Source organism: Rhododendron vialii, chromosome 10a (assembly GCF_030253575.1).
Source record: "Rhododendron vialii isolate Sample 1 chromosome 10a, ASM3025357v1".
Lineage (NCBI taxonomy): Eukaryota > Viridiplantae > Streptophyta > Magnoliopsida > Ericales > Ericaceae > Rhododendron > Rhododendron vialii.
Genome location: NC_080566.1, coordinates 26126280 through 26198368, shown reverse-complemented (window position 1 = coordinate 26198368; position 72089 = coordinate 26126280). Strand labels below are relative to the sequence as shown.

Here is a 72089-nt window from a genome sequence, read left to right as displayed (position 1 = left end):
CGCCGAGGAAAAGAATGACCGACTCAAGAAGGAGAAGCAACAGATGGAAGAGGATCTCCCGAAAAAGTTGGAGGATGCTGGTGACGCCGGCTACAATGAGGCCGGTGAATACTATCAGCAACAGGTGCAAAACCTGGTTACCAAGGCCTTCAAGGAGGGAGAGCTAAAGGGAATAAACAACACCCACACTTCCTCCTTCCTCCGCGGATACCAGGTCGACCTTGACTATGCCGAAGTTCCCAAAGTTGATCACTGAAGGGAACCTCTAGTGGTGCCACATGTAGAGCTGCCGGAGAGCCTGCTTCCAGATGAGCAGCTGAACCCCATAGCCGACTCGCACCTGAACCCCACTGATTTGGATGAAGCATAGATCTTACTTTTGTACTTGGTGCCAGCAGAATAGTTATAACGAGCCGAGCCCCAACTCTGTAATGACCTTTATGAAAGTACTTCAATGGATGCCCTCTTTATTCGATAGTTGTATGGTATATTGTTTTCAAATGATTGCACTTCATGCATGTCAACTCATGTATTGCACTTCATGCACATGTTTTTACCGCTCAAGCCTCAGCTTGCCGTACCTATCCCCTGCTTCGGCAGCATCTTACAATCAAGTAAGGGCTGCCGAAGCGAAGTACGGTCGAAGCTGGGTATGCCTCCTTCAGGTTATGGCATCAGTTTCAGAACAGCAAATAGAACTTAATTAAGCAAAACAAAACATGGAAAAGACAAACTGCCGAGCTTTACTCTTTATTAAAACAGAAATGAATTATACAGCAAAGCTAATCAAGCATAAAACTTTCTAAGCAACTGCGCATTCCAATGGTTCGGTATGACAGTGCCATCCATCTCTGAAAGTTCATAAGAACCATAGCCGACCTTCTTAACCACACGGAAGGGACCTTCCCACTTGGGCATAAACTTCTTCAGTTCCTTCTTCTGGACCACTTGCTGAAGAACAAGGTCGTCAACATTGAATAGCCGAGACCGGACGTTCTTATCATAGCTTCGAGCCAGCTGCTGCTAATAGGCTGCATATTTGACGTGAGCGTCGTCTCGGAGCTCGTCCAAGTGATCTGACTCGGCGGCTAACAAGGCATCATTGGTCGGGACATCAAAGGTTTTGGTTCGAGCTGTCGGTCGAGTAACCACCACGGGAAGCACAGCTTCAACGCCGAACGCCATGGAGTACGGGGTCCGGCCAGTACCACGCCGTGGAGTGGTGCAATAGCCCCATAGCACATCGGGCAGTTCGGCTGCCCACTTACCGCGTTTATTGTTGAGTCGGCATTTCAACCTAGTGGAAATTGCCTTATTAGCTGCTTCAGCCTGGCCATTCCCCTACGGATAGGAGACGGAAGCTGTCTTTATTTGAATACTGCATTTCTTGTACAGGGACTTGATGGCATCAACTACGAATTGGGTACCATTGTCAGATACAATGGCGTATGGAACCCTGAACTTGGTGAAGATTTGCTTCCAAAGAAAATTTTCCACATCGGTGGCCGTGATCGTTATGAGTGCCTTGGCCTCCACCCACTTGGTATAGTAATCCGTGGCAGTGATGATGTGCATGAAGCCACCGGGGGCTTTAGGTAACTTATCGATAATGTCCACCCCCCATTGGGCGAAGGGACAAGGGCTAGAGATTGGTTACAAAGGCAAGGTCGGCTGGTGTAGGAGCGGAGAATGTTTCTGGCATGATTCGCATTGCCTGGCATACTCGGTGGCTGAATGCACCATTTTCTTCCACTAGTAACCCTGAGAGAAGGCTCGATCTGCTAAGGACCGGCTGCCGATGTGGCAACCTGCACTCCCCCCGTGGAGTTCTTGAAGGATGTTCGGAACTTCTTCCGTGGGTTTGGCACGCCATATTGGGTTTGGCACGCCATCACCGTACCCAATTCGTGACCCATAATCCGATTCTTCCGTGGGTAAGCCCTGTTCCACACGCTGGGTCCGGCAATAATCCGCCGAACATAGCACATGTCGTCTCGTTCGTTTAATGAGCTAAGTTCGGCTGATGGATATCTCAAGGCATGTGCCGAACCCCATTCACCGAGCCATATCTGCCACAGATATAGTACTCAATTTGCCTTCATATGATTTTCTCATCTCATACGCGTTTGAAACGGAGGTTTCCAACCTTACGACTCTAAGAAGTTCTCAAACGGGAGCAATAAGAATGGGTTGCAGTGTCCTAACATTCAATCATTAGCAAAAAAAATTACCTTACCCCAGCATTCCTTTCAAGGCATTTGTATATATATCAAACATTCTAAATGTCTAAGACAAAGTTGTCAAGTCCAAGGCATTTGTATATATATCAAACGTTCTAAATGTCTAAGACAAAGTTGTCAAGTCCTGGATTTTTTCTTGTAAGGGAGGAAGGTCTTTCCACCCATGAAATCTGGCAGCACTTTTGGAATCTCAACACCATCTTCCCTCTGGTAATTCTCAAGGATGCAGCACATGGTCCTCTCTGTCGCTGTGAGGGTAGAGTTCAATAGATGAACATACTACTTAGCCTGCTCATTACTCTGCAAACCACATTTTCAGCTAACGATGAAAACTCAGGTATAAGCTAAGTTCAAACTACTAAAATACAGTCCATCAACTGGGACATCTGAAATGGGATTGTAAGTCCTTGATATGCACTAAACCCAGTTTAATATTTAGAAAATTAGAGGCCGATCCTCCTTTTTAGATTCGTTTTGATCCCAATCTTGAATATTATTTTCAAGCCTATCCAGGCTCGAATATATTGAGTAATGACTTTTTTACCCCGTTCCAACCACAATTCTCATAGACACAATTGTTATGGAGACAGTTTTCATAGTCAGTACTCACAGAGACAATTCTCATAGACAAGATAGTTCTCATAGCCAATGATATTATCTACGTCAAACTTTTTTTTATCTTTACATAATTTCATATTCATTATGGATCTTGTTAGGTAGATCTCGCCAAGTAGATTCTGAAAATGTAATTTTTTTTGAAATTGAATTTCTACAATAAAAGATATTATAATTTGAAATTTGAAGAATGTATTATAACATAGATAGATATGTATACATGCATATGTATACACAGGTCTCTTTATTTGTAACAAAGTCAGGAGGGAAAAAAAATTACTCCTAATGAATACAAGAAATTATTCAATGGTCTTGAGATATCTCAAAGTATTGTTCCAACCATTCATCACATGCCACATATTAACTTGTTGCTCAAATAAAATAAAAAAAGTAGAAGGTCTCTAACATTAACCAATCCTACATTAATGGTGCACCATATGACAATGTTTCATGAGCATTGGATAACTTTCTAATGTTAGATGCGCATGAGGAAGGTCATCGGGGCATATTTGGAATAATGATCATTTCAGGACTATTTCGGCCACGCAAACAATTGTGCAAGGTTGATTTGAGTCCGAGCCTAGTTTTCGGGGCTGGCCTCTAAATCCCCCTTGAATTACTTCGTATCTCAATTTCAAGTTCTTGGTATGTTGCTGTACATATTTATTTGAGCCGCATCCCCTTACTGGAAAATGGGAAAAATTAAGGGAACATCTAACTTGCCTGGCTTTTATTTATTTATTATTTCTTCAGTTAAAAAGCAAGTTGTGGGATCTACATATTTAACTTTTAACTTCCCCGTTAGGATTAGCTTTACCTCAAAATTTGACCTACAAAAAGTGGTACAAGAAAAGAAGGGACCTAATTCTACACAACTAAACCAAAATACCTCAAGTTCCCTTTATCAAATAAAAGCATATTGGGAATTTTATTTCCTTTTCCTTCACTAAAGTTTCGGTGAGTAATTTCCTTAAAATAAATTCTTGACAACAGACCAGAGCCTTACTCATCAAGTTTTGCAAAAGAACGTCATCAATTTTTCAATAGCGAATTACTGACTACCCGAACTAACGTTGCACAAATATTCCATTAATAAAATAAATAGAAGCTGACAGCATCTACCCTTTTCTTTCCATATCTGATCTCTAATTTCCTGGACTGATAGTACAGTTTAAACAAGACACTAGTTCTCTGTAAGTATTTGATGCAGGGATACCATCCTTCCAAATCATACTTCTTTGCAGCTGCATCATTCAAAGAACCCGAAACAATAGCCATGACTTGATAGGTTATGTTTAGCTGCAGAAAAGACAATCGCCATATTCTTACGAAAAGATAACATCGATAAGAATTAAATCCTAATGTCACCCAGCAGGCCGGCCCTACATTTCTTTCGGTACTGTGGCAGAGATGTTCACATTATCCAATCACTTCCGCAATTGTTTCCTTAACATAACAATGCAACAATTGGCATATTAACCTCGCAACTACTCAGAAATATCCAAATATAAAAAAGGCAAATTTTCTTATAACTAGGGCACAATTCATTTTACCCCTTCTAGTTTTGCTTTGCAGCACTTCGCATATTTTCAATTTCCAAGAGCCCCGTGAGGTTTTGGACTAAAGTGCAACCCTAAATCCGTTAAAAGAAAAAATATAATAACACTAATGTACCTTTAGCCATTTGCGACCTTCTATATTTTCTACCTTTTCTATTACGACCCACACCAGTTGACCTGCTTAACTCTTAGCCTAATCACGTGGCTCAAAAGGTTAATCTCAAGTCATACAGTAGCTCATCGCGTTTCCTTATAAATTACGTTAACTTTGTAAGTTTTCCCGATGTGGGATCATTTTTTGCCCCTTCTGGGCTCTCACAATCACCCCCATTTGGACCGCAACGTTTCCGTTGCGCCCCAAAGTCCATCACAACCCACCAAGTGTTGTAAGACAAGTCCCACTTAAGCAGCACATCAAGCTCGTCTCATGCATGCCAAGCACCTCGGGCTCATCCTATGTGGGACCCACCCAAGCACGATAAGCGCCTCAAGCTCCTCACTTGTCGGGCCCACCCAAGCATGCCTCCTCACGGGACCCGCCTCACACTTCCGGTTGGTGCAAGCTCTGATACCACTTGTCACAACCCACGCCAACTAACATGCTTAACTCTTAATCTAACCACGTGGCTCAAAAGGTTAACCTCAAGTTATACAGTAGCTCATCGCGTTTCCTTATAAATTACGTTAACTTTATAAATTTCCCCGATGTGGGATTATTTCCTGCCCCTTCTGGACTCTCACATTTTCTATCCTCGTTCTTTACATAACTTCTAACTTGATCGAGAATGCTTAAAACCTATGGTCACATTAACCTAAAGTCGCCTAAGTTATTAACCCAGTTTCTAACTCAATATAAATGTCCATGTAGCATGTATCGTTAAGTAGGTGTCTAAAGTCGCCTAAGTTATTAACCCAGTTTCTAACTCAATATAAATGTCCATGTAGCATGTATCGTTAAGTAGGTGTCTAACTGTTAACAAATACATACTCGCACTCGTGGGGGTATGTGTATGTGTATCCCAATTCCTTCTTTTTTTCTTTTAACCCTTCAGGCGGGCCTTTGATTTATTGAAGAAAATTTATGAAACACAACTAGTTTATTTTTCTTTTGAATTAGGTATTGCGGTGCTGTGTGTGAGAGAGCTAAACAAACTATAGAATGGGAAAATATGGTGTTATAACGAATATCGTCTTAAAAGAAGGAACATATTTAGGGAAAGATATTGGAGATAGTCATAGAGATGTAGGAGAAGTGTAGGATTTTAGGGAGCAATGACGCACCAAAAAGTACGGTTGAGCAAAAAAAATCTGGATTTTGGGGCTGTTGGGAGGTCGTGAACATTAACAAATTAAAAATTTTGTTGGAAAGTAGATTTTTGCAAGAATTACAAAAGAAAGATGACAAAAGCTCTAAGATTCACTGCGCTAGGCATCATTATCACGGGTAAATTCCCAACGCATGACAAAAGAATTAGAATCGCATCATACAACTCACAAGAAATGTTAAAAGTTGCGAGATTCCTCCAAAATGTAAACTTTATTCTTCAGAAGCATTACATAGCTTTATATAGACTTCCTAAACCAACATACTGTACAAGAGTACGAATTGTTGAAAACAAGGAAGCTACTAATTCTTTAGGCTTCTAAAACCTACATACAAGGCTACAAAGACTCGGACTTATATATAAACTATTATAAACAAATAAGTTGAGCCATTAAACAACCCGTGAGTGACACAATAGCTCATCTATAGAATACCTAGAAACTCTAAATACGCATGATCTCAAAAGTTTAGAATGCATAAACAAACTTCCAAAGTTTGTCACCCCTTCATATTTACTATCACTTGACCTCTTTATGGACTACATCACCTCAACCAAAGTTTTTTTCTTTTTCCAACTAGAAGTATTGTTGTCTACCAAGCATGGGTACTTATTAAACCATGTTGGGTACTAGTGTTAGTAATTTATTTTAATCAACGGGTTTCTGTAATCTTAACGTGGAGAGATTATTAAGTATTTAATATCATGGAGCTCGTAATATAATTGAGATAAGGACGGGAGTGCAATTATAATTCCGTAGTGAGGTGAATTATAATTAGTGAATTAAGAAATAGAATCCTTGTGGGATTAAGTTTTCTTATTTATACTGGGAGCCCAGACTTATTACTCCTTAGGTCCCCATCGTAGCCTTATATATACACGTTATGCTCTCTAGGTCAGATTGATATTTTTCTATTATTCAGTAAATAGAGGCAGGTTTAGAGAGAGCAAGCAGTTCACGAAAGAGTTCACACTTGGTTTGTGTTCTAGACGTGTAGGGAATACGATAGAAGATCGTAAGGTACAGTCGAGCAGTATTCGTGGTTTATAGCAAGGCATGCTATAACAAGTTCAACCAGCGTTCGTGTCGCAGGGAGTTGAGGTAGAACCCTAATTCCGCCTTGTAGGGTTTTACAATTTTGTTGTCTAATCTGTACGCGTCATTACTGGGCCTTGGGGATTCAGTTTCCCAACAACTAGTAGGGGTGTCAAACGAGTGGGTTTGGGGGCCAAACTAGGTAAGTTGGAAGTGAGTTGGGTCACATTTATTATGAGGCCAAGTATCCATACCCAATCCAACCCATTTATTAAAATCAAATTCAACTCGCCCATTAACCCAATTACATACTACAGTATATACTAAAATTTAAAATAACTAAAATACCAATGTACACTAAAATGACAATATTACCTTTGTAAATCTAAATGACTATAACACCCCTGTACACTAAAATTACTGTACTATCCCTATACTACTAGAATGACCAAATTACCCCTATACACTTAATTACCAAATTCGACGAACATTTTAAACACCCAAACAAACCTTTGGCTAAGACCACCCACTCCCCCAACTCACTGTTCCAACACTCTCTCTCCAGAAACAAAGGAAACACAGAACACACACACAGAGAGAGAGAGAGAGAGAGAGAGAGAGAGAGAGATGGGTTGACCCAAATCTTTCTACCCAATCCTCGTTGTCCTACTCCTCACAATGAAGAGGGGGTTAATTGCAAAGTTATTTTTTCACATGATCAGATGGTGTGCATGTGTGAGGCTAACTTCCGCTAAGAAGTTTTTTTGCTCTTTTAATTTTCTCCTTATTCCATTTTTTTTAGCATTTGTTTGTTTTGCGATAAATTTTTTATCCCTATTGATTTGTCTTAATGAGAGGAATCGAAAAAAAAAATATATTTGGGTTTTATCTTGGATATTACAAAAATATATATTTTTCCGATTTCTCTTGTCGAGACGAATTAATAGGGGTACAAAGTTTGTCGTAAAACAAATAAACATGAAACAAATTTATGTAAGGACAAAATGAAAAAAACGTAAAAATTCAAAAATCTCTTAACAATGTGTTTTCCACAGTTTTTGTGTTTTATGGGTGGGGGCACTTTTGGTAACCAATGTAATGATTAGCGGGAAGGATTGGTGTCACTGGTGTCAATTCGAAAAGCATCTTTTGTACATGGTACCGACAGACATGGAAGAAACTTCAAACGAAGGAGCAGGAGATCGAATGAGGAGGATTTATTTAGTTAGGTATGTTCATGATTTATTAGGTCATTTCAATTGATTCAATTAAGACCCATTTAATAATTGGGTTAGACGTGTTGGATTCATTCTAACTCAATTAATAAATAGATTTGGTTGGGTCTATTTTTTAGTGGGTGGGTCTGAATTAATTTATGGATTTGGATTCAATTTGCCACCCCTAGATACTAGCACTTTGCTTGGTAACCATGAGCACCATGTACACGAATTTGTTCGAAAAAAAATTTTCTTTAGTACTTGTCAATTGTCATAACCAATCTATATCCAAGCGGTACCCTCGCCTAAAGAGCAATTCGTTCTACATAGTGATGGAGCTAGCTTGATATGACCTTTTCCATTATTAGCATGCTTGTGAAATCAAGATTTTGGTCTACAATTCTTTAGTTTAATGACTTTAGATAGTTTGTACCTTAATTTTAAAGTTCAAGTGCCCTTGTTGAATTCTTAATCACCTAAGCCATTTAACCCCTTCTTTGCTATCTGTGCAATTGTTGCATGTTATGGAATTCTCTAAATCATAACCATACCATACTTTTTTAAGATTATGCCATATTGGCATACCCATGTCATACAAGGGACCAAATGGGCTTGTTGTGAGTTGGATCAGGACCATTGACTTGATTGGAGCTCCTGTCCATGGAAAAAGTAAGACTAATATGACACGAGTAGATGCATGATTCGTAACATATTTGACTTTAAACATTGAATGAATAGTCCGATGGTGCGAATAAACTGTGAAATTAATGTGCTTAAATAATACAGCTTGATCAACTCAAACACCTCAACAAGCCGAACAGAAATTTTCCCATCATGAAATTAGATCTCAGGTGGGCCCCATTAAGGAAGCATAATGCTTCCATTTTACAGGTACCTTTACACTTGCTTCATAGATAGCTGTTTACTTGCTCTCTTGGATCCATGTGGTCTTGGTTGGTGCATGACAATATCCTAGAAATATATGAATTTTATTTTGTAATTTTTAAATTAGTATTTTATTAGAAATCTTTTCGTATTAGCATAAATTACCTAGAATATTGGGTTTTCTTATTTAGATTGATTTTATTTCTTTTTTATTGTTTTCTTGGTCAACAAGAATTACAATTGCTTCCTAGTATTTTTGTTTCCTTTTTAGTTTTATTACTGCTACTATTATAAATAATTGATGTAAGCCATAGGGCAAGGTAGTTGTTTATGATTGAATTAATGAAAAATTGAGAGTTTTCTCATTATTGTGTGTTCGTAGAGAGAGTACCTCTAGTTCATACTTGTTGTGTGTTTTTCTATTTCAACACGCTTCCCTACATCAATTGGTATCAGAGCTTGCGCTCAATTCCAGATCATGGCCCGACAAGGAGTTCGTTATGTTGTTGCCAAAGATGTGTGTGAATGAAGTAAAGCTGCACGAGAAACTCGAATTGAGGAGAGGTTTCAACAACTTGAGCATCGGATGGACGAGGCATTTGGAGCGCTAAACGATTACATTGCTGCCTTGTTTGTTGGTGGAAACCCGTCTCATTGTCGTTCAGTTCAACTTCGATTTTCGAAAGAGGAGGAGTTGTCGAATAATATTTCTATCACCAAACCTTCAGCTGGTAACTATCAGTCGAAGGGGAGGACAATGTGGATGAAGCTACCATTGAGTGGCCATTCACATCAAATATTATTCCAGATCCAATTGTGAACTGGAGTAAATTGCCAATTTTTGACGAAGAACCAGTTGAGAAAATTACAAATGGAGAAAATAAAAAAAAATATTGCAAAAAAAAAAATTTGTTAGGATGTTGGCATTGTTGGAAATTGAATTTGTCGATCCATTTTGGAAATTTATTGATGACACTACATGCAAGAGTCGGTATGCTTCAAATTTTTTAAGGCAATTTTCTCCCTCTCAAATTTACAAGTATGCCATTAATGAAGCTTTTACGTAATTTTATGCTTAGATATGAATTTGGCCATTGGAGTGATTCATATCAAACAAACATGTCAATACATATTCATTTCCATTAATCAAGTTCCTTTCAATTAAGTTTCAAACTCAATAATAACCCAATATCATAATTAACCATTAAACCGTTAGTAGTACTTACCAATCTCAGTTTTTTCACTTCTTTTGTAATCTTGTTGATCTCTTTCCTACATTCATCCAACTCGAACTTGCCTGAACACAAAAGTCACATCAGCCATGCATACGAATATCAAATCATTGAGTAATCAAAGAGAAGAAAAGAAAAAGGCCCAACATTGAGAGTAAGAGAAAGGTAGGTAATTAGTTACACTCTATCAATTCTTTGCCAAGGTGAATGACCTTGTCGACAAGATTCACATTTGCGAATCTCGTCGCTATGATTCGCGTATGATTTCAGGATTCTGGTGTTATGAATTTTCAGAATTAGGAATTTTACTATTTCTTATTTCGAGCAGGAAAGTTAGTTAGGGATCTAGCTGACCTGGCACTATTCTGTTAGTTGGTTATTCTTGTTGGTAGGAGGTATAAGAGGAATAATGAAGAGGGAGAAAGGCATGTAACTTCTGAGTTGTAACTTCCTGGTGGAATAAGGGCCTTCTTCCTGGTGGAATTAGAGTCTTCTCCAGGTGGAATAAGAAACTATTTTTCTTTTCCACTTCAATTCCACTTCTTCTTCTTCTTAGTCATTACATTGGTACCAGAGCCGGCGTTCTTTTGCCTGTGAAGATTCTTTGAAATGGCCGGTGGGACTAGAGGTTAAGAGTTCAAGAAGATGGAGGAATCGGTTCGTCTGCTCAAAGAAGGGCAAGAGAGTCACGTGAAGGAGATGGGAGAAATCAAGAACTCATTGAAGGATTTGGGGGATATTAAGGAGATGCTCACTACTATTACTCTGAAGTATGATCAAATGGCATCACATGTTTATGGGAGGAAACTGTTTCAAGAATCATTGAAGGGTCGTGAGAATCAATTGGAGATCATTGGGTCTTCTTACTACGATTCTGACCCATTTTAACTCCATCATTCTCCAGCTTTTGGTACCATGTATTCCAATATTGACTTCTCTAAGTTTTTTGGCGATGATCCTACTGGTTGGGTTCATAAATGCAAGAGATTCTTTGAGTATAATTCCGTTGACAATAATAATAAGGTGAAATTGGCAATCCTACACCTAGATGATAAGGCTATTCAATGGTATCAATGGTTTGAGAAAACCCACTGTGTGGTGAATTGGGATACCTTTAAGTAAGGGGTTCTTGCAAGATTTGGGCCGGATGGGTATGGGGATGCCGTATGAAATTTAACCAAAGTTCTACAGCACTCCATTGTGAAGGAATATCAAGAACAGTTCGAGATTTTGGCCAATAAAACCCTAAATTTGCCTGAAGCCTTTTTTACAACCTGCTTTATTAGTGGGCTTAAGGAAGAAATTAGGGCTAATGTGTTGATGTTTAGGCCTGTTGAAAAATGTATGCATTATAATTTGTGAAAATTTATATGCATCTCTATTAATTATTTTGATGATTAATTCAATGATATTTTTATTCGGCAAATACAAAATTATCGAAAAGTCGATTCCCGAATTAAATATTTTCGTGACCTTGAAATATAGCATAAAGTCTCTTGGATTCATGATTTATATTTACAAAGACTTTATTGAGCTCAATACATGCTTTAACGGATTTATTTAGATGAAATTGTGAGCCACAGGTTGACGAACCGGCTGACAAGCCGGCTGTCTGAACAGAAAGCTGTGACAACCGGAAACCATCGGACGACCACCCGGATGACCACTCTGTCAACGGCTAGTTCTAACGGCTAGTTCTAACGGCTAGTTCCAACGGCTAGTACCAACGGCTAGTTTCAAACGGCTAGTTTCCAACGGCTAGTTTCAAACGGCTAGTTTCCAACGGCTAGTTTCCAACGGCTAGTTCCAACGGCTAGTTTCCAACGGCTAGGAAGCATATGGATGGCTATATAAGGCATCAAGAACTCATTAATGAGTACATACACAAGCTACAACATTCCATATTATTGCAAGAGCAAATTCTCAAAAGATCAAAGCCAAAAATTCTCATTGTTCTTCCACTTTCATATTATTCTTGAGAGAAAATTTGTACAAGTCGTGAGCGATAATTTTTATACCTTCTTCACATACTTGTATTTCCTAAGTGAGTGTTTGAGTCAAACACTTGAAAGCTTAGAAGACCAAATTCGGGTTGGAATTTGGGTGTTATTGTTTTTGAGAAGTTTTCGGAGAAAATTCTTGCGGTTGTGCTAGCTCCTCGGGAAAGCTAGAGGCATTCGGTTCTTGTAAGCACCCGCAAGACTTACAAGTTGTAATCTTTTAAAGATTAGTCTAACCTTCAAGTAATTGCTTGAGGAGAAGTGGAGTAGGGCCGGACCGTGGACAAATCCGGACCGAACCACTATAAACGGGTTCTATCTCTCTATCTCTCTATTTTGATTGCATACTTATTGTTTGCATATATTGTTAGAGATAAATTTTTATTGGTAATTATTACTAGCAATCCTATTCACCCCCCCTCTAGGTTGCATAATTTGGGTAACAATTGGTATCAGAGACTCGGCTCTTGTTTGTAGATTTAACCATCTAAGAGTTAAGATCCATGGCAACCACTAGTAATGTTTCTTGTATCGAAGGTCAATCGTCCAATAGACCTCCCTTGTTCACCGGAGAAAATTACTCTCATTGGAAAAATAGAATGATGATCTTTATTCAATCCACGGATTATGATCTATGGAAAATTATCAAAAATGGTCCCATTATTCCTACTAAGAAAGTTGGAGAAGAGACTATGCCTAAACCAGATTATGAGTGGAGTCATTTGGAAAAGGCTTCAATAGAAAAGAACTATAGAGCTATGAACCTTCTTTTTTGTGCTATTACTCCCAATGAATATGATTGTGTTTCCGCATGTGAATCGGCTAAAGAAATATGGGATAAGTTAGAAATGTCACATGAAGGAGATAGTCAAGTTAAGGAGTCCAAAATTGATATTCTTGTGCATAGCTATGAGCTCTTCAAAATGAAACCGGATGAATCTATATCTCAAATGTTTGCTAGATTTGCTAGTATTACTAACGGTTTAAAAGCTCTTGGAAAGATTTACAGTCAATCCGAAATGACAAGGAAGGTGCTCCGTTCCATGCCAACCAATTGGGACACTACCACCTCCATCATCCTACAATCCAAAGATTTCTCAACATACACGATGGACAATCTCATGGGATCTCTCATGACGGAGGAAATGCATCACAACCTCAAGGGTGAAAAAGAGAAGAAAGTTAAGGATCTTGCCTTCAAAAGTACAACAAGCAAATCAAAAAGCAAGGAGGATTCAAGCAACGAAAGTGAGGATGATGAAATGGCGCTCATCACAAAAACGTTCAAGAAACTCCTCAAAAATAGAGCATCTCACAAAGGCAGAGGATTTTCAAGAAAAGATAGAGGCAAAGAAGAAAATAGTAAAAAGGATCCAATCATTTGCTACGAGTGCAAGAAGCCCGGCCACATCAAAAGTGAATGTCCATATGCAAAAAAATATTCAAAGAAGGACAAAAAGAGAGCTATGATGGCCGCATGGGACAATAGTGACGATAGTAGCTCCGATGAGGACGATGAGCAACAAGAGGTCGCTAACTTGTGTTTCATGGCCATCGAAGAAAACGAGGTAGATCTCGACTCATCCTATTCCTTTGATGAATTATTTATTGCCTATAAAGAGTTGAAAGTAGAATTTGAAAAGGTTGTTTCTAAAAACAAATTTCTTAAAAAGGTTGCTAAAGATCTTTCACTAGAAATAGATGATTTAATTGAAGAGAAAGATATTTTGGAGGAAGAAAATGAAAGTTTAAGAACCTCTTTGGAAAAAGAAAAAGAGTATTTGAAGGATACTTCCAAAAACGAATCTTTAGAAAAACAAATTGATGATTTAACTAATTCTCTTTCAAAACTCACTAATGGAAAAGAAAGTTTAGACATTTTTCTTGGAAAACAAATGGTTTCTTTTCGCAAGGCCGGAATTGGTTATAATCCCACTCAACACAAAAAATTTTTTGAAAAAGATGTTCCTCCTTCTAGCCATTCTAAATTGACATGTCATTATTGTGGTAAAATTGGTCATATTTCTTCTACATGTCCTATGAAAGGATACTCATCTTCTAATGCAAAAAAGGTTTGGGTTCCTAAGAACCGTATCAATGCTAACCTTCAAGGACCCAAGATGATTTGGGTACCAAAAGTCAAGAATTGATGTGCTATTGTAGGTATGCTTCAAAAGTTCTCTCAAGGAAGGAAGTTGGTACCTTGATAGTGGATGTTCAAGACACATGACCGGTGACAAGAGGGCTTTCAATTCTCTTTCGTCTAAAGATGGTGGACATGTCACATTTGGAGACAACAACAAAGGAAAAATCATAGGAATCGGCAATATAGGTAATTCTTCTATTATTGAAGATGTTTTACTTGTTAATGGTTTAAAACACAATCTTCTTAGCATAAGTCAATTATGTGATAGAGGAAATCGTGTTATCTTTGAAAAATCCAAATATATCATTGAAAATGACAAAAGCAACAAGACACTCTTCGTTGGACAAAGATTTGAAAATGTATATGTTTTTAATCTCAATGATTTAAGTAATTGTGATATAAAATGTTTTTCCGCTTTGAGTGAAAATAGTTGGCTTTGGCATAGGCGCCTAGGACATGCAAGTATGGATGCTATTTCAAAACTCTCTAGAAAAAATTTGGTAAAAGGTCTTCCTAAAATCAAATTTGAAAAAGATAGACTTTGTGGTCCTTGCCAACAAGGAAAACAAACCAAGGTTTCTTTTAAGTCCAAAAATGTTGTTTCAACTACTAGACCTTTGCAATTACTTCATATGGATTTGTTTGGACCAACTCGCTCTCCAAGTCTTTGTGGAAACTATTATTGTCTTGTTGTTGTTGATGATTTCTCTAGATATACATGGGTGATGTTCCTAGCTCATAAGAATGAGGCTTATCCTAATTTCACTAAACTTTGTAGAAGAGTTCAAAATGAAAAAGGCTTTGTTATTTCTAACATTCGTACGGATCATGGAAAAGAACTTGACAATTCTTTATATGAAAAGTTTTGTGATGAACATGGTATTGGTCATAACTTTTCCGTACCTCGTACTCCTCAACAAAATGGAGTAGTAGAGAGAAAAAATCGTACTCTGGAAGAAATGGCCCGCACTATGCTTTGTGAAAACTCTTTGCCAAAATATTTTTGGGCGGAAGCCGTTAATACCTCATGCTATATTTTGAATCGAGTTTTAATTAGGCCTATCCTCAAGAAAACTCCTTATGAGCTTTGGAATGGTAGAATACCCAACATTAATTACTTTCATGCCTTCGGTTGTAAATGTTATGTATTAAACAATGGAAAAGATAACTTGGGTAAATTTGATTCAAAATCGGATGAAGGCATCTTTATCGGTTACTCTCTTACTAGCAAAGCATATAGAATTTATAATAAGCGCACTAATCTTGTTGAAGAATCTATTCACGTTTCCTTTGATGAATCTAATCCTTGTGCTACTAAGGATGTTGTTGATAATGATGACTTAGAAATTACACATGAGATTCATGACTTGAAAATTCAAGAAAAAGTTGATGGTGATACTCAAGTAGAAAGCTCTCAAATCAAAGAAGATGAAGTTATTAATCAACCTCAAGATGCCATGGGAGACAACCAAGATCTTTCCAAGGATTGGAGATTCGTGCAAAACCATCCAAAGGACTTGATTCTTGGAGAAGTTTCGAAAGGGGTAACCACTCGCTCGTCTCATAGAAATTTTTGTGAAAATCAAGCTTTTGTTTCTCAAATTGAGCCTAAAAACTTTCCGGAAGCTCAAGATGATGAAAATTGGATTTTGGCCATGCAAGATGAGTTAAATCAATTTGAAAGGAATAAAGTTTGGGCATTAGTACCTAAGCCTCTTGATCACACTATTATAGGTACTAAATGGGTTTTTCGTAACAAGCTAGATGAATCCGGAAATATTGTTAGGAATAAAGCTAGACTTGTTGCTCAAGGTTATAATCAAGAAGAAGGTATTGATTTTGAAGAAACTTTTGCACCGGTAGCTAGATTAGAGACTATTCGCATATTGCTTGCCTTTGCATCTTTCAAAAATTTCAAGCTTTATCAAATGGATGTGAAAAGTGCATTTTTGAATGGGTTCATAAATGAGGAAGTTTATGTCAAACAACCTCCCGGCTTTGAAGATCATGTATACCCCGATCATGTTTTTAAACTCTCAAAAGCTCTATATGGTTTGAAGCAAGCACCACGTGCATGGTATGATAGACTTAGTTCATTCTTGCTTGACAATGGCTTTACTCGTGGAAAAATTGATACTACTCTTTTCATTAAAGCCAAAGGTAAAGATATGCTCATTATTCAAATATATGTTGATGATATTGTCTTTGGTGCCACTAATGATAATATGTGCAAAGAGTTTGCTAAGTGTATGCAAGGTGAATTTGAAATGAGTATGATGGGGGAGCTTAACTTCTTCCTCGGACTTCAAATCAAGCAAACTAATGAGGGGATCCTAATCAACCAAGCCAAGTATGCGAAAGAACTTATTAAGAAGTTTGGCATGGAAGGATCAAAGCCAACGAGCACACCAATGAGCACATCAACTAAGCTAGACAAAGATGAGAATGGTAAGGCCGTCAATGAAAAGATGTATCGAGGTATGATCGGCTCATTACTTTATCTCACGGCAAGTAGACCTGATATAATGTTTAGTGTCTGCATGTGTGCTAGATTTCAATCATGTCCTAAAGAATCGCATTTAAAAGCTATTAGACGTATTTTTAAATATGTTGCCGGTTCTCATGACTTAGGATTGTTTTATCCACGTGGAGTTGCATTTGATTTAATTGGTTATTCAGATGCGGATTTTGGAGGTTTCAAAGTTGATCGTAAAAGTACAAGTGGGACTTGCCAATTTCTAGGGCACTCTCTAGTGTCTTGGCATAGCAAGAAACAAAATTCCGTAGCTCTATCTACCGCCGAGGCGGAATATGTAGCGGCCGGAAGTTGTTGTGCCCAAATATTGTGGATCAAACAACAAATGGAGGATTTCAATTTGCAATATGATCATATTCCTATTAAATGTGATAATACTAGTGCAATTAGCTTAACCAAGAATCCGATTCAACATTCTCGAACAAAACATATTGAGATTAGACATCATTTTATAAGAGATCATGTTCAAAAAGGGGATATTGAACTTAACTTTATTAGTACCGACAAGCAATTGGCGGACATTTTCACAAAACCCCTTGGTGAAGAACAATTTTGTTTCATTCGACGAGAACTCAGCATGTCTAATCATTTATGAAAAAGTTGTGTTCTTGATGTCAAAAGTTTTTTTTTTTTGGATTCAATGTTGAGTTGATTGAATTCGTAAATATCATACTTGATGGAGAGTACAAATGATCTTGATAAAGAAATCACCCTCCAAACATTTTATCATATGTTTCATTTTCCTGTGTTTGGTATGAAGAAAATCAGTTTTATGGTCTTTAATGTTACTCCTCTTAAACGTTTTCTGGACTTAACCTGCATTTGTCAGTCGGATGTCCAAGCGGATGTCCAATCGGACGACCGTGAGGTTGAGACTTATTCAAGCTTTTGCGTTGCTAACTCTGATTTATTAAGTCTGTTACACTTAGTTTGTATGAACTTCATGGCTTAGTGCTTAAATTGTCTCTTATATACTTCGCCGATATGAATTTCTTGTCTCTAAGCTTGCAGGGATAATCATTCTCGGTAATACCCCTCGCATTCTTTAAAAAGCTCTCTTTTAGGGGGAGCATGTATTAAGGGGACACAACAATAAACACCCGAACACAATTTTCTTCCCCTATTCTTGTTCTTTTCGGCGCCACCCCTATCCTATCTCTATTCGGCGCCACCCCTATCTCTATCTCTTTCGGCGCCGCATCTCTACCGCATCCCCTATCCTATCTCTATCTCTTCATCTATCTCTCTTTCGGCGCAGCATTTCAAACAATTCGGCGCAGCATTTCAAACAATTCGGCGCAGCATTCCAAACACTTCTCTCATACTCTATAAATTCCACAACACTCTCTCTATCTCCTCATCTATCTATCTCTCCTTCTTTCTCGGCCTAAAACTCTCCAAATCTCTATCCTTCAAAATCGAGCAATGGCAAACATACCGCAAGGATTACCGATTGAGTTTTACGAAAGAGATGCCGAACGAGCAGAGTTCAGGTTGTTTATCCAAACCATTTGGATGCAACTCTTTATCTTCATTCTGCTGTGTGCGTTACTTACCATGAGAATACCACCATGGTTCGGATGGAATGTAAATGTGGATACTCTGTGGTATTGGATTGGCATTATAGCTGCCGTTGTAGCAGCCATTATTCGAGAATACGAAAATCAAGGACGCCAAGCTCTCAATGAACGAAGATAGAGTGCTACAGGGCAAGAGCGGCATGGTGCTGGAACCATGGCCCTATTGTTTTTCTCTTTTTAGTTTTTTTTTATGATGTCACAGGGGGAGAAAAAGCCAAATTTTAATTGATCTATCTTGCCATTTTGGGCAAATTTAAAAAATTGCTTGCTATGATCTAATGATTATTGCTATTACTCGTTGATCATAGATAACTGCTTTGGTGCATGTATTAAGGGGGAGATTGGCATAGCTCATACTTGAATAAAAACTATCATTTTGTGTCATCATCAAAAAGGGGGAGATTGTTGAAAAATGTATGCATTATAATTTGTGAAAATTTATATGCATCTCTATTAATTATTTTGATGATTAATTCAATGATATTTTTATTCGGCAAATACAAAATTATCGAAAAGTCGATTCCCGAATTAAATATTTTCGTGACCTTGAAATATAGCATAAAGTCTCTTGGATTCATGATTTATATTTACAAAGACTTTATTGAGCTCAATACATGCTTTAACGGATTTATTTAGATGAAATTGTGAGCCACAGGTTGACGAACCGGCTGACAAGCCGGCTGTCTGAACAGAAAGCTGTGACAACCGGAAACCATCGGACGACCACCCGGATGACCACTCTGTCAACGGCTAGTTCTAACGGCTAGTTCGAACGGCTAGTTCTAACGGCTAGTTCCAACGGCTAGTACCAACGGCTAGTTTCAAACGGCTAGTTTCCAACGGCTAGTTTCAAACGGCTAGTTTCCAACGGCTAGTTTCCAACGGCTAGTTCCAACGGCTAGGAAGCATATGGATGGCTATATAAGGCATCAAGAACTCATTAATGAGTACATACACAAGCTACAACATTCCATATTATTGCAAGAGCAAATTCTCAAAAGATCAAAGCCAAAAATTCTCATTGTTCTTCCACTTTCATATTATTCTTGAGAGAAAATTTGTACAAGTCGTGAGCGATAATTTTTATACCTTCTTCACATACTTGTATTTCCTAAGTGAGTGTTTGAGTCAAACACTTGAAAGCTTAGAAGACCAAATTCGGGTTGGAATTTGGGTGTTATTGTTTTTGAGAAGTTTTCGGAGAAAATTCTTGCGGTTGTGCTAGCTCCTCGGGAAAGCTAGAGGCATTCGGTTCTTGTAAGCACCCGCAAGACTTACAAGTTGTAATCTTTTAAAGATTAGTCTAACCTTCAAGTAATTGCTTGAGGAGAAGTGGAGTAGGGCCGGACCGTGGACAAATCCGGACCGAACCACTATAAACGGGTTCTATCTCTCTATCTCTCTATTTTGATTGCATACTTATTGTTTGCATATATTGTTAGAGATAAATTTTTATTGGTAATTATTACTAGCAATCCTATTCACCCCCCCTCTAGGTTGCATAATTTGGGTAACAAGGCCCATGACTATAACACATGCCATTAGTTTGGCCAAACTTCAGGAATTCAGCATTGAAGCCATGACCAGAAAAGCAAAACAAGGGATTAAGATGGGAGATCATAATTTTCCAATTCAATCAAGGCCTAGCTCTTTTCAAAATCCTGTGAGGAGGGAACTTCCTAAGGAATTGGAGGAGAAAAAGGCAAAAGGAATTTGCTTCAAATATAATGAGAAATCTACTAGGGGACATGTGTGCAAAAAGAGGCAGCTATATGCCTTGGACGGGGACCCAGAAGACCAAGAGCAAGATCAAGAAGTGGAGGAAGAGGAGGAGGAGGTTCAGGAACAAGAACGAGAGTTGCAAATCTCAATAAATGCCTTGTATGGATCAATTTCCTATAGAACTATGTGAGTTCAGGGTAATGTTAAGAAGAAATTGATTGTAATCTTGATTGATTCTGGAAGTACTCACAATTTCCTTAGTTTGGAAGTGGTTAAAAGGGTAGGGGTATAGGTTACAGAAACAGAACTTTTACCTGTGTCAGCTGCTGATGGAACCAGGATGCTTAGTACTATAGCTTGCAAAGGGTTTCAATGGGAAATGCAGGGAGCTAAGTTCCAGGCTGATATAAGAGTGTTGCAGCTCAAAGGTTGTGACATGGTTCTGGTAATATACTGGTTGGTAACTTTAGGGCTAGTTAAATGGGACTTCAAGTACTTGAGCATGGATTTCACTTTGAATGGTAAGAGATATGTTCTGAAATGCGGGAGCAAAGGAGGATTGAAAGTGGTTGGATCTAAAGGGATACAGAAACTGCTCCAAAAACAGCCACAAGGGGTGGTGGCATAGGTCTTTGCATTGCAAGGAGAGGAGCAAGCAACAACACCAAATGAAGAAGTGGAAGCTTTGCTAACCAAGTTTGAAGCTGTTTTTCAAGAACCAAAAGGGTTGCCTCCTTCAAGATCCCATGACCACCATATTCCATTAAAGCCAGGTGTGGAGCCAACAAACTCAAGACCTTACAGGAATCCCTATTTTCAAAAATCTGAAATAAAGAAGCAAGTTAGGGAAATGCTACAGTTTGGGGTCATACAGTCTAGTGTTAGCCCTTACTCATCACCAGTTTTATTGGTTAAAAAGAAAGATGGCAGTTGGAGGATGTGTGTAGACTATAGAGCTTTGAATCTTGTGACTGTCAAGGATAAATTCCCTATACCTGCTATAGATGAATTATTGGATGAACTATGCGGTGCCAAATATTTTTCTAAGCTAGACCTCAGGGTAGGATATCATCAAATCAGGGTCCATCCCTTTGACATTTCAAAGACAACATTTAGAACTCACGAAGGGCACTATGAATTCTTAGTCATGCCTTTTGGTTTAACCAATGCCCCTTCAACTTTTCTGAGTTTAATGAATGAGGTGTTTAAAGTTCATCTCAAGGACTTTATTCTAGTCTTTTTTGATGACATCTTGTCTATAGCAATTCTTGGGAGAGTCATTTATTGCACTTGGAGCAGATTTTACAGTTGCTTCAGAGCCATCAAAATGTGTTTTTGCAAGACAAGAAGTGGAATACTTGGGCCATTTCGTTTCGGACAGGGGAGTTTTAGCTGAAGCACTAAAATTTTAGCTATGGTTAGCTGGCCAATCCCAAAAACAATCAAGGAGTTAAGGGGTTTCCTTGGGTTGACTGGTTACTATATGATGTTTGTCAAAGATTATGGTAAACTCTCAGCCCCTTTGAACCAACTTCTGAGAAAAGATTCTTTTCAGTGAAATAATGAGGCCATTACAGCTTTTCATGAATTGAGACTTGCTATGACACAGCTACCAGTCCTAGCCTTACCTAATTATGTCAAGCTATTCATCATTAAGTCTAATGCCTCTGGGAAAGGATTGGGAGCAGTGCTTATGCAGGAGGGACACCCAATTGCTTTTTGGAGCAAGGGTCTATCAGCAAAAAACCAAGCTCTATCCACCAATGAAAAGGAACTAATGGCAGTGGTCTTGGTTGTACTTAAATGGTGACACTACCTTTTGGGAAGACATTTCCTTATTAGGACTGACCACCAAAGCTTGAAGTATTTGTTAGAGCAAAGGGTTGCCACCCCATTTCAGCAAAAGTGGATTGCAAAACTTCTTGGTTACGATTATGAAATTATATACAGGAGTGGCAAGGAGAACAAAGCTGCAGATGCCTTGTTCCGAAGAGAGGACTGCCTTTTGGAAATAGTTACTCTACATGCCCTTTTCTCAGTTGCTACACATTGGTTGGCCATGGTTGTAGAGACCCGTAAATTTTTTTCTATTTTCTTTAATCGTTTAATATGTAAAAGATCGTATTTACTTTAAATTATATGTTTATTAATGAGGTTATTAGGATATGCCTACCGTTGTGTACCGAACATTCGGAGAATAGTTGAACTACGAGTTTTGATGTTGTAATGATGTGTGGAAGTGTTGGTAACAATCGGGGTTTGATTCGTTGAACGTTGGCAAAAAATTTCAAATCTGTCTATGATGTATAGGTACAGCTTTTTCCAGTACAAGTACACCTCGACCAGAAACTGTGCAATGTTGAATCTTCTGGGTACCTGTACCGGCACTGTCATTTTCCAGCATCGATACATCCTGTAAAAAATTCTGAAATTTCAGCACGAGATTCAGACCACTATAAATACACCCCTTTACCATTTTTCACATCCAAACCCACGAAATAATCCTAAAAACACCCCCCTCTCACCTACCCCACTCCAATCTCACTCAAATCCTTTGATTTCTACCTCAAATCTTCAAGATTCAAAGGATTCCTACCACAAATTCACTTGATTCTTGCATTTGGTGAACAAATGATAAGTTTTGTGTTCTTGCTCTCACTCCTTGGCTCTTATCCACGTTTTTCTCTCTCTCCTCACAATCACTTGTTGATTCTTGCTTGTTTATCTTATTTTTGGGTTATATTCCCCCTAGATCTAGTAGCAAAGCTTGGGTGGAGCTTGTTCTTGGTGAATTCGAGCTTATAGCTCTTGGTAGACTTAGGATTTTTCTCAAAACCCACTTTGGTAGGGATTTCTTACTCTTGTTATGCGTTTATGCAGTGATTGTGTAGCTAGATCGTGCCTTGCTTCGTTGTTTGAGGTTGTTCTTTTCATTTTTAAAATTCTGCAGAATCAGTCACTGTTTATGGGGGTTTTTAGTCATCTTAAGCTCGGAAATAAATTTTTGTTCCTTCATGTGAAATAGAGTAGACTTAGATCCCGTTCTAATGCCAATGGAATCACCCGAAACCGTTGAGAATTGAATTAATGGTGGATTTTAGAAATCTGGTCATGAATCTGTCTCGTTTTCTGGGTTTGCGCCCAACTTCGAATGGCCATAACTTTCTCGTCCGATGTCCGTTTTATGCAAACTTTATTTCGATTCGAAGGTCTTGAAATCAGCTTTCATTTGCCATCAAAATCACCTTAAAAACCTTAATATAAAAAAAGTTATGATCATTTGAGTGGAGGTGTTTCGGTCTGCCAAGGTCTGCTGGCTATTCCTAAGTTGTTTTTGTTCCGTGTTATGACTCCCTAAATAATTAGAACATATTTAAGTCACTTTCGAGTATGATTGCTTGTGTCCTAATGACTCGTATCCTCGTGCCTCATCTTGTTGAGCTTCATAGGTTCCCTTGGTAATCGTTCTATAAGATTCTCGTTTAGAACCTAGCCGATTATGTGTCGTGGAGTCGTTGTGAGTTCGATATGTGACGTAGGGCGTCATGATAGACTTGGAGGAATAACGTGGTACTTAAAGTATTTATCAATGTACAATGGGGTATGCTTATGAGTTTGTATACATTGTTAATGATGTAAGAACGAATGCGAATTTGAAAAATGATGTTAGCTTATATACTGATTGATAATGCTTTTATATTTACGTGAGTTGTGAATTTTGAATTGAGGGTCTTGCAACGCAAGGTGTGGTAATGCGGAGACTCTAGAGGGCCCACAACGCAATGTGTGGTAATGCGGAAACCCAGGTGGAGAGAATTCAATATGACGCAAGGGGTGGTAACACAGTTGAATGTCTCGCATGATGAAGAGAATTTTGATTGACTTCAGAAGTCTATGTTGATGTTTAGATTGTTTGTAGCTTGGGATTGTGGTTGTCGAAAAAGAGAATAAAAGGTTGGTTTTATTAAAAAAAGAAATTTGGATTTTGAAAAGAGGATTTTTATCAAAAATCCTTCTGTATTCTTGAGCGAATCAACGGACTCTAGTATTCAAGCTTGAATCAACGGAGTTGACCTATAATGGTCTTGAGTTTTCTCTAAATTGTTTTGGAAATCAAAAAGTAAAGTTTTATGAAATGAGGTTCTATGGTAAATGGTATGAGTTTAGATGTTGCTTTTAGTTGACAAATGAATGGTTAGGGACATCTGTAGGACGTCCAGGATTCTCCTGTCTTAGTCCGTTTGTTCTTAGTGGTAGTTCTTGTATCTCACGTTCATTTGTTGGAATTCATTCACTCTAGTTGCATGTTTCATCATATTTTCATATAACTTGAGTATAGATTTCTCTACTGGGCTAGTGTAGCTCAACCTATCATTTTCAGGTAAAAAGCAAGGAAGTCGGCATGGTGTGCATCTCGTGCTTGTTGTTCATGTGTCTCGGAGGTATAAAGGAGAAGTTGAATTTGCATTTTTTTTTGAAAGTAGTATTTGGAAGAGTGAATAATGAAAACTGTAATATTATTTTGGCATTTGTATAACTTGGGGCTTCGAGCCAAGCTTGTATCTTTTAAATTTAAGTTCGTAAAAAGGGGAAGAAATGTCATTTGAGTATTATCGGTACTTCAATAGAGATTCTATTCTTTGTAAATTATTATTATTTATGTTAAAAATCGAGGGCGTGACAATGGTCCAACAGAGTTGGCAGATAGTCAACTTTAGCAGCTCATAACAGATCTCACTACAGATGCAAACAGTCATCCAGGTTTCCTGTGGGATCAAGGGGTCCTCACCCATAGAAGGAGCTTGGTAGTTGGTGATTCAGTCAATTTAAGGAGCCAAATAATTGTAGAATATCATGGTACAACAGTTGGAGGGCACTATGGAATTGACAAGACTACAAGGAGGCTTAAGAGGACATTTTACTGGAAAGGCCTTAAAAAGGATGTGCAGAAATACGTCTCTAAATGTGATGTTTGTTAGAGGTTCAAGGGAGAGAATGTGCATGTACCAGGGCTGCTGCAACCTCTTCCAATACCAGAGAAGGTGTGGACAGATATTTTTATGGACTTTATTGAAGGCCTCCCTTAGTCACAAGGTGAGACTACCATATTTGTAGTGGTCGACCGATTGACAAAATATGCTCATTTTATGGCTCTCTCTCATCCATATACTACTAAGGATGTGGCTCAAATATTCTTGGATAACATTTATAAGCTACATGGGTTACCATCTACCATTGTGTTAGATGGAGATGCAGTTTTTACTATCACATTTTGGCAAGAACTTTTTAAATTACACAAAAGTAAACTCAATCTCAGCACTTCCTATCACCCCTAAACTAATGGCCGGACTGAAATAGTTAACAAATGCTTAGAAAACTACCTCAGGTGCATGTGTGGGGATTGTCCTAAACATTGGGCTAAATGGCTATCATTAGCTGAATGGTGGTACAATACCTTTTTCCACTCTTCAATCAAGACCAGTCCCTTCTATGCTGTGTATGGCCAGGAACCACCCGGTCATAACTGCATGAACTTGAAAACCTCTTCTGTGGCAGCAGTTGACTGTTGGGCCAGAGAAAGGGCTTCCATACTATGGATGCTAAGAGAAAATCTTCACCAAGCTCAACAGAGAACGAAGCACTATGCTGACAAACTGAGGACAAATAGGGAATTTGCTGTGGGAGATTGGGTATATTTGAGATTACAGCCATATAGACAGACTTCTCTAGCCTTGCAGAGGAACATGAAGTTGGCACCAAGGTTTTATGGGCCTTTCAAAGTGATATCTAGGGTTGGACCAGTGGCTTACAAGTTGTTACTGCCAGCTATAACTCAAATCCATCCAGTTTTTCATGTTTCACTGCTCAAAAAGAAGATTGGACACAATGCCATAGCCAATCCAACTCTTCCCCCAGTAAGTGATGATGGCATATTACAGATGGAACCAATGGCTATGTTAGAAAGGAGAATGGTGAAGCGTAATAATCGTGTTGTGGTTCAACTTTTGGTGTAATGGTCCAGGTCTTTTCCAGAAGATGCTACTTGGATTGACTACGACGAGCTTGTTTCCAAGTACCCCAATTTCTAGCCTTGAGGACAAGTCTGTTTTGAAGGGGAAGGAAATGTTATGAATTTTCAGAATTAGGAATTTTACTATTTCTTATTTCGAGCGAGAGAGTTAGTTAGGGATCTAGCTGAGCTGCACTATTCTGTTAGTGGGTTAGTCTTGTTGGTAGGATGTATAGGAGGAATAATGGAGATGGAGAAAGGAATGTAATTTCTGGATTGTAACTTCTTGGTGGAATAAGGGTCTTCTTCCTGGTGGAATTAGAGTATTCTTCCTAATGGAATAGGAAACTGTTTTTCTTTTCCATTTCAATTCCAGTTCTTCTTCTTCCTAGTCATTACATGTGGTCCTTCTTTTCCCTGAAGAGATTTATGTCCAGCATTTTTTTCTTTACTCAACAAAGAACAACATGGATTATTGAGATTCGTAAGGTTGTGCTTCTAGAGAGAGAGAGAAAGAGAAGGAAACGTTGTTATAAAGTTATTAAGTAGTCGAGAGTCGGTGCCTGTAGTCGGGTCTTCGTTCAGTTGTAGCATTGTGGCGGGCATTGGGGTTTTTCTGAGATTTTTTTCCAGATATATACATTTTGTTAAAAGAGAAAATTTCAAAAAAATCAAAACTTTACACTCAATATCCAATAGACTCACAAGCTTAAACAAATTTCAATTCCACTCCCAACAGACGCCTCCGTGGAAATGACATGGTAAAAATTGGAGGGAAATAGAAAACGAAAAAATGTGACATGGACAATAACGGTGAAGGGGGTCGTTAGATGACTTACGTGGAAATGACATGGCAAAAATTGAAGGGAAATAAGGATGACTCACACTCTTTTGGAGGAAAAATCACGTAATCCTAGTTTTCTTCGAACAGCCCCCCTTCCCTCCTTCCCTCCCTCCCCTTTTTGGACCTTTTAAGAACAATATGAACTCCAGCCCTAATTTCTCTACTCCTTCCCTCATATCCAGCCCTAATTCCTCCTCCATTATTCCTAAGATACATAACCCCTCAAAACCCACAATGAACAAAAATAGTAACAGCTCCACCGTGAGAAGCAATGAGATTCCAATCGCTAACAACAACCTCTACATCCTTTGTGGAAAACCAAGGGGTGGTTCGCACTTCTTGGCAGTGGCGGAGGGAGCATGGGACAAGCGGGGGCACGTGCCTCCCTCAATTATTTTTTAAATTTAAGATTTTAAAATGTATATCGTTGTATTTTGTCTGGTTAATTGTATTTCATAAATTTACTTTTAATCTTTCTAAGACATGCCGAATATCATTTCATTTTCAATTTTTTGTTTCATGTATTTGAACATTGTCATTACACTAGCGAGATGAGATGTCTAATGTGAAAATACCCGCCACTTACCATTTGGAACTCTCTAATATATAATGTCCAAAATTCAAAAATGCCTAAACATGGGCAATATGTTTTATACTTTAATTATTAAAAATGGGAGCAATATTGCTAAATATTGTGTAGTGAATTGCTCTTAGACTTGATCCGCTGAGACAATTCAAACAATTAGATTGTTTTTATATTCTATGTAATTTACTATATTAATAAATATGTTAGCACAAACCTTTTAATGTTGCTTAGTATGAAATTTTTTGGTTGAAATGTGTTTAAAAGATGCCCCACTTACATAAATTTATGGCTATGCCACTGCTTCTTGGACCGACCCAAACTCATGTCGTAGGTTCTTCAACTGCACCAAAAAGAGTGCATATAGTTCGGTTGGGTGGATCCCCACATGTGTCGGAGGTCCATTCAGATCAACCCTGGGCTACTTTGGAAGACAAACAAGTAGAAGATGGAGCTTCAAAAAAGCAAGGCTGGAGAGTGGAAGATGAAGATCTATCTTGTTGCGATTTGGATTATCTTTGCAGTTGTGGTGTATGGGTACAAATTAGGAGATGAGTACCAACTTCACTAGAAGTTGTTGTAAAAGGTACCTGTAGACACCCCAATTTGAACTTATTAATTATCCTTAATTTGTGGCCCTGAGGCTCCCCAATGATGAAACGAAATAAAAACAGGACTTGGCTAAAGTTTGAACGATGTTTCTTGATCTTTTTCAAAACCAAAAACCCCTTTTTCTCGACACCCTGAGGGTAAAATGGGCACACATTTTGACATATAAAACATTTTTGAATGAAACCAATTGGGTTAAAAAGAGGATTCAACCAACTTCCCAATGCTTCAAAAACACCCAAAATCAAGTTCGAGAGTGTTCGTGGCGCCCCTCTAAAGTTGGGCAGACACTTTTGAGCGCTCATGAGTGCCACTCTTGAGCGCTCAGGAGTACTAACAGACCAATAGAAGTTGACCTTGACCATTGAACATGGCTTGTTCAGATTTTTCAGTCCATTCAAACTTGCAGTTCAAACCTGCACATCCCAGTAGCTGGCAGGGCATCTAATCATGCCATTCCCCCAGCCCACCCCCCCCCCCCCCCCCCCACAAAAAAAAAATATTTTCCCATTTCATTTTGATTTTATTTTCAAAATTCAAACCTATTTTCTCCTCCCCTATATATATGGAGGTGTTCTACCTTACATAGGACCACGGAATTTCACTCTCTCCCTCCTCTATTTTCTGAAAGTTTTAGTCTCTAATCCTCCCACAAATATTTTCCAAAACTTGTGTTTTCTAAGAAAAGTTCCAAATAATTTTCAAGTACTCAGAAAATCTTAAAGGTTTTGAAATTTCTAGTTTGTCTAGAACTCCATTTTCCTACCCATTTTCAAGCATCCAAGTCAGTCCAAGAAGTCTTGTTCAAAGCACAAAAGGTATAAAGCTTGGCCTTTTCCAAGCTATGTCTAGTTTTCCTTATTTCTGAGGGGGATCAGGGGCTCATACCAGTTTCTCATACTGGTTGTGAGTCATTTGATCTTAGTTTAACAACAAAAGAAAGAAAAGTACAAAGAAAGAAAGTTGTTATTGCTGGACTCACTCTTGAGCGCTCGGGACCACTCCTAAGCATCAGGAGTACTGTTATTGCCCAAAAATCATGTTTTGCCAAATTAAATGTCCTTTTGAGTAATTTTGCAGAAACTGGGTGTGCACTGGTCCTTTTCAGAGCCTAGTTAGGTTTATTTTATGTTTGCAAGGAAGTGACACTGGGATATTCAAGACCTGTTCTTTTTTGTTTGAGTCTGACACTGAGCAAACTTGTATAAATACTGCTTTAATCTTTATGCATATGTTTGAATATTCTATTTACTGTCAAAAGTGCTAAGCTCTGTTTTGCAGGGGAAAGGTGGTCCTGAGCACTCGGGACCACTCTTGAGTGCTCAGGAGTGTTTCTAGTAACATTGTTTCATTTTTCTGTTTTCATGCATTTTATATCACGACATTGTAATATCCTATACATCAATCACATGTATACACCTTTTACTTTCACACTTGTAAATTCGTGCTAATTATTTTCATGAAACAAAATGTTTTCAATAAAATCCCACAAACATTGAGTAGAGGCCGACCTTGTGTCAGGCGAGAGCGTGCCGTAAAATTCTTCTCCTCTCGTAACTTGGCTTCCGAACCCAAAACAATCTCTGGTTTTCAATTTCAAAAATCATTTTCGATTAAAACGGTTTCTCGAGTGGAAAACCTCAAACCGGGTGGCTACTTTTTCAATTTTCAAAAACTCTGCTTCTTTTTCGGACGGGTAACCCACAGTACCTACTTTTAGATAACAAAATTAAGGGGGAATTGCTGTTCAGTGGGGGTTGGGGCATTTTATTCCAAATTCATGAGACACTTTTTTGGAATTGTCCAGACATGGGAAGGAAAAGAATAAGTCCCAATACATGGTGTTGAAGACAAAAATACCCCTCTCTATTATAACACATACTAAGGGAGCAATGTACACACATTCCGGAAGCAAATATTATATGATTGAAAGAGCAATATAATTTAATTGAAGGTGCAATATTATGTGATTAAAAGAGCTGTGAACTTCCATCGATACCTTATACAGGACGCTGTTTTGGTTTTTTTTTTTTTTTGGTGCTGAAACATTTGGTTTTATTCTTCTCTTAGGACTCTTCAACGAGAGCCCTAGAACTAAAAATTAATTATGATCATTTAGAATAAAATGATCAGAAAAATAAGATCTTTGCACCGGTTCAAACGGATTGAAAATCGAAACACTTAATTTTTTCATTTGGTCTTATGATTCTCTTAGGGCTTTTCAACGAGAGCCCTAGAGTTAAAAATTAATTATGATTCTTTAAGATAAAATGATAAAAAAAATAAGATCTTTGCACCAGTTCAAAATGATTGAAAAATTGGAAAACTTAATTTTTTTCATTTGGTTTTATGATTCTCTTAGGACTCTTCAACGAGAGCCCTAGAGTTAAAAATTAATTATAATCCTTTAAGATAAAATTATTAGAAAAATAAATCCAATTTTTTCTTAAATGGTCGTAATTAATTTTTATCTTCAGGGCTCTCGTTGAAAAGCTCTAAGAGAATCATAAAACCAAATGAAAAAAATTAAGTATTCCAATTTTCAATCCGTTTGAACTGGTACAAATATCTTATTTTTTTGATCATTTTATTAAAAAGGATCATAATTAATTTTTAGCTCTAGAGCTATCGTTGAAGAGCCCTAAGAGAAGAATAAAACTAAATGTTTCAAAAAAAAAAAAAAAATCCAAACCCAGATTCAATTTAGGTCCATAAAAGGGGCATTGGGCAACTTAGATTCATAGAAGGGGCAACTTAGGACCAAACCTAGATTCAACTACAAATCGACTCATGATCTCATACAAATTGCAACTTAGGTCCATAGAAGGGGCAACACAGGTTTATAGAAGGGGCAACGTAGGTCCAAACCTAGATTCAACTACAAATCGACTCATGATCTCATACAAGATGCAACTTAGGTCCATAGAAGAGGCAACATAGGTTTATAGAATGGGCAACTTAGTTTCATAGAAAGGGCAACTTAGGTCCAAACTCAGAATCAACTATAAATTGATTCCATGTATTGGGAATTTCTTTTTTTCCGTTTCATGTATGGGAAATTTCGTTTTTTCTGTTTCATGTATGGGTAATTTCACAAAAACTTAAGGGCGTAAAAGTCATTTTAGGTGGCTCTTTTCATGTTTTGGCAATTTCTTTTTTCCTTTTCATATCTAGATGAATTTAGAAAAAAGTGATCCATGAGTTGGGCATTATTTACCCACTTACCACTGTCCTGTAATTCCCCCCAAAAATATAACGTATATATGTTGCTGCATTCCAAGGGGAAACTAAAAGTGGTGTGGGGCTTTGACTAATTTAGTGGTTCTGGTGGGACCTCTTGGCTGGCTGGTGGTGGGGCGGTAGGTGGCGACTGTGGGGCTTGGACTGATTTTGTGGGCAGCGGCAGTGGTATATTTAGGGTTTGTTGTATGTTTTTTGGGCTTTACTGGTTGGGCTTGTCCCATGTTATTTAGGCTTTTAGGCCTCTTAGGTTTTAGGATGCATTCCATTTGTTTAACTGTTTTATCCGGATTTTTAGGCCTTTAAGTGTTGGGATTTTGTTCCTTTTGGATGTTGTCTTGATTGGTATTTTGCCAATCAAAGGCTTGAGTCTCGGATTGAACTTTTCATTATCTCCTTATCTTATTAATCTTTGTATCTCCTTTAAAGGTTAATAAAAAAAATTCGCCATTCCAAAAAACAAAAAAAGGAGAAACTAAAAGTTAGCCCAAGAATTGTACCTTGATTTTACCAGTCATTATTGGCCCTCGGATTAAATTAATTTCAATCTTTGACTAAAAATGTCTTTTTGTAGTTCCAACACGATCGTAAATGTATAATACTCCCTCCGTCCCATTTTCATGATTCAATCTCGAAATACTTCAAATTTAATAAAGCATCATGATTATCTTTTCAAAACTTCACATTTTCAATAATACCCTTTGAGTGATTTTTTTTGGAGTGATGGGAACCAATTTCTGGGCCAATATGGAAGAAAAGTCTGCTCCTAATTTGAATTTGCCGGTCATGCTATTAATTGGAGTCAGAAACTTGGGATTGATATCCCAAAAATTGTGGAGGTAAAAAAGGCATACCAAATTTAAAATTCAAACTTCCCACTTCCAAAGGCCAATTTGAGAGAAGGGTAAAATGGCAAAATAAAATTTTTTATACTTTTGTCTTTTGGAAAATTCTAAAATCAGCCTAATGGACTGACAATAGTAAGTATGTGAATGTATATTAAAAGGTATAAAAAGTACACAGAAATATAAAAATACGCATTTTTTTTATTTTTTAGTGTGTTTATTGTCAGCCCAATAGCAAGACCGTTGTCTTTTTAAATGGATAATCTTTTTGGGACAAAAATAGAAATATATTTGGAAAAAAAGTGACGGAAGGACTACTAGATTAGAGTCCTCCAAGTCCAACTGCTTATGAACTTCTTTAGAAGGAACTGCAGTCCAATTTCAAAAGACGACGTTGCAGTGTTATCGGCCTCAACTTTCTTAGCAGCCTACTCGCATGCACGTACCCCTGCAATTTGCAAGTGCTTGCATATGATCGAAACGGAACACGATCATCTCCCGATTCATGAACGACGATCTCGAATTGGTCGGTCGAGATGTTAACGGTGAGAGGAGGAGGATACGCCCGAGGCACGCAACTGACGAGGCTCAGGAGCGTGATTCTAGGGTTAGGGTTAGGGTTACGGGGTAGGAGAACGATTTCGAGTTGCGAAGAGCGACCGAGCGAGGGAAAGAGGTTTGCTGCCGTGTGGGGTAACGGCGATTACGGGCGGCTGGGGCTGGGAAGCTTGGAGTCCCGGTGGCGGCCTGCTTTCTGCTCGGCTTTCGGTAACGAAAGCCTCCTCGGCATTGCTTGTGGTGGAGCTCATACCCTGTTTTTGACAGGTTTCAGCATTGCTTCTAATGTCTTGTATCGTTACACAGGGCTTGTTTTTTGTTCTCTATTTGCTTATTACTTATACTAGCGTCTTGCCCGTTCTTGCACGGGGATGGGAAAAAAAACAAGAGTGGGATCCTTTTTTCCTGTTGTCTTGTGTGGTTCGGTGTGTATGGCTCTTAGAGTTTACTCTATTTTGTCGCAAAATGTTAGGGAAATTACACAACAATAGAAAAAAGAAAGAAACAAAGAAGATACGTTTCAAGCAAAAATAAAGTACATACTTGTTATGTTATTGATCGAACTTAGTTTCCTTTAAGTTCTTTTTTTTTTTGTTTTGATCGCATTCAATAAGCTTGTTTGGTTCCCCACTTTTGGCTGCTTATTGCTTATTACTCCATCTAACGAGCAAGAAAGCAATAAGAAAAACAGATAAGCAAAGTGTAGCCTTGCTACATATACACACGAGCATGCGTGCACATGCACACACACAAGCTTCTTACACTTTTGGCTTCATAAATAAATGTATGAGGAGGAGCTTCTATAGTTTTAACCATCTTTTAGAGGATCAGGTGTAGGGTGGACTTACGACAGATGGTCCTTTTTTTTTTCTGTTGATAATGCTAATTTTTTTTTTTCTGTTGATAATGCTAAATATCGGCTACATGATACCGATTTTGATACCAATTCAAAACCATGTTTAAAACTTGGTTTTTATAGGAAGATACATCTTGACATATTAAGCCCGTGAAATGTTCTCTCTTCGTGATTAAAACTTGCCCTCTTCATGGTTATCTCAAGCCCGTGAATTTTATCAAAAATCACTTTTACAAAGTTCTAGAACCTTAATTCAGATACTTGTCCGATGGTCTATTTGCAATGTGTTTGACACTTCTTAGGTATCTATGACTATAAAGTTGGCATGCAATTGACACTACGTACAAACTTGCTAACATGTACTTATCAAAACTTTGAAATTTGACATCACTATCTAAAACAAGTTGGACATATTTAAAGTTCGCTCAAGATTTGTATAGAAATGAAAAAAGATAAATTAACACAGTATTAAGAAGAGGGTGTAGCATTTCCTAATTTACTAATGTAAGGATATTTAGTGTACGGCGGGAAAAAATTGCTTTGTCTATCAATGACGTGTGAGGCTTGAAGGGCTGAAAGTATGTGCAAGTACTTTACAAATTGAGGGTGCTAAAATCCTGTATGTTAAATTCAGGTCAAGTGATGTTCATCTACTTGACCACATGGAGGTAAAACTGTCAGACATGTGACTCTCGTCCATCATGCTTTCTTCATATATTTGATAAAAGCCTGAATCTTACAACTCTTGAGAGATCTGGTTAAGATCTGCGAATTCTGGGGCATCATGTTTGAGGAATGTAAGAATATTGTAGATCTTCTTGTTATCAAACCCACTGCTATACTAATGTAAGAATATTGTAGATCTTCTTGTTATCAAACCCACTGCTATACCTAATAGATAAGTGAGGAGTTGTTATACAAATCATAGTAACTAGTAAGGTTTCTATAAGCTTTGCTAGTTTACCAAGATTTTCCCATTGGTGATACCATGATAGTGTGTGTTACTTTGATGCCATCTTTCATATATTAACATGGGTTACGGCAAATATTAGACTTATGGGGAGAGTTTGAAACTCTGTATCATATTATCTGGCAATGCCAGTGGAGGATTGATGAAAGGCAAAAGTGAGCAAACATGAGTGCAGTGAATTTTTTTTGCAGCTTCCAATGTTTGAGCAGTTAAGTTTTTGACTTAATTTGGTTGAGTAACCGTACATTTACCCTTGAGGAAATGTTTGCAGTGATGGCCCGTATTTTGTAGTTGCCTGTCATCACTTACCCCGTTTAAAAGCTAATACCTGTATCTGATTTAATAGATCAACCCGTTGATTGCTGGAGAAAGTGGGTTTGTTCTATGATTGAAATATTACTCCGTATTTAAGTTTATTTTGATCTATAAAAAATCCAGGATCATATGTTTCCCAATGATTTTGCAGCTGTCTTCTGTGAACAACTTATGGTTCATAAGTTGTGTTACCTGTAACTGTGTTCTGTTTTTGTTTTCACCTTGATACCTGCATTTTGTCTTCATAAATTTGAGGTGAATTTGAAATAAATTTAGCTGCAGTCATGGTAGAGACTGATAAATGGGCATCCCCCCTTGTTTTTGACAGAAACTGGCTGTGTTTATACCACTGGTCTCAATGATTTTGGACAGCTAGGCATATCAGATGATAAAAGCTACACTACTGTATGCTATCTGAACCTTATTGTCCTGTTCTCACTCTTTTGTTTCCTTTTTCATTTTTGCAGGGAAACATTGCTATTGAGATTTTTTGCAGTCTCTATTATGAAGCTTTCACTTATTTTTTTTCGTCATATTCTCTCTGCTTCAATGCCTGCCTGGACTTTCTCCGTCGATCACATTCTGGAATCAGAATTGTCGTTTGGGTTGTGGTCAACGGTCATCTCTGCAAATGCATGCATCATTTTAGCTACCACATTTATGTTTAAAATTCAGTATGCTTTGGGTTTTTGTTCTACTTTTAGGGCAGGCCGCAGTGTTTTTCTGTCAATTCATGGTGCCAATGCTTTTCTTCTTCTGGAATGGTGGACTCTTAATTTGAATTCGTAGTATAAAACAATTAAAAATTTGTAAAAGAGAGGATTCTGGCCCCAACAAGAGCACTATGCCTATTATAGTGAAGTTTTCTCTCTTCTGCTTAGATTTGGCTTCCTAATGCTTCGAAGATGCCTATAGCTTCTTTTCTCATTGATATGTCGGTTGGGATGTGGAAGGAAATTAAATTTATGCAATGCAGTTACAATGTGTGGTTGGTTGGCATACAAGGTCTAGATTTTTGGGTTTTATCCACATGTAAATAGCACCGAAACAGACACACGACACTGACAATCAGAACACAAATTCCCAAAAAATGGAAGACACTACAAATTGAAATGTATACTTATGGAGCTTTATTCTGTACAGGATGACTAAATAAAAATGATGAAAATACAAAAATAAGGTGGTAGTTATAGTAATATACATATATTTCGTTTGCATCTTTCATTAGTTCATTCAAAATTGTCATTACGTCATTTGCAGAAGTTTTCTAGTAACACAGTCTATCACCCATCTAACACAAAAATGAAAAGTTTTTTAAGCTGTAACTTGAGCCTTTTATCTCATTTGATGCACCTAATGTGTTGCGCGAGTGTCCGAGCATATACCGAATGTGTTTTGAGTCTCCCCAGATTGTCAATGTGCAAAAATCAAAAGAAAGTTAAAGACTTAAGAAACTTCTGATTTGAGTGTAAACATGTGTCTGGAGAGTATCGGTGTCTGACATTGGTAAGTGACCTTTGGCAACAAGTCCTTGCTTCCTAGATCCTTATGTATTTTCTGTTTAATATGGGAGAGGGGTGTCGTCCGTAACACTAATGAAGAATATGGTGAAAGAGAGACCTATCTGAACTTCACAATTTGATTTGTGCCCTCCTATTACCTTATTCAGGCCTGGACTTTGGTGGTAGTGTTCTGCAATAGTATGAGTTTTTTGCTTCCAGCTCTCCTTGTGAAATTGGTTGGTTATGGCACTTTATGAGGTACTTCAGTTCAGTGACTTTAGTACGATTTTCTTTTTGGTTTGGGTTGCAAGCATGGGGCAACTAAAAAGTATTTGCCTGCTAGTGCTCGAGGAAAGGCGATAAAACATTTCCTCTGCTTTAAGAAATCTGTGGTGCAACCATCGCTAGTTTTTCATATGGGTGGATTTCCATGTGATTATCGGTGCTTCATGTACATTTCCTTGAAGCATGTTAAAACACAGTTTATTCTGACTTGTTACGGTTATGAAGTGACACGAGTATCTGTTCTGTCTTGGTCGTACTTTTGTTGGTCCTGGGGGTGGGATTTGGGCCTATTGTTTGAGTTGTTGCCTGATGTTATTGTGATGTGTAGGATCCACTGCTTTAAGCACTAAGAGACTAAATTCTAGTCACAAGTTTGTTTGCTCTTAGATTTTCTCTCTTTTCTGATATATTGTTGTAAAACAAAATAGACAAAGGAAAGAAGATATGTGGTTGTTTAGATTCTTTATTTGTCATTTCCGGTTCCCTTGCGTTCGCTTTGAATTGTCCACTTAATCTGGTTGTATTGTTATTGCAGGAGCCCCTAAAAGTTTTAGGACTTCCCAACGAGATAATTAAAATATATGCTGGTTATCATCACTCATCTGCCATTACAGGTTGGTATTTCTTGCTATATACTTGTCATGGTCTGACAGGGCGATGCAAAGTTTACACTTTAATCTATGTTCGTTAATCAACTTTACCTTCATAGAATCTGTGTTTGGAGGTATTGTAGCTAAACCGTATCTGACGTTTTAAGTGTATGCCCATTTTTATTATCTTTGGCTGCATTTCCTTCCAATGTAAAATGATTTACCTAAAGAGGCATTAAATTTGCTTTCTAGCATCTGTTTGTGAGATCTCACTGATTTCAAGTCTCTTAAACACTTATCTTTCAGCCCTCTGTTGTTATAAGTTATCATTGGGTTTCTTGATGCCTGAGAGCTTTTTGCCATAAACGAGGAGTGATGCTTCATTTAGCGTCCAATATTCATTCATGTGCGCACTGCACAGCTACTTCAAGTGGAGGTCTATCAACTTATATACTTCAATGCTTAATATTTAGTTCTTTTGAATTTTGGTTTAGTTAGGAGCCGTATGAGTTCTCGTGTCACTATTAGGTTGCCTATTCTAGTACAGTTCTGATTTAATATCTATAAGTGTATTTAGAATTATATATAGGGTAGTGAATTTAAAAGGCTGTGGCGTTTGACTTTAGGGATGCATCTGTTGTGTGTTTCCTCTCTCCCCTTTCTTTGTTTTTTGCATCAAATTTAGTTTCAGAGATTAGGCAATCCTCTCTCTCTCTCTCTCTCTCTCTCTCTCTCTCTCTCTCTCTCTCTCTCTCTCTCTCTCTTCTCTTCTCTTTCACAATCTCTAGTCAAGCCTTTGTTGCGATCTCCAGCATAGTAGAAATGTAAAAATGCTGCATTGTGTCAGTGCCACCAGTCCCCAGGAACCATCAATTATGGACTGCTGCTTTCAGGGCTGCCGCTGACTAAGCCCAGCTACTGGTCAATTGCCGGAAATGTGTTTTGTGCTGGTAACGTTATCCACCATGTTCTGCTGGTTCCATCATTGGGAGCATTGTCACCTTGTGCCTCCCGTTGCTTAGCCAATGCCTCTGCCTATGTGCTTTTGATCTCCGGCCCCTGATGAAATCTCAGTTGCCTGTGAAGTCTAGGGCTTTGTTTCTTATCGCCGGGGAAGAAGAAGCTGCAAAGGAAGGAGGTAAAGCTAAGGGTATTTAACCCCTAAACAGAGCTATTTTCTTCGTCCCAAGGTTCCAAAAACCAGATTCATCCTATAACTCAGATGCATAAGCCAATCAAACTAGCCGAGTTTTAAGTTTTCAGTCCAAAGTTGCATTACTAATGTTTTGCAGATTCTATGAAATTTAAGAATTCTCGTGTCGGACACTCTACAATTGGGTTAGGGTATGCCCGTAGTAGATGTGTTTGACTGTTACATATTTAGTAGAACTCCACTTTTTAAGGGGACACACAATTAATGCATGTCTCCTTAGAAAGTTTAATTATATTTTTAATATTACACCTTATTTTTTATCTTTTAAAAATACTTCAATCCTTTTTGAGGGTTTGTTTGTAGAAATCTAATTAGTTTTTTCTTTGATTTTTCAAAGAGGACTAATATTTGGGATATCTCAACTAGAATAGTGGACTAAGAATAGGGGATGCACGGAGTGAATTGCACAAATTCGGAAATGTGAATTGCATAACTCTGGAAAAGTGCAGAACTATGCGGAAGCTCTCATATGACTATGTATTGGTATCCTTCACATGTGGGTTGGATGAATCCAACACTTAGTCGCGTATTCAGCATCCGAAACCGAGTCCATTGAACCAGGTCACACCTAGATAGGACAGCCTTTTATGCCTTGTTTGGATGGGAGATTTGAAAATTTTTGGGTTTCATTTTTGACGTAATGAGTGTAGAGAGAAATTAGAGTACTAATTGGAGATAGGGATAATGAGTGGAGAGAGATGGAGAGAGAAATGAGAATAATGATTGGAGATAAGGGTAATGAGTGGGGAGAGAAATGAGGGTAATGATTGGAAGTAGGGGTAATGCTTGTTTTTGGAGTTGGATTTTTTTTTTTCCTTTCAAAAAGTCATCCAAACAAGGCATTAGATGTACAAATTATCCGTTATCAAACCCTAAGCCCAGCCCACTTTCTTGGCCAAGCCCAACCTATGACTCATTTAACCAAGCCTTAACCACACTTGAACATGTTCAGCACATTACCTAGTCCTAGACCACGCCAAGTCAAGGGAAGAAAAAAGAAAAGGTTTGTTGTAAAAACAAACCTCTTATCCCTGTTTTCTCGTGGTAAAAAATTCAGATATATTCTGCATGTTTGAAGCCCTTTCTTAAGGCTGGCTGGAGTGAAGGACTCCATATGAAAGGATCTCTGGAAGACTGGCACAAATGCAGACAACTTCAGATAAATTGATCCATTTTTAGGAGATACATTCCGGAGCTGAGAAAAAGAGTGTGAGATGAGTTAGTGATAGTTGATCAAGAAGTTACAATCCATGAGGAAGGTTGTTGGTTTGGGAAATATCGGAAGACACTGAAGTATACCTCTCCCATTTCCTTTCCATGAAATTCACTGATGTGTTAAGCAATAATCTAACTTGCATGTGCTTTTTTATTTAAAAATGTTTGTTTTACCTAGTTACTTTCATATCATATGACAAATATTTGTAACTTTTTGTATTTTATACTTCAGTTTCTTGAATCAATAATTTGCATATTTTTGTAGTGAATGGGGAGCTTTACATGTGGGGGAAGAACTCAAATGGACAGCTTGGCCTTGGAAAAAGTAACAAAGCATGTATCTTATCTCAATTGTTTTGACTGACTGCTTAGTGTAGTTGATTTTATTTCCTGGTAGGTAGCGGGATTGTCGTTAGGTATTCATATTAAATAGGGGCATTTTTACTTAAACCCTTGAAGTCTAACCATTTTAACTTACACCCCTCTACTTCATTATTGGATACATACACCCCTTCAACTTTCAACTAAAGTGCAAACATGGATGGCGTTACACAAATTGGTGAAAAGTCAAAACTACCCATTCAACCCCATCAAAATTTAGCACCGTTACCCTTAACCCGAATGCTCGTTCGTATTTTCTCTCGATGTTAGCTTTACATCAAACGATGGTGGAATGGTTTGAAAAGGAAGCCTTAGACTGGGATCTTGATCTGAATCTAGCACTTCGGAGGAATGAAGATGATAATCGTTCGGAGACGCAATGGGTGCTGCAACAAGTTCATAAGAGTCGTGGGTTTTCATGCCTGTGAATGGCATCTGGAATTCAAAAAGCTAGCAAAGCAGTTGACTCTTCAGGTTCAGTTCTCTCTCTCTCTCTCAGCATTTCCCTAGTTCAAAACCATTGGTGGACCCAGGAATTGACTATAGTGGGTTTAATTATTGGTAATCATAAAAACTTGTATGGTCAACTATACAATTATACACCATTATGGAAAGCGATTTATAGGTATATGCTTCCAAAAGTTTTTAAACATATCGACACATATTTAAGTATTCAGCACTAGATATTTCATTAAGATGCAACAAACTAAAAAAAAAACACGATTTTATTTAACATAGAAGGTTAAAAGATTTCAGCGAACCTAGTGGTGAAGCGGCAAAACACGTTTCAAACCTTTGCAAAAGAACTCGATTCCCTACAAGTGCAATTTGTTTTTCTTACTTCCTAACTTAATCGAAGGATTCATTCCCTTTGTCCACAGCCATAACTCTCGTCGTCGATCTGAATCGTTCTTATGATAGGACTCTCCGAACCACTTAATCGAAATACTTTTATTCAGGTAAAATACAGTAACCATTTTTTCCAAAAATAAAATGTTCTTATCAAGTTATTGGGTGTCCGATAGACTTGAATTTTTGCATGGATTAATTATTTGACAATCTCTACAACATCAAACGGCTTGGATTGTCGAGAAAAGATCTAAATGTGTCCAAACTAAACTTTACAGGCCTAAATCGAACAAGATAAAAACTTAGCAGAAAAAACCAGATGGGATGGATTGGGGACACATGACCCCATGTGACCCGTACTGGGTCTGCCACCCTAGGTGATTTTGCGACTGGATTTTCTGAATTGGAGCTTCATTTTACCGGGTTTATGCTTATGTATTTGTGGATTCTTGATTGGTGTGGTATTTTCCGGTGATTTTGGCTTCTTGATTTTGGGGTTTCTAAAATTTTACTCCGGCTCGTCATCAAAGCATATTGACAGTGGAAGGTTCAGCAATGATGCGAAGGCAAAACTCAACCGGTGGTGAGTGGAAATTGGTAACTAGAAAGCGATTACTATCAGTAAAGGGGATGAGTTCCCAACATCACTGTATGGCCTTCGTGTTCTTAAGAAGCGTAATTAGTTGATGCTGTGTTTGGATGAGTTTATGAGAAATTTTTGGGGGTTATGAGTGGAGAGAGATAGAGAGAAATTAAAATAATGATTGGAAATAGGGGTAATGAGTGGAGAGTAATGATTGAAAGTAGGGGTAATGAGTATTTTTTGAGTTGGAATTTTTTTTCCAAAAACCAAACCGAACAAGGCATGAATTATTTGGAAACCAAATGAATTCTATTGTCCTACCCAAGCTAACTAGAAAACTATTGTTGGTTTAGATTCATTGACATTTGATCTTTTCAACAATTAATTGCCAATTTCCTCCAATAAATTGGATCTTGAATTTGTCAGGAAGAAAAGAAGAAAAATTGATGGAGGTGCGTGGTCATGGTGGTGATGAACATGGAATGAGAAAAGAAAGATTAAAATGGGGGTAGTTTTGTCAGTTTTGGAGGAAGTTGGACGAAAAAATTACCATTTGCACTTTAGTTGAAAGTTCAAGGGGTATATATATCCAATAATGAAATTGAGGGGGTGTGAGTTAAAAAAGGTCAAAGTACAACTGTGAAGTAATAATTTTCCTATTAAATATGGTGATATCTAGATTGTCTTTTATGTGCTGTGGTACGTCATCTGCACAAATCTATAGTCAGTTGCTCATCCATGTTTTCTAAATTTTAATTCTGTCTTATGCATCGTTTAATTTGCAATAACGAAAAGGATGTTATGCATAGCAACAGTATATAACCATTTTATTATTAGATGGATTCTTACAATGCAATTTCTTGTCTACCTAAATAATTATCTTAATAGAAAGTGGCATGTGGCGCATAATCCTACTTGAGAATCCTGATTCCATTTCTAGATATCTAGTCCGATTTATTTTATGAGAGTTCTCTGTTCTCTATTTGAACTGTTCAATCTCCTTGATAATCATACTTGAGAATCCTGATTTCATTTCTAGATGTGTAGTCCTATTTGTTTTATGAGAGTTCACTGTTCTCTATGGGGACTGTTCAATCACCTTGATAATCTTGCTTTTACGACTGACCTTCACCTTCTCTTGCTTTATGCTGCTTCTTACTCGTCCATTTTTCGATAAGCTTTTATGTTTCCTTCTGGTATTGTGATCTAAGGGCCCTTATTAAGAAAGCCCAAAATGAATTGTTCTTGTACTTTCTGTACAGAGGCGGAAAAAGTTGTTTTTGTACCTACTAAAGTTGAATCCTTGACTGGAGTTGCTATCAAAATGGTGGCTTTGGGTTCAGAGCACTCACTTGCAGTTACAGGTTTGATATTTATGTACTTCTTGCCTTCTGATGGATTTTCATGTTTTGGCTACACTAACATTTTGTAGTTTGTATGCCAAATAACCAATCTCGTAATCTTTTCCCCCAGATAAAGGTGAGGCCTTAAGCTGGGGAGGAGGGGGATCTGGGAGGCTTGGTCATGGGCATGAACCAAGCATGTTGGGCTTTCTAAGGAGTGCCAGGTTCATTTTAGTGCATTACACTCTGTAGTCTTTTGCTTATAATTTCTGAATTTTAGTCAAGTAGGAGCTTCTATTTTATCCTCATCGTATGTCTGAAATGTATCACATGCGAAGTGGGTTAAATGGCGTTTAGGAGCTTTTAAGAAGTTTGGGCACACACAAAGGTAATGGGAACTGAACACAGACACGACACTGGTACAGACACTAGACTTGGTGATTTTCAAAGAAATCAGGATACAGATATGGCAAGGATTAACTAATACGTACTTTATGCATATTAGTTTCTTTTTTATTTGGATATAACTTATACAAATGCAACAAAGAAGAGCAACTCACAAACTAAGTAACTATCTCTATTAGTGGCAAAAGTTTTGTTAACTATCTCTATTACGTCAAGTTTTGCATATTAGTTTCTTTTTTATTTGGATATAACGTACACAAATGCAACAAAGAAGAGCAACTCACAAACTAAGTAACTATCTCTATTAGTGGCAAAAGTTTTGTTAACTATCTCCATTAAGTCAAGTTTTGTTAGTGGCGAAAAAAGCCCCTTTCCTCTTTCTCTCTCTAGAAATCTCTTCATCTCCTCTCAGCTCACCAGTGAAGGCGCCTCCTCCCTTTGGGCTTTCTCCTCTCTTCTCTCTCTTCTCTCCCCCTCCTTTTTCTCTCCCCTCCCCCTTCCGGTGTTTGCCTCCTCACTGTCGTTTTTTCGTTATCTTCATCGTCGCGTGTTGCCTCTGTTCACTGTTTGCCCACCGGTTACTCTCTTGGGTATCTCCGGTTTGTCCTAACGGCTAGGTGCGGCTGTGGCAAGTGGAGGCATGGCATTGAGGTCTCCCGCTGATTATCGCCCATGGGTGTAATCGGTTCAGGCCTAACGGCAAGTTGGAGACCTTGTGGCAGGCTTCTGGAGCGGCTGTGCTTCTGGGTAATCAGATCGGGTGGTTGTGGGTGGATCTGTTTTGCTTGGATGGTTTGGTTGGGTGGCGACGGTGTGGCAGGTCACGACAATGTTTGGAAGCTTGGGTGCCGTTTCTCTCAGCCGTTTGTAAGGATCATGTTTGGTGTTTTATTGGTTAGTTTTCTGGGGTCCGGCATCTCGTGGGTTTCGCAGCGGTGTGGGTCACCAGTTTCGTCATTAGTGGTGGTTGGTGCACCGCCTGTTCAGATGTCTTTGGGGGCGGCGGTTGCTGCTTTTGGTGGTGGCGGCGATTGTTTGCTCTTCGGTGGTGATAGTGTGTTTGGGGTAGCGCAGTTAGGATTTGGGTTGGTTTCTTGGACTGGGCTTGGCCCTTTTGGACTTATCCATATTTGGGGTGTTTTGGGCTTCGTCTAGACAGGTGTTTTATTTGCGTCTAACCTTTTCTTGGATTCCCCACCTTCCCCCCCCCCAAACTTGATGTACTTGTTGTCAAGTTTCTTAATAAAACTTTATTTTGCCGATTAAAAAAAAATTCTCTCTATTAGCAAGCTACTTTTACTTGGTATAGAACTTAATTATTTACTAGTCCAAATCCAACATTTTGTCCTAAGATCTGGGCACATGAGTCATGCCACTCGTGTTCGAGATGTGTCAACATGCAATACACCATATAGCGTGTTGAGAACAAATTCTGTCTCATCCAATATATGTAGCATTTAGCAAGACACCACTATGGCAATTACGATGAAGTGGTCCTTCCTCATGGAGTTGTTTTTATTCACATAATCCCAGCGTATATACACTATTGTCTTTTTTTCCTACTGTTTGCTTGTGATAGTAAATAAACCTCCTGATCAGATTTACTTTCGCCAGGAAATCTTATTACCCCGTAACAGATCAAATGATGGAAACTTGACCGTCTTTCATTTTGTAGCACTAAATTTTCTGGTAATGGTAGCTAGTCTCACAATATATGCTTGTACAAAGGGCAAATCCATATTAGTGAACCATAGTTATTTAGGGTGCGAGGCGTACTGTGTCGCAAAAGTCTGTTGGGGTCTAGGGTGTCTAGGCATGAGGTGAAGGCAAGGTGCGGGCCATATTTAATGGAGTACCTAGGCAAGAAGATATAGAAAACACAGGATACAGAAATTCTTCAAATGATTAACACTAAGACAATGAATTTCAAGATGTTTACCATTTTAGAAAGCCATAAACACATCTAGCAGATACCCCCCAAAAATTCTTGCATATAAAAGGAGTAAAACGTCAAATTCAACAAGACAATCATCCAACCAAATGAAATAAAATTTAAAGTGACTAGGCTTCCACCAAAGGTGCATACTTCCATGCGGGATCTTTCTACTACCTTCGCTAGCCGTATTATTGATCACAAGCAATTAGTGATCCTTAAAAACATCTGGCTCTCAAACAATCCACATGCAATTAGTATTCACAAATGAAAAAGAAATTGGGAAATTAACGAATCAAAGGCAATTGAGTCAAGTTCCTCCGCCATTTCAAAAGCAATTGGGATATTGGCCTTTTGGAAAAGATCGTTCTAAAAGCAATCGAAAATCGTCTCTGTAATTAATCAGAATCAATCGGTTTTTCCCTTTACACAGCAGGAAATATAAAAGAGAGACAATAAAGTTTGTTTTTATTCTATTAGGGGAAGTAAGAAGACAAAATAATTTTTCTAATACAAAACACAGGATATGCAGTCCCAAAAGTTTGTTCCTGTTAGCATGCACGGTCCCAAAAACATACTGATACAGTTGTGAAAGAGAAAATCCCGAGGAGGGGAAGGGGAAGGAGAAGAAGAGAATAACCTGGTTGGTTGAATCACAGCACTCTCTAGTCGAAGGGTCAAGAAGATAAGAAATTGCAGAAGCAATCTTGTGTTGCATAAGCAATCCCAGAAGAGGACCTGCTTTCAAAGTTCCATACGGTGTTACCAAGACATGGGGTTTTGTGCACCTTGTGTTATCAATGTCTGATCTCAGTCACTTTTGCTTCAGGGTTTTTCAATCCCACCTCTTATTTTTTTCGTGGGACTGATATAAGGCTGGGTTTTGTGTGCCATGTGCACCTTGCGTGCCTTTTGATCGCCTTCTTCAAGTCGCTCCTCCTGAACCTACCTAAGGTGCAAGTATTGGGTTCCGACGCGCCTAACGCCAAGTCAAGCACCTAGGCGCGCCTTTGATAACTATGTAGCGGACTAACTTTCGGATCTTACTAATTTAAGTCACGATGTGGCAGAGAGATGATATCTCATCAAGAGATCAGTGCAAATGAAAATGGGGGCATTTCGCTTGCACCTGCATAAGAATTCACAGGCTCCTCCAAGTGAATAAAAACTTGTTCAAGTATGTTTTATGAATTCTACAATACAAGGGTAGGATCTTAGGTAAGCACCATGATAAGATGCCCTTTGCTATAGGACATGTTTCGACTCCTGCAACTCTTACCAAAATGATCCATGTTTCAAGAAACATTGACCCTAATTGTAGAATTGATGGTACAATGTCACTACCCTTTGCCCTAATTTGGCTGTATGATTATGAAACCAGCATTTTCTCCAACTATGAGTACCACTCTTTTAGTTGGTGGATTGCTTAACTTTTAATTCTTCAATAGATAATAAGAATAAGAATCTGATCTTGTTCATAGTTGCTTCTCCCGGATCCTGACACAGTTATCATTTCTCTGGAGTTTTTTCATTTCCGTTTTGTCAGTTATCATTCCCAGTAGTTTACTTTTTTTCTACATGTGCCAACCTGTATGTTTATACAATCCTCTGTTGGTTGCAGTGAATTTACCCCTAGGCTTATTAAGAAACTTGAAGGATTCAAGGTAATAATGTGTGTTTCTATTTCTGTTCGACTGCGTCTTTGAAAGGATCTGCCAGATATCAGTTGGCATTTTGGATTGCCTCATGACTGGCTGTCCCTTTTTGTAAATGCAGATTAAAAGTATTGCTGCCGGGATGCTGCATTCAGCATGCATTGATGGTATATATGGCATTTTTGTGCAGTTGATGTGTTTTTTTTTTTTTTGTTCTTTTCGTACTAGGGTGTGATTCTAGGACCATGTTTGGACTTCAAAATTTGTCCTGGTTTGCAGAAAATGGCTCTGTATTTGTATTTGGTGAAAGAGCAGTGGATAAATTGGTAAGTGTCAGAAGTAATAGCCTACGGTCTTTAGAAGTTCTTCAATATCCCATTTAGATGTTTGAATTATTTCTGCCCTCCTCTTGTATAAGAATCTATCTTGTGGATGTTAATGGTTGAAATACAATGAAATAATCTAGGGCCTCGGGCAAGCAAAGAATGCAACAAGACCATCCATGATTGGCCAACTGCCGTTGTCTGAAGAAGTTGCATGTGGTGGTTATCACACTTGTGTCATTACAAGTAATTCTTTTTATTGTTTTATTGTCATTTGATTTTTCTGTGTATTTGTTTTCTGTGTTTTTTTGTCTCCATGTTGTAACTTTTTGTTTCCCCATAGAAGGATTATAAGGCTCTATTATGATCTTGCTTGATGAAACTAGATGGTGCTGAAATTTGGTATTGTCTCGTGGGTCTATATGTCACCTATTTACATATGGTGTACCGTGTACTAAAACATGAGGTGGTGGAGTGGAGACGACGTGACTTGACCGCATGGAGGGTTGATTCCCTTATCCACATGAAGGAGAGCCACCATGCTATGAAGCACCGACACCTCTAGAGGTCGACGTATTGCAGTGTCGGACACGGGGGCACGCGGGGACACGTATGGCATGTCCCATAATTTAATTAAAATTTTTGAGAGGGACATGGCTGGAGACCCGGGGGGACACCAATGGGGACATAGCGGGGTCAAAGTGTGATTTTTTAAAAATTTTGGGGTCAAAGTGTATTTTTTAAATTTTTGGGGGTCAAACTGTAATTTTTAAATTTTTTGGTGGTCAAACTGTAATTTTTGAATTGGGTGGATGTCTTGTTTTATTTGAATGGTATTGGAACTATGGATTTTTTCGTTTTGTCCACATTTTGCCATTTAAACTTGGGAAAAAATTGAAAAACAAATATAAATATACACGCGTCCATGTCCCCAGTTTTTTAGAATTCCCGTGTCCTTGTGTCCGTGTCCATGCGTCATAGCCACCAGGTTGAGTCACCTGAGCGTTGTACCTCTTACATGTTTTGTTTAGAAGGGACTGCATCTGCCTAGATCACTCCAACATTTTTAAAGCATGATTCGTAATGAAGTACTAAATTAGAAACTCGGACAATCATGTGTACCAGTCGATTTTATGTGTTTCAAATCCAGTACTTGTCGTTAACTTTTTTCCTACACAGGCGGTGGAGAACTATACACATGGGGCTCAAATGAGAATGGCTGTCTCGGGACTGGGTATCTCCTAATAACTACATCTCAAAAAGTTCAGATGGATAACTTATTCTTATTGTTTCATACTCTTCTATCAGCTGTACAGATGTCAGTCATTTACCAGAAAGAGTTCAAGGTCCATTCTTGAAACATGCTGTTTGCCAGGTTCAGAACGCTTGTGATTGCCCAAATAGCTTTTGGTTTTTCTCAAAATATTGTTGCATATTCCACAATCATTCTGCAGTTGGTGTTTAGATATTTCCCATCAAAATTACTTGACGACTTGTTACTCGGTTCAAGGCTCAAAATCAGTCTATGATCGTAAAGATGGCAATCATGACCTGTAAATCGAGTTATATTGACCTAATGTATGGATTACTCTTTAGTTTGTGCTTTATTTGATAATTTTTTTCTTTCTGTATTAGGTATCCTGTGGCTGGAAGCATACAGCAGCAATCTCTGGTAAGAATGGTTTGAAAGCAGTAGACAACCTAGAGTTTAGAGTATACACTTGTAAATGCATATCCTCGATTTCTCACGTACAATACTGCAAAAAGTAATGGGATAAACAGTCTAAGAGAACGGAAAAAGATGATCCTTTTGGAGTTGAATTATGCAATTCAATATTCTCGAAGGACCTCCAAACTGTCAACTGCAACCCATACAACTGCACTCTGCCTTAGGGTTCCTATCCTACTTCTAGGATGAAAAGAACTCCAACAAGTCAGCAACTCTCATGATGAAGATGACGTCACCCCAATAAAAACAGATTAACCACCGCATTTACTGACTTGGTGAATCAAGATATGCCTTGGTTCTGGAGATAAACTGGTGATAATTGCTGACATGCAGAAGGACATGTTTATGCATGGGGCTGGGGAGGTTCTCATGGAACGTTTTCTGAGGACGGGCATTCCCCTGGTGGACAATTGGTATGGTTCTATTTTCTGAAAATATTGCTATTTGTGGACATTTATGTTTTTGTGAAGGTTTATATTTAAGTGACTCTTAGCTAAATTCATAACAGTAGCTAGTGAAAGTGGATGTGAAGTGGGAATCGTAATTCAGGTTAATGATTATCTGAGCAACTGCTTTTAATTGTAGCACGTTGTCTGTTGTCATTTAGATGTGGTTTCTCCATAATGAGAAATAAAGTCTTGTCTCCAATTTCCCTTGTTGGTGGAACGTTAGCTTGTTTTAATTAGTTAGATATATGCAAACTGTGAAGAACTTGAATAAAAGTATTGCACGAGTTTTTTTTGTTTAACAAAAAAAACAGTAATTTAGTCAGGGAATACATGTAATTAGACGAATAAGGCTTTTGTCGTAGCTGTTGTTTTTAGGGAAACTAGGTAATATCAATGTTTATATTCTTCCAAATGTTGCTTAGAATGAAGTTGGTGTTTTCTTCATCTTCTTATTGTTATTTTTATCAACTACTTGATTTGTTTCGTATTCTTCTTAAGCTGGGATATAGTTTTCTATCTTGAATTTTGCTTTTCATCCTCGTTTCTCTTAATGACTTTGATGTGAATTTTTTGGTTTATTTTTTTCATTAATTAGCTTCATTAGTCATTGATATCACTAATGAGTAGCAATTACCCCTTCTTGCATGTGTCTAGTCACGTCTCCTTTGGTAGATGCATATATAAGATCGCAAAGTAGTTGCTATTTCAGGTCAAAATGTTGAACATCTAAATGGTATTTTATCATTCTATAGTTTATGGACTCCATTATATGTCGTCTTATCAGGATGGAGTTTATATGAATCGGTAAAACTTTCAGTGTCTATACTTCAAGGACGGGTTTGTATCCATATTTGATACCAAAACTCTTCGTCAACCTATCGATGGATATTTGGTACTTCATAACTTGTCTGCAGTTTTTCTTTTTTAATGTCGAGTGGTATGAGATAAGTTTGGATACTATAGGCCACATATCCCAGGTATTGTGATATAGAAATTGTGATTGTCTTAATTACATTTGACAAAGATTTTTGCAGTATATTGAAATTCCTTCTTTTTCATATAATCTATTGTGGAGGAAAGTGTTTCCTAGTGGTAAAGTTAAAAAGTTGCTTTGGCAACTGAACGCTAAGAAAGTTAAAGAAAAGTTGATTTTTACATCCCTTCCATCAAATTGAACAGGGTCCAAGGAGAGAAGAAATCTCGAGCTCATAATTTCCCAAAAGTTCCCTTTGAAGATTACATCACCTTAGTATATAGAGTACTGCTGACTACTAAAAGAAGGTACAAGTTCCAAAATGAAAAAGAAAATAACCAAGCAAAAAAGAGTGCAGGGTTGATGGTAAATTCCGACTTTTATAATCAGTGTAGTTGCCCTTTCAGCTATTACCAAAATGAGAAAATGCAAATTGAAATGCTTAAATGATGGGATTCTTGTTCCACATCAGTCTCCCCTTCTCGAAAAAGTTGAGACCAGATAGAGAAGATTCATTTGGTGGGTGATATATACTCAAACAAATTAGCTGCATTGAATTAGGAGAGATTGCATGTTATCAGGGAGATCAACAATGTAGGCATTGTCAATATCTTTTGAGAGTCTTGAATGGGCCATGTTTCTTGTTCTTGAGCTCGTATGGACGTGGACACAGGACACGACTATTTTCAAGATGGGGACACAGAAGTTGGGGACATAGCAAATGCATTATCCATAGATGGTATATGCATAATGCATATAACATGGTTTATATTACACTTTCGGTCCAATACTTGTTAAGTTATAAATATCTACCACCGGAAAGCTTACAAAATCCATCCCACTGTGCCCCTATGTGTGTCCCCGGTGGGTTCCCCGTGTCTCTGGCGTATCCCACCATACAGACCATGTGGCATGTCTCATATGGATTTTGGCGTGTCGCTTGTCCCCGTTGTGTCCATCATGAGTATGGTGACTTATGTGTGTCAGTGCTTCATAGTGCTGCTTAGTTTGAAGTAAGGTTCTAATTCTGGTATCGGGTACGTATTGGTATTGGTTATACCGCCATTTTTTTTGCTGTATTAGACACTATTAGTGTGCTAAATGGCGGTCAAGTTGACCGCCTAGGCGCTTGGCAGCACCTTGCCGCCACACCTATACCCCTGGGCATTTGAAATGGCGGTCTGGGATGCTTGGCGGGCGCCTTGGCGGGACTAAATTGAAGGAATTGGAATAAAAAGGGTTAATATGTAATTTTACAAAAGCATATATACATATACTACAATTACATATTAGCCCACAAACCCAATTCATCGTTTTCCAAGTTCACAGCAATCGAAGCCCTAGCCCCTCCCGAACCCAGTTCACTCCAGGCGAGAACTAGTGTCCGATCGTCGTCGCTGACTAGCCGGTATGTCTCTCTCTCTTCTCTCTCTCTCTCTCTCTCTCTCTCTCTCTCTCTCTCTCTCTCTCGTGTCTCTTTTCTCTCTCTTTCTCCTCTGATCTCTCGTCTCTCTCTCACGTCTGCCTCTTCTCCCTTGTCTCTCTCAGTATGCTCGTTTCTCACAGAGCCACAGACTCACACGGTCACTTGGAAGTTGGAACCCCATTTAAATAACTAGTCTACTGTGTTTTAAAAAAAACTTGGAACAGAAAACAGAAGACTGAAGGTGGTGTTGGTGGACTTACAATACTGCACAAAAGATTTATAATAATTTAAAAAAAAAAAAAAAAAACCAAGCGGCTTGGCGGTGGGTCACTACCCGACTAGCGCCAAGCGCCATTTAAAACACTGGACACCATCAGCCGGTACATAGATATCGCCTGATATAAGACACCATGTAAAATATTGTAACGTGATGGCCGATACGAGTACCCTCGACTTGGAAGGTGGTTAATTATGGAGTTCAATCTGTTTTACACGATAGAGTTATTCAATGAGAGCATAGCTTTCGTTGCTGTTGTGGTTGACATTTTGCTGCTAAATCATTTGATCTGATTCTTCTCTCAATGCCCATTTTAGTCGGCAGTCTTAAAAAGTGATTGATGAAAGACTCATAAATTTGAAGGTTACTTAATGGTGATTGAACGTTGTGTTTCGTGGTGTATAATGCGTTTAGTGTGCTATTCAAGCATCGGGAAAGTAATGTAATAACTTCCATAAGAAAATTAATTTTATTTGAACGATGTGTTATTTTCTTGAGTATTTACAGCACGACACTTGGTTCACTTATGTGATGGATTGGGGATTTCATAAGAAGCACAGACACTTCTTAGATCGTGGTGTCATTATTGGCACTCGTAACTCTCCAATAGTTATCTGACAATCCCTAACACATGTTAGACAGTCGTCCCAATGTGTCTTGGAGCCTAGGAATCCATCACTCAGCCCCACATGAAACACATAAAGGCTTGGGAGGAAAAAAGGTTAAGATCTGATGATAGAATAGGAAAATAAAAATAAAAAATAGATGTATACTAGTTGATCCCTCTTAAACTTTTTTATTTTATTTGTAGGACTTTTAGATGACAACTTCCAATATTTTTGTTGGACACTATCTAATACAGATTTTGCTTGACTTTTTCCCTACTTCTGTCGTAGTATGAAGATTGGGAAATAATTTTTTACTAGTTGGAGATGGTACGTAGGTAATACATATTTTTTTTTGCTTCTAAGTATATATGTAAATCTATTGATCATGTAGAAAATGAAGGCGTCGGTATTACTCCCTCCGTCCCATTTTAAATGTCCATGTTTCTATTTTGGGATGTCCCAAAATAAGTGTTTCACTTTCTAAAAATTACCATTAAAACATGCCAAACTTTCGATTTTACCCCTAAAAAGTACCCTTTTCTTCCTAATTGATTTGACAGTTTTTGATATTCATGTCATTTTTAGATTGACAACATCTTTCAATTTATAGTACTTTTCATGATTTTGGAAATTTTGTATAATAAACCTAATTGAGATCTATCAAACAAGATTCATATTACATATTTTTTGAGATCCATATTGAAAGATATAAGAAATTTAAATATATATAATTAACTTCACAGTTTTTAAGGGAAAATTTGGAAATTTAAAGCAAAAATTTTGAGTTCTTGAAAGGCTCGATTTCTTGTAGAGGATACTTAAATTGGGGCGGAGGGAGTATGTAATTACCCCCAAGCAAGTTATATCATATATGCATGTCCCCGCCGTGTCTGTGTGTATCCTACGTGTTGCAACCTATTTATCGTGTCGGTGCTTCATAGATGGCTGCGAATCTTTTCTTTTTCAGTAGGTGACTTTTAGGCCAGGATAATCCTTGTAGAACATGAGTAATCAGGATAAAGATTTCGACTCAGTTCCCGAGTTTGCAATCTAGAGCGCAAGTGGCAGCTGAAATCAATGAATTGTGTGACCTAGATCATATTCCTGCAATTTAGGTTTAATGCGAGATCTGTAATTCTTCTTTCTGTTGTAGAAGCGCCTTTTGTCATGTTTGAAGTTAAAATCCTTAAATGAGATGGATGTATTGATAATTAAGTTTTGTTATTTCTTTGTTTGTGAATTTTTTTTTTAAATCTCCTTTGTTTGCGAAATTGATAATTAAGTTTTTTTATTTCTTTGTTTGGGAAATTGATAATTAAGTTTTGTTATTTCTTTGTTTGCGAAATTGATAATTAAGTTTTGAGAACTTCAATTACCTCTCTCTTCCTTTCTTTGCCTTGGGATGCGATTTTCAATTTGCTGTGTGCTTGACATTTCACTTAGTTTCCATAGTGTTATTTGTTCCTCTTTCTTCCTCTTGCTATTTCTCATCTGAAAAGGATTTTGTTTACTTATCAGAAATCACAAATGCTCTTCTATGTGTGCGTCCTGGTTGTTTAACATACTAGTGTCATGGTTTTTTGACATGCAGGGTCAGGGGAATGATGTTGACTACATTACGCCTACACGAGTCATTTTCGGGAGAAATGTTAAAGCATTACAAGTATCATGTGGATTCAATCATACAGGTGCCATACTGGAATCCATTTGAATTGTTGCTGCAACTTCCCCTGATTGTTTTTAATCATCTTTTTCACATTCTTTGGTATTTGATAGTCACTGTTTTTCAGTGCAAGAAAAATAAAACAATAACCTTACAGTTAGAAATATCAGACCCAATATTTTATACTGGGATGGAACTGAATGAATTTACTGTAATTGATCTGTTGTAATTGAAATTTCAAACAAAACAAAGATAGCAGTGGTTGAGCTTCAGGCTCTTGAAATATTGACTGTGTTGTGTGACGCGAAGAACTCATTAGCAGCAGTATGTATCCAGGCCCTTGTCAAGTTATAGTATTCGTCTATATATTTGAGGCATTGTGTATTGGACACGTGAATCTGATTGAGAGATTAGGGTCCTTTTCTCTTCCCATTGCCCTTGCCCTTGCCCGTTTTCATGTTTATTTTAGCCTGCTCAATTTCGTGTAGAATGGTGATGTATGCTATAAGGATATGCTATAGTTGAAGAACCACAGCTGCAGATAATATTGATAAGAAAATCAATGTCTGGATGTTAGGTTACTTCTTAACTTATTGTTTTGTAATGGAAAAAGGGTGGGCTTGCCGATAAAAATAAAAATGTAAAAAGGGTGGGTTGGATTAAACAAGCGTAGTAGTCCCTGATCAATTGGGAACCACCCAACCTAGAATGGTCTGACTTAGCCATAGTTGACCCTGCCAAGGAGGAAATATTGATCTGCACCACGTCGTGAGCTTTGTCATCATGCCCCCACCCCCACCAAAGTGCAAGTTAAATTGGAGACTCATTTTCCAACTATTTGGTCTCAAGTATCGAACTCAAGACTGGCGGGAGAGAAGCAACCTTATGTTAGCTGCTCCAACCACTAGAACTACCACCTCAGCGGTCTTTTTAATTTATTGTTATTTTCGAATTGACCTCTTCAACCGCAAGAATATTTTCTCCATCTCTGTACAAAATCCCAAGGAGGAAGGGGCCTTGCTGTGTCCCAAAGCACAAACAATTCTTGACGTGAGGTCGCAAGGGGCCCAATTAAGACCCATTCATTGGATCTCAGTTGTTTATTTTCTTTACTGTAACGGTTGAACGGGCCATGTAAAAGATTAGAGTGATGGACCACTGAAAAGAATATCGGATCATATCCTCTCAAGTAATTTGAATGAATGACTAAAGTGATTTTGGAATGTGTTACGAGATAAAAGTATGCTGATCAGAAGGCAAACATTGTTCGAGCAGTTTGATTTTTTGCTCGATGAATTACTTGATGAGCCAAAAAAATGAGCTATTCCGTCCAGGAAGATGAAGTTGAGTCCGGAAAGAGTCTAAAAAAATGAGCACACCATGCCTCTGGACGAGGAGGCAGCAGGCATGGACCCTAAGAAGACCAATGATGGCCAGATGATTACTACAGCTTCCTGTTCCCTATCTTCACCTTCCTATTTGCTATCTCATCTTGACCCACCATTACACGAAAATGCCAAACAAAAAGGCCCGTCTCAGCATGGGTGAGGCAACATGGGTCAAGTGGGCTGACTTGACCCCGCTCACGTATATATTTCTCCCTTAAATTGGTTAGATTCTTACGACATTTTGTTAATTTGACCTCGTAGTTTTAATTAAATTGCCCCTATTATGAAACAATTTTAAGAATTCGCCCTCTTTTTAATACTAAAATTATACTAATCATTGGTCAATGAATATAGATAATACTCATTGTATGTTTAAGAAAGCTAGAATTTCAACATATTTTTTAATGGTGAAAGTACATAAACACCCCCCTTAAATATCACTTTTTCGCATAAACACCCCTTACATTTAAAGGCGCCCATGGAGACCCCCTCAACTACTGAAAATTGAATTAATTGCTAACTCCGTTAATGGAATGAATGAAATGACAAATATACCCTTTTTACGTCTCATACTGATATCTCTCTCCCTCTCCTGACCGAACACACCCCTTTCTCCAACGTAGCCAAATCCAAACCCCACAAAAAATAACCAAATCTTCTTTTTAGAAACTATCCAATTTTCTTTAGATTCAACGCCAACGCCAACGCCAACAACAATAGCAAAGAAAATTGCTTTCCACCACTGCCTCAACCCTCCTTTCGATGTATGACGCTAACGCCAATGCCATGAACATCCAACAACAACAACAGCAAAGAAACCAAATCGAAAGCGAGGAAGACGACAACGTCGTGAACGGGGAGTCAATCGACAACCCCAACAACATCTAGTTCTGAGACAATAGGGAGGGGGAAGGAGAGAGATGTCGTTGGTTTGATGTTGTAGGAGAACAGGAAGAGGTGAGAGACAAAGCCTTGGAGGCCATGGACGACTAGGAGGCCATCGTCGAAGAGGTCGGGGTGGGTGATCTCAATGCTGCCGACGAAGACCTTGGAGGAGTTAGGAGCGAAGGAGGTGACAGTGAGGGAGCGAGCGGGGGCTAGGGTTTTGATCTTGGTGGCGAAGGGGAAGGTGCGGAGGTAGCGGATGGAGAAGAGGCTTGGGACGGTGTGTTCTCAAAGGAGGAGGGGGAGGGAGCAGGAAGGGCTGCAAGTGAGGAGGGAGGAGTCGGAAGGGGCCAATAAGGTGATGGGGCTGCGCCAAATGGTGGAAATAGAGAGGGAGGGAGTGGCAGTGGTGAAGTTTCTGAAGCCGAGGGAGGAGAGGACGAGGCCGAAGAGGAGGAAAAGGTGAGTTTGGTCTTGGTAGCATGATGGTGATGGAGGGAGGGTTGAGGCGGTGGTTAAGAGAAGGACGAAGGCGAGATTGAGGAGTTGTAGAGAGAGAGAGAGAGAGAGAGAGAGAGAGAGAGAGAGAGAGAGAGAGAGAGATTGTTCCGAGATTTCAGAGAGAGGGAATGGGATTTAATGGGTTTTAAGCGAGATTTATGGGATTTTGAATTTGGGTCAAACGGTGACCACCCATTTTTTTTGAAGGACTTGTGGAGTTATGTTTTAGTCCCAAATTTTTGTGTGTTATATAAGGGCACTATTGGAATTATAAAAGAATGAGGATGAAAACATAATTGTTCAAACTGAGTAGGTTGGAAACATAAGTTTGTTTGGATTTGAGAATGATTATTTAAGTCTCCCAAAAAACTATGAACGCAAAACATAAAAACAATTACTAAAGATACCTTTTAGTAAAAAAAATTACGGCATGACTGCACTTCAATCCGAGATACAGGTTAGCAACTATGAGACTTAATGGATATGACTATATTTAAAAATGCATGAGCACATTTGGGGGGGGGGGGGGGGTTTATATAGTTGTAAAAGGGCATTTTTGTATAGAAAAACCCAATGTGTCCTTTCAACAAACGGTTTTGAGACGGAAGGGTGTCACTTGGATAACGGGAGAAGTTGAGGTGGTTTTTATGGGTGTTTTTAAATGTGAGGGGGTGTTTATGAGAAAAAGTGATAGTTGAGTGAGTGTTTATGTACTTTCACCTTTTTTAATTAAGAACCCCCTTTTTGCATTCTTCTATCCAAAATACATGATTATTGGGATACTTTTTCCTAATATCGCTTCATACGGGCACTCAATCACTAATAATTTTAAAGTAGTGATACATATTTATTTTTTATTAGAAAATAAAAAGAAAATCAAATATGTTTCTAAATATTGACTCCACTATCAGTTATTCCTGACTCTGCCCCTACCCATCGGGTTATCAATAAGTGCTAAAGTTTGCATAGAAATGTGTTAAATATGCATAAAAGTCTTAGAACTAATATATCGAAAACAATCATCCATAAAATCAATCAATCAAAATACCACAACCACGCTTATTTTCACAAATATTTATGCACTTGCACACGTGAAGGTTAACACAATTATGTAAGTGAAATGTAAAATGTGTGTAGGAAGTGTGCTTTGTCCCCGAAGGGACATCTGATTAAAAAGGAAGTGTGCTTGCAAAAGAATTGGTTATGCATCTCATATTTGTTTGAACAAAAATAAAGTCCCGTAGTTTGAGATAAAATGTCGACCTTGATGCACATTCCCATTATACTTTGAGATTTAGGCTTCGTTTGATAAACCTATTACCTCTTGGGATTGGATTAATTACCAATCCTAAGGGACTCTCAAACCCTTGTTTGGTAACCAAAAAAACGTTCGGACTACTACTCCCATGGGATGAACAAGCCGACCCATAGGGGTATTCTTAATACCCTCATGGAGATGGTATTCATAATCTAGTCCATGGATTGATGATGGGAAAAGACAAAATTGACCTTGGTGGAAGAATTATTTAGGACCCTGTGGAGTAGAAACTTAATTATGAGTGCATTAGAGACAAAATTTAATTATGACCATTTAGAATAATTGTAACAACCCATGTTAGCTGACTTGCTAACCATTCATCTAATTACGTGATCAAAAGGTTAACCTCAAGTTAACCTTCCCCTGGTGGTCATGGTGTGTCACTTAGCTCTGTACAGCAAATGAGTATGCTCGTACTAGATCTTAGAGGTGGCCCCCACCATGTAGACTAGGGTTGTGCTTTGATACCAACTGTAACGACTTGTGCCAGCTGACCTTCTAACTATTCATCTAACCACGTGGCTCAAAAGATTAATCTCAAGTTATACATGCAGTAGGTGGTCGGAATCACTTATAAATCATACACTACTCCCTTCGTCCCCTTTTTAAAGTCTAGTATTCTATTTTGGGTTGTCCCTTAATAAGTGTCCATTTTGTAAAGTTAGTGGGTAAAAGTTGGTACATTTTTCATTTTGCTTTTAAAAGTATATTCAATTTTGAAAAGTTAGTGAGTAAAAGTGTAATGATGATGTCTCCATAGAGGGTAAATAGGGAAAGTGAAGGTAAAAGCGGATGTGAAAGGTGTAATGATGATATTTTCTTAATAAATTAGAGTTACGAAGTGGGACATTTAAAAAGAGACGGATGAAGAATTTCTTTTCTTTTCCAATGTGGGACTGATTGCCCCAAGGATGGGCTCTCACAATAATATGATTAGAATAACAATATCTTCGTAACGGTTTAAAAATTGAAGCACTCTATTTTTTTAAACTATGATATATTAAAAAATATGCTTAAAAAATTAAGTGCTCTAATTTTTAATCCGTTTGAATCAGTGCGAAGATGTTATTTTACTGATCATATTTTTCTAAAGGGTCATAATTAAATTTTATCTCTAGAACTGTCATAATTAAGTTTCTCCTCTTTATTTGGGACTCTATGGAGCAGAAACTTAATTATGAGAGCCTTAGAGACAAAATTTAATTATAACTCTTTAGAATGTATATGATCAAATATTAAGATCTTCGCATTGATTCAAACAAATTGAAAATTTTGATCACTTAATTTTTTAACTGTATATTTTAATATATATACAGTCCGGTTCCTATCCACACCCTTCCCGTCTGCACCCATCCGCACCTTCCATTTTCCGATTGAATTTCGATGATCTGAGCCGCTCAATGTGTTCAGAACGTGATTTTAAGGGTACCGCGAAAAATCGGCAAAAAAAATGATTGGGAAGGACTTGATTTGAGCAGTTTTTTTATTAAAACGTTCAATAAAAAACTGTTCGGATCAAGCCCTTCCCGGTCATTTTTTTTGCTGATTTATTACGGGCACCCTTAAAATCATGTTCTGATCACTTTGAGCGGCTCGGATTATCGAAATTCGATCAGAAAATATGAGAAATGGGGAGGTGCGGACCGGAGCTCTGGTCCGCACCTCCTGACGTGATCCTGATTTATTGTTATTTATTGTTAAAATCACGTTCTAATCACGTTATTTATTGTTTTCTCGATTTGCTTTTAATGCATAGTGTATGGTGGTGGTGTTATCCTTCAGATTTGTTTAAGGGTAAAAATGAAAATGTATACTAGTAATCCAATTATATTCCATGTGAAACAAACATGATTTTTTTTTTATCGGCATAAAATTTTTATTAATCTCTGCAAAATTATAAAGATTAAAAAGATAAGGACAGAAAGGAAATTAAAATTATTTAATTTCCATTCTACCCAAGACCCAAACGCTGGTCCGGAACCAACAAAAGCCCTAAACACCCAAAAACTGAAACCCCAACACTCAAACCTTCATACTGCCTGAAACCACAAACGATTGGGATTGGAAACGCCGATACCGTCGCGCAGACCATCGTGAATCCGCCATATATTGCCAATCCCAAAAATGTCACGAGTCGACCCTCAAACGCCTCACATCCCAACCATCACCACCGCTAAAAGCCGCCAACAATGTCGCCGTCGTACATTGCCGCTGTGAACCTGCAACCTGAGGAACCACCACCGTTCAAGCTGCCTCCAAAAACCAAAACCGCCATCGAACCCACCACTAAAAAAAGCCCAACCTCCATGCTGCCACCGAAACCTTGCCGCCGTCCTCTAATCTGCCACTCTTAAGTTGCCACAACCAAAGCCCCCACCACCACGACAACCACCAATAATACCTGCAAAATAAAACCCTAACCCTAGGTCTAAGCCCTGCCGCTCCAAAGTGCCATCAGCACAGCCTCCTCAATGATCTACACAGCAACCCAAAGCAGAGCCCAACCACCATCTTAGTCTAGCGCCTCACTCGCAAACACAAAACCCCCGCCACCATCAGCCACCAAAGCCGAACAAGCGGCGATGCACGCTCGCGCCCAACCACCAAACGATTAGAGCCGGGCCACTAGACGACGATAATCGCCGGAGAAGAGGATCACCGCAGCAAAAGACGCGAGATCGATACCAAGCCATTAGGTACAACTGAAAATGCTCAAGAGCCGAGATTGAAAGAGAGATCTCGCAGCCCCACCACCCACTGTCATCGCTACACCTACCCGTTAGGAAACTGAAAACCCCCAAAAAGTCTCCGACGGACGAGTGGCAGCAGACGAAGAAGCGAAGCTGGCAAGGAAAAAAGTGAAACGAACGGCTGAAAAAGCTGCAACATGGCAAGGGAATAGGGGAGGAGGGAAGCGGCGCCTCCCCCCCAGCAAGAAACCCTAAAGAAAGGAGAATAGACGATTTGTTGTGAGAGAGAGAGAGAGAGAGAGAGAGAGAGAGAGAGAGGAGAATTCTGAAAATCCCTCACTTTCGTTTCTCTTGCTCAAGACAAACATGATATTAATGATCTCATCATCTAATTTCATCCCAAACAAACAAGATAGCTATCAATCACATCTCATTACCAATTTCAATTATAATCACATCTCTTTACGAATCCCACCAATCTATCTCCTTTATCAAACGAGGCCGTAATACTTTAGCAACCCATCTATTCAAATGAGAATTTCTGATACTATCACCCGATAGAGAGAAAACATGAAGAATTTAGTTTAGTAGTCAATGCCTGATATTTAGGTGTTTGCTTCCTTAGAGCATCTGCAATGAGTTTAGTATATTTGTGTGTTGAAATATTTGTTAAAATGTGTATTAGGATAAAAATGGGTCCTACAAGTATGTGTTCGACATTGCTAAAATAGGAGCATGTTAGAACATCCACAATCAATTTGATAAATTTGCGTGTTGAAATATTTGTTAGGATAAAAAATGGGCCCCACAAGTGTGTATTATGAGTAGGGAATATTTATATTTTATGGTTGGAGTTTGAATCATAGAGGTGGGACCCACTTATTGTTTGCTAGCATAGTTGCCAAACTTGGTACACATGCTAGCACACTACAAGATTTTTAACACATTTTAGCACACAAACTAATATAAGCATTGTGGCACAAAAAATATATTTTTGTTTGCTAAGTCTTAACACACACAATTAAAATACTAGTTACTCCCTCCGTTCCTTTTTAAATGTCCTAATTTGACAAACACTCAGTTTTAGGAGTCAACTTTCACCTCTACTTTACACTTTTTTCATCAACTTTTCTCTCCACTTTACACTTTCTACATCAACATTTACCTCCACTTTCCAATATTATCCTCCACTTTATACTTTCCACATCAACTTTTACTTCCACTTTCCAAAATTATCCTCCATTTTACCAATTAATTTTGCGAAGTGGACACTTATTTTGGGACAGCCCAAAATGAAATATTAGACATTTAAATAGAGACGGAGGGAGTAGTAAATAAGAGCATCCATATTTGACTCTTGAAATTTTTGTGTGTTATATGACAAAAAGTATACAAGTAGGACCCAAAAATTGTGTACGGTCAAATAAATCACCACTAATGCACATTGCCACTTTCCTCTCTCCTTCGTCTCTCTCTCCATCTCTCTTCACTAATGCACATTAAAGGTAGCAACCACATTAAACCACTAGATCTTAATAACTTCTGACTCTAAAACGGAACACTAAAAATGACTCTAAAGTAACCGAAATGGGAGGAAAAAAGTGACAAACTTTGGTTAACTTACTCAGAGCAAAAACTAACCTCGAACAAAGGCCTTCCATGGCCAACTGTGGATGCTCTAAGATTTCAGGTTCAAAATCTTCCATAGCTATCAGCTCCTTAGGTCAGTCCATGTGAACTCTCAGCTAGTGGTCGGAGAAATTGAACCCTCAAGATTAGCTGAGGTACACGTAAACTGACTCGAACTCTAAGGATGACAATCTCATCGAACTGTTGGTTACCCAAATTGTACCTAACAGATTCATGCAGTTTTTAACCACGGTTTTGGTGTTTGATTTCAAAAAACCCACCGGTTTGGTTTCGATTTTCGTTTCATGTTATAACCGTATCGAAAACCGAAACGAACCGTAACCATAACCGAATAGCATCATAATTACGTATACACACACACACACACTCCGGACCCCCTAATTAGGGGTCCCGGATGGATGTATGGTGTGGACCTCTCCTCCCAGCCCTTGGATTTAATACAACGGCCACGAAAAGAAAAGGCAAAAAATAGTTGAAAAATCACACTTTCTCCCTTCTTCGTTCATTTCACACTGAAAACACAGAACGAAGAGAGAGAGAGAAACAGAGAAGAAGAACGAAGTAGATCGAACTAGAGAAGAAGAAGAAGAACGAAGACGAACGAAGAAGAGAACAACGAAGATCAGAACGTCTAAAAGGTCTCTCTCTTTCTATTTGGTTTGATTCTGTAATCTCTCTCTCTCTCTCTCTCTCTCTCTCTCTCGATCGATTTGTTCTTGTTCGATTTAGGATTTCATTTCTCTCTCTCTATCTCTCTGTATGTCTATGGGTGTTTTAATTTAGAGCCCGAATTGTATGATTTCGAAGCTCTAACAGCCCCTTTGGATGGAGGGGTGAGAAAAAAAAAAAAAGGTGTGTGTTTTCCCTAATTAGTGAGAAAAGAAAAGAAAAAAATGGGGTGTGTTTTCCCTTATTATAGTGAGAAAAGAAAAAAAAAAGGGTGTGATTTCTCATCCTCCCATCCAAATAAAAGTGAGAAATCAAATTCTCACAAGCGACTGGTAGAGTTCCGGTGACTCTCTGACGAGCTGAAATTCTCTCCCTCTCATCTCCGACAAACCTGGTACTCTCTCTCTCTCTTTTCTCCGGCGACGCACAACCACTCATCCGACGATGATCCGATAAGGGGTGTATTTGCACAAATTTAAAGTGCTCAAACTAATTTAGGCACTACAAAAGGTTACTAAACTTGGAGAGAATTAAAATTAAGTATAAAATAAACAAATTTAGAAAGGTATAAAGATTTATTAAAGATATATAAGAAAATATTAAATTATTAAAAAAATCATTAAAAGCGAATAATATTAAAGATTTAAAAAACATGTTTAAAGAAATAAAACAAAGAGACTAAAATTAGAGAGAAAGGTTTAAAGAAACAAATTTAGAGAGGCGAGAAGACGTCCAAAAGGTATATATATATAAAAAGGCGAAGGTTTGAATTGGAAAGGAAGTTGGTGTGATGGATGGAGCAAATGCCTCCATAGAGGATGACACGGTTCGAGTTCGAGCGGAAGCAAGGAGCTTGGGAATTGTAATGTTTTTAGTTTCAAGAGTTTTAGCGAGGAAAAATTTCCTCGCCTAAGCTATAATTTGCGACAAAAAAATTCCTTACCTATTTTGTAAACATGGCATTAGTTTGGCGAGGAAAAACTATAGCGAGGAAAAAATTCCTCGCCAATTGTGTCAGAATAGGCGGAGAAATATTTTTTTTCTCGCAAATACTTTTTGCGAGGAAATCAAGTGCTTTGGCGAGGAAATTAAATCCTCACTATAGGCCTTTCATGTTGTAGTGGAGGGAGAGATTGAGCTCTTTTCCCGTTTCGTTTCTTCTCTTGTGAACTCTCGCGTACCAAACGAGCTGTGTTTCTGGGTTCCGTGTCCTCAAGGCAAAAGACTTATAATTAACTTGTTCCAAAAATACCCACTCTTACCACTTCCAACTTCTATGGGAAAAAACATATCCAAGCTAAAAACTCCATAATCATAGCAAACTAAAAACCCCTTGTCTTCTCATAATTATAAACACCAATTTTCACAAAGCATAGAACGAAGTAGAAAGATTACAACCATAAACAGAGAGAGTAATAGAAATAAGACAGAGAAGAAGGCAGAATAATGTAAAGATACGCATTTCGCCTCATTTTTCCTATCCATGAACATTCTAATTTAACAGACTAATTTAACCCAATTTGCCATACATGTACCATATAAAACAGAAAAAAAACAACCCAAAGAAAATTTCAGTTCAGTTTCGCCCCATTCCTCACTTGCATTGCATCAATCTCTTTCTGCATTGCTTCAATCTTTATCTACATTGTGATTGTTGCCCTCTATATTTCTTCACTAATGCTCATGGATACTGAACTCTTACATTGTTCAACAGTCCTCACAGCCTTTGTTTTTGTCTGAACCATCATTGGCCCCAAATCAGCCATTTCTTGCAAAATACAAGGCTCATACCATCAAAAAAAAATCCAAGTTTAATTGTCAAAAAAGAGCACAATAACAACAACTTAGGGTTTCAGCTCTAACGAACAGCAAGAGAATAAATTGGGCCAATGCATGCAGCTCACCTTATACTTTTCACATCCGAAGAACCTCCGACCTGGGTTCTTTTGTGTTCCTGATTTCCTTAATGGTGCTGGTTCTCTGCAAAAACAAAATATCCAAAAATCGGGATCACCACTTCCATTGTTACCCGAATTACTTCCATCCATGAAATGGTATATGGACAGAGAGAGGGGGATTCAAGAGGAGAAATCTCAACACCTACATTTAGAAAATGGATAACCAATAGTCGAAATGGGAACTTCAACATCAACAAATCGACAAAAATTCTAATTTTTTTCTTATGTATAGATAATAAATGGCCAAACAAGAGATGTTCTTATAAGTTAGGACTAATGAAACTGCACAAATGGGAAAGCTGATGGATTATCCCCCATGTCAACAACCTATATATCTTCATTCTGTTTTTTCAAGAAAACCAAACACAAGAAAAGAGTCTTGTCCATTCCAACTTCAAAAGCTCCATAAAAGGTCCATTCTAACTAGCACTCCATTCTAACTTTAAAAGCTCCAGTCCATTGCAAGAGAAGGAAAATGCAAACACAAGAAAAGAGTACAAAATATAGATTAATTTCAGAGTTTTTATTTTCTTATTTGAACTGGTGCATTAGTGCTAATTTGAATCCTAGAAAATTGGATTAATGCCTTTAACACAAAATAAAAGGTCCATTCTTGAAGGAAAAACCATCCACTAATTTCTGGTTCCAAATTGAAATCAATCCTGAAAAAAATTGCATAAAATCAGCAGCAAAACTATTTTCAAGTTTGCATGTGGTTTCTCCTTTGTACAGAAATCGAACCCTAATAAACTGAAATCAAACCCTAATAAACACAAAAATACAGACAGAAATCATTTTGGGTTTCACATATAAATCGAACCCTAATAAACCCTAACCCTAATTTCTGTAAGATCGAACAAGAGAGAGAGAGAGAGAGAGTGTGCTTGACGATTTCCTAGACCTAAAATAATGGGTTGCCCCAAGCGTAGGGCGGAGACCGACGTAGCACAATATCCGGTAAGTCCGGAATCGAATCCACAGAGACGGTAATGTGTGCTGACTTAAAAACTCGGGTATTTACTTATTTAACGGGCTCTTAGGTGGCCACCCTTTGACGATTTGATTGAGATTAACTAAAACCTAGAAATTGATTGAACTTTTCAGATAATTAAAAGAAGGTATGGTCGTAGGGTTCGTAGCACTCGTAACCAGTCCAGACCAACCTGCTCCATTTGGTGTTCTTAAAAACGTTCAATTTTGGATTGAAAAGATACCCCGCAAGATGCACAACCATAGGGTCGCCGTTTATCCATGCGCAGCGAAGAATGGGTTTTGGACCCCCATTCCCCCGTTCACATGGACTCCGACAATGCCCGGGTTCGTCCACGGGAAGTATTTTTCAATCTAAAATCGCTCTTTTTATCATTTGAAAATATGAACAGTGCTCGAACTGATCACGGCGTGCTAATCACCCCACGACCCTACCTAAATGACTACTCACTAATCATTATGCAAGAAACGAAAGAAACCCTAATTTGAAACATGCTTTCGAATACGAAATAAACAAAAGAAATAAATAAATAAACAAATATTAACGAACAACTTTAATGAAGAACAAAAATTAATACGAATTATTGAAGTGTAAATAATTAAACAAAACTTCAAATAACATGAATTAAATAAAACTTAGAAGAAAACTGTACGATATTAGAACCTAAGAAGTAGGCTCGGCACCCCCCGTTCCTTCTGCGTCCAAATCAGATTCCTTTTTCTCCTTTTTTTTCCACGCCTCTGTTTCTTTTCTTTCTTTTCCACGGCAGCCGAACTCCCCCCCTAAAGTCAGTAGACTGACTTTATATATTATAGGAGTAGGGTTTTAAACCCTAATAACATAAAAGCCCCTTGAGTTTTACATTATAAGACATTAGTCATTCAACTTTGAAGGACTTCGCATTTTTATCCAGAACTTCTAGAAATTCTTCTTTTTATCCAAAATCTTGGACAACGGGCTCGAGTAACCTATAAACATAAAAAATAATAATAAAAATCAGTTAACCAAAATAAATGACTAACAAATGTAGTTTGGAGGGCCAAAATATGTATATTTTGGCACTTATCAGAGAGAGAGAGACAGAGAGAGAGAATACAAAAATCTATACTTTTCCCAATTTTTTGAACCCAGAAATGAAACCCTAAATCGAACGAGAACAAATCGATCTCGAGAGATCGAGAGAGAGAGAGATATATATATATATATATATATATATATATATATATATATATATTATAGAATCAAACCAGATAGAGACCTTCAGTCATTCTGATCTTCATCGTTCTCTTCTGTGGTTGTCTTCATTCTTCTCTGGTGTGTTCTTCTTCGTCTTCGTTCTCTCTTTTTCTGCATCTGTATGAAAAGCATGCGGTGATTTTCAATCTTCTTCTTCCTCTGGCTTTGATGTTCCCCTTCTTCTTCGTCGGGCTTTGATGTTGTTTCTTCTTCGTCTGGCTTCTTCTCCAACTTCTCTCTCTCTCTCTCTCTCTCTCTCTCTCTCTCTCTCTCTCTCTCTCTCTCTCTCTTTGTTCTGTGTTTTCAGCGTGAAATGAACGAGAAGGGGGAAATGTATTTTTTGCGGAAGGGGGAAAGTGTGGGCCTTGTTCGTTTGGTAACTTTGGGTATTTTAGTTTTGGAAGTGGGTGGAGAGAGAAATAGAGTAATGATTGGAGAGAGGGGTAATGACTGAAGAGAGATAAAGAGAGAAATGAAATTAATAATTGGGGAAATAGGGTAATGATTGGGGAAAGATATAGGGTAATGATTGGAAAACAAAATTAAAACAGAGTAAATATGTTCAACGAACAAGGCCGTGATTTTTTGACTGTTTTTTGCCTTTTCTTTCCATGGCCATTGGATTAAATCCAAGGGCTGGGAGGAGAGGTCCGCACCAAACATCCATCTAGGATCCCTTATGGGATCCGGGGGATCCGGAGTGTGTGTGTGTGTGTGTGTGTGTGTATCGGGGCGGTTCCGGAGACCTCCAAAAAACCCCCCCCAAATCTTAATCTCATAGTTTCCGATCAAATTTTAATGATCCGAACTGCTCAATGTGTTCAAAACGTGATTTTAAGGATGCCCGTGAGAAAATGGCAAAAAAAATAACCGGGAAGGGTTTGATTTGAGCAGTTTTTTATTGAACCGTTTAATAAAGTTCAATAAAAAACTGTTCGGATGAAGCCTTTTCCGGTCATTTTTTTTGCTAATTTCTCGTGGGTACCTTTAAAATCACGTTCTGATTACATTGAGCGGTTCGGATCATCAAAATTCGTTCAGAAACTTGAGAGGGGGGGGGGGGGGGGGGGGGGGGGGGGGGTTAAGAGGTTTTTTTAAGGGTCCCTGGAACCGCCCCGTATATATGTATACATATATATATATATATATATATATATATATATATATATATATATAAGTATGATGTAATGTCGGAGGATTCATGCTTTACTTGTGAGGTAATTCGTGACGTAATTGCTACTTGTCTTACATTTTTTATAGTCTTAATATTATGTGTTGCTAATGTTAATTAAACCATTTGCTTTTTGATTGAATTTGATAGATATAAAGATTGAGAATTGAAAGTTATATTATTTGATAGATATGGTGTATTAGTTTGTTGATATTTGTCACACCCTCGATTTTCAATATAAATAATAATCATTTTCAATATAAATTGAGTATAGATTTCTCTACTGGGTAAGTGTAGCTCACCCAATCATTTTCAGGTGCAAATCAAAAGAGTTGACATAGCGTGCTTGTTGTGCATATTTGACCAAATCTTTTGAAAGGTATACATGAGAAGCTATGTTGCATATGATTTGAAGGAGCATTTTTGGAAGGATGGTTATTGTAAATTGTAAACATTATCTATTTTTTTTAAGATTGACTCGGATACAATGTATTTTGATAAATTGGGGCCTTTGAGCAAGAAATGTAAATTTGTAGATTTAATTTGACAACAAAAAATGAAAGGTCTTTTGGGTAGTATCTGTATTATAGCATGGACTTTATATATTGAAAATGATTATTATTTATGTTGAAAATCGAGAACGTGACAACTTGGTATCAGAGCATTAGGTTAAAATACCTTAAGACCGTGGGGAGACTTTTAGTCTCGTGGGTTCAAAACTCACTGCATATTTTTACAAAATATGTGTGTGCTTGCATGACTGACGTAGTGTTCACTGATGTGGCATTGCATTTATGTTTACGAGGAACGGTGAAAAGTTGATGAATGACCAGTGTCTGGGGGAAAAAATGGAAGTTTGGCTTCATCATAGTGGTTGTGGTTACGTTTGTTGCTATTGTCGTTGTTGCCATTGGATGTCTTGTTCTTGAACATTATGTGGTAAGATGCCTTCTATACGTGATGTTAGACAGGATAGACTTGGAAACTGTGATGGGTGTATAGTGGCGATGCCGATGTGTGAAAGATGACATTAGTTAGTATATCATAGAAGTGTTAGAATATTAATATGACTTACGAGTTAAGTGTTTGATTTGTTTTTATTTGAATTGCGCGGATTATGTATTATATCTTAAATGCGTTAAACGAATTTTATGTAATATGAGGTGTATTGAGTGTAAATGTATGAAAAGTAGCATGTTTTTTGGGATCGAAGAAGAAAAGAGATTACATGTTAGGTGTGACAAGAACCATAGTTTGTCCGGAAAGTGAGTGGGATGTATCATAGCTAGCGGGTGAGTTAGTGTGTATCTTGAATGTGTTTGAAAAAGTAATGACCTGTTGTGGTAATAATTGTGGTTAGTTGTTGTTATGGTGGTTATTGAGGTAGTGACTGTGAGCATAGGTAAGGCAAGTTGAACCCATATAGGAAACTATATGTATCTAAGGTTGATTTAGGAAAATGAGGGTTATAGGTAAGGTGTCGGGATACTGTATGTGTCTTCTGGACACCCAGGCGACTACCGATGAGATCCAGATAGAAGAGGCACTTGATCACCGTACCTTCTAGATGGAAGTCTTGGGAAGTCAATTGGACTATAGGGTTATACTTAGGGATAAAATCTTCAGGCTCGAGATAGATGACCGTATATAGGGATTTCGTAGAAAACAAAAAGAGAAGTGTTATGGTGTTATTGTTGTCATTGCTGAGGTGATTGCCATGGTGGTGTCATTATGACGAGTTGGTAGAAAAACAGTGGTAGTATTGCTTGGTGAGAGGGAAAATAAGATTTAAAGAGAATTATATTGATGTGACTTTAGTTGAGTGGTTGAGGTAAGCTACGTGGTGAGAAAATTGTTTAAAGTGAGGGTGATATGGATGTGAACTATTGTGGTTGATAACAAAGTGGAGTGTAAACAGTGTCCTGAGTTGAAATGGTAGGAACTTTGAAGTGATAGGCATGTGTGGACATGGTACGTTGTGAGTTAAAGGACGTGAGTGTAGAGATTATGTACGACATGTATTCAGTGATATTGATTTAGATTGGCAGCAGTAGAGGATGTGTCGAAGTATACCATTGGGATGATATGTTCATTCGAGTGTGATTAAAAAATAATAGTGATAGCTATAGTGGTGATGGTGATGGGAATGATGTTATTATTGTGGGTTGAGTGTAATTATTGTGAACGTTGTTGAGGAACATTGATGTCATTGCGACTACTTAGTGGAAAAAAAATTATGAGCAGTGAAATATGTGGTGAGCGGGACCGTTAGAAGTTATCAGTGCGAGTGAACTTGACTCTTGGGTATGGGGTAGTAGAAGCCTTAGAACATGACTAGAAATGTGATTATATCTTTCTTTAGATCGGATAGAGTAATAGTTGTTTATTGGTGCAGTCATAGCGCATACTTCGTAGGTGCTAGGATGATGAGATGTTGTTAGGTTGTAATATTGTCGAATTAGAGGAATGATTAGTATTTAGGATATGTGTATTTGAAGTGTGATAATTAAGATTGTGGATATGAGGAATGCTTAACTTGACAAGACTAATTGAATGAAAGTATTCGAGGTTGGTAAAGTGAATAGAAAGCGTATAAGGTCATACAAGATTGAAATGAATTTCACTACCATTGGGCTTTCTAGAGCCATAAAATTATGAAGTGTTGGGTACTTTGTAAGCCTGCTGTTTACTGAGTGAGCTATTGATGCGTGGATGTGTTCGGTGTTGTGTAAGCCATTAAGTTGTACGGTTGGTTTATTGAGATAATTCATGTATAAAATGTGTTGTTATTTAGCTTTAACCTACATGTTTGACTTGTTACATAATCTTAGTGTGTGATATTTGCTTTTAGAATACGGTGCAGGATAGATAATGATGTGTGTGTGAGTACCTGATACGTGCCAGATAAACGCTTGATGAGGGTTTTTATGTCTAGGTTATGATCAGCAATAATTTTGTTTCTTTGGGAGGCTAAGAGGAGTTATTTTTTGTAACTGGAATTTGGCGTATGTTTTTTTTTCTTGGGTAGCAACAATGATATATATATATATATATATATATATATATATATATATATATATATATATATATATAAGGAACTAAGTTTAATGAGAATTGTGGATTTGAGAGTTTACCTGAAGGGTTTCAATGTTGTGTTGTGTGAGTTACGTAGAAGGGACACATTTCCATAGAAGTGAGTTTGGGTTTCTAGAACGGAAGTCGGTGGTGATACTGATTGGGATGAGGAGTTTGGAGTGGTGTTGAAATCTTGATTTGGTTTGAGTGTTAGATGGACAAAAAAAAAGGGGCG

General features: G+C 38.0%; 1 protein-coding gene across 4 annotated transcripts; it reads left to right on the top strand.

Moving 5' to 3' along the window:
* Nucleotides 1-32558: 32558 nt before the first annotated feature.
* On the top strand, nucleotides 32559-54686 carry LOC131303596 (ultraviolet-B receptor UVR8). 4 transcript variants are annotated; one of them, XM_058330541.1, is made up of 15 exons: nucleotides 32559-33046; nucleotides 35249-35325; nucleotides 37243-37321; nucleotides 39991-40050; nucleotides 42801-42902; nucleotides 43012-43105; nucleotides 46841-46883; nucleotides 46996-47041; nucleotides 47154-47200; nucleotides 47341-47443; nucleotides 48377-48431; nucleotides 48506-48572; nucleotides 48833-48869; nucleotides 49260-49339; nucleotides 54251-54686. In XM_058330541.1, exons 1-15 carry the CDS (start codon nucleotides 32758-32760, stop codon nucleotides 54368-54370), a joined length of 1299 nt encoding a protein of 432 aa, XP_058186524.1. In that variant the 5' UTR covers nucleotides 32559-32757; the 3' UTR covers nucleotides 54371-54686. The 4 variants fall into 4 exon arrangements, with proteins under 4 accessions (XP_058186524.1, XP_058186525.1, XP_058186527.1 ...); XM_058330542.1 differs by lacking the exon at nucleotides 39991-40050 and having other exon boundaries at nucleotides 32565-33046; XM_058330544.1 differs by lacking the exons at nucleotides 49260-49339; nucleotides 54251-54686 and adding an exon at nucleotides 49111-49232 and having other exon boundaries at nucleotides 32565-33046.
* The last annotated feature ends 17403 nt before the right edge of the window (nucleotides 54687-72089 follow it).

Excerpts from the sequence above, each read along its gene's own strand:
- LOC131303596 (XM_058330541.1), top strand. The coding sequence starts at position 32,758 with ATGTTAACGGTGAGAGGAGGAGGATACGCCCGAGGCACGCAACTGACG. Across the intron at positions 47,444-48,376 it reads TCACACTTGTGTCATTACAA|GCGGTGGAGAACTATACACA; the intron begins GTAATTCTTTTT and ends TTTCCTACACAG. Across the intron at positions 49,340-54,250 it reads ATTCCCCTGGTGGACAATTG|GGTCAGGGGAATGATGTTGA; the intron begins GTATGGTTCTAT and ends TTTGACATGCAG.